This window comes from Lytechinus pictus, chromosome 6, assembly GCF_037042905.1.
Source record: "Lytechinus pictus isolate F3 Inbred chromosome 6, Lp3.0, whole genome shotgun sequence".
NCBI classification, from domain to species: Eukaryota; Metazoa; Echinodermata; class Echinoidea; order Temnopleuroida; family Toxopneustidae; genus Lytechinus; species Lytechinus pictus.
The window spans coordinates 21,723,094-21,795,182 of record NC_087250.1 but is presented as its reverse complement, the minus strand read 5'-3'; the positions used below and the strand labels follow the sequence as shown (position 1 = coordinate 21,795,182).

The window sequence follows — 72,089 nt, the reverse complement described above, 5'->3', positions numbered from 1 at the left end:
CAGTATATTAGTGAGGACCTAAGATGAATTTACAAACCCATCATGAAACTGGTTACTTCATTGAGTAATAACTTGAGTTTTTTCATAAAACTCGTGCTTATAACAATAGCAACCTCATCCTCAAGCCACGAACGTCATTTTGATTATCGATTGCCAGAAATAGCATAATGGATAAAACCATTTAATTTTTTCTTGTGAAAAATCGATATCGCCGATCTGCCAAGTGCGTGGAAGTGTTTTTGATAGTTACCTTTTGGTTATTTTTTACTCGGTCAACAGTACACCAATCAAACGTTGTCATTGTTTGATGAAAATTGGCCATATGGATAATGATATCAACTTCGTTTCAGAGAAAATTATAATTTCAATATAGGCCGATATTTATAAATATACTTCATTTCGTTACGATCATTTTGTCGATGAAAAGCCTATAATGATATTCATTTTCCTATCATAGAGATTATCCCTCTCTCTCCACTTCTCTCTCCTTCTCCCTCTTTCTCTCCCCCTCTCTCCCCCTCTCTCTATCACTCTCTCTCCCCCTCTATCTATCTATTCAAATCATTTATTTAATGCTTTCATTAAAAAACAACATAAAAGACATAATAACATAGACAATATACAATACAAATAATTATGACATTAATAGGAAGCAAAACGATACAAACAGAAAAGAACCAAGAATGAAAAATTACTTTACTCGGATAGAAATGAAAGTATATATAAGGAGTGGCAGAAAGGCTGAGCCTTAAAAAAAACCAAGCTCCGAACATGATTACAAACCAAATTATGTAATGTATTACCGATTTAAACAAAATTTAAAAGGTACGTGTATACATGCAATCATCAACACCTATTTAAAAGAATTGGACAGACACACACAAACACACATGACACATCTTATTGAGTATAAATTATTTATCTATTTTCTATGGCCCGTATTCTGAAGTCGGGCTTAACCTAAACTCATGTTTAAAGTTGTGGTTTAAGTATGGGCAGCCAAAAGTATCATAATTTTTATCTAAGTTGTATGTTTCTTATGTTTACTGTGCTCTTTCCTGATTCATCGATGGTGAAGACAGTCATCTATTTATACTTCCTAGACAATTATGAATGATATGAGAGCCAAATGAGCTGAAGTATGATATCTCTACTGTTAGTGATTTATGTAACAATTGACTACCCATACTTAAACCACAACTTTAAACCTGAGTTTAAGTTAAACCCGACTTTAGAATACGGGCCTATCTATCTATGTAATGTATCTGTCTATCTATATACCTATCAATATATTTCTATCTATCTACGGCTATCTATCTTTCTACCTAGATATCTTCATATATATTTTTAATCTTTAGGATTATCTTTTAAGTCTCAAATGATTTGAATTCAAATCTTCTTGCTTTATATTTAATTCCGAATGGTTTGAATCTTAATCTAATATTAGGCTGGTCACTATTCACAGCCAATCTGGATTTATGTTAAATCCTTCGAATTTATACCCAAACTTACAACAGGTTTTAATGTTGGAATATAATAATACGATAAATCGAGATATTTATATTCTAATGAAGACCTTACCTGCTCTTGATAACAATCCAGTTGAATGAAATGTACTTAATACTAAACAGCACATGATTGTTGTTCTCAGCTGGAAATTCATTGTAAATTGTAGCATACTATAGGAAACGAATTGGAAACGATCGACTCTTCAACTGGGGAAATATAAAGTGTCATATCACATCTTCATTCTTGCAGCTATTGGCATTTTTCGCGCATGCGTATAAAAACTATTTTCCCAACTATAGTCCAAACGAGCAGGCTTGTCAGGATAACGTGCTATACAGGCCAGGAGGGATGGTCGTGCACGATTTCCTAAGAACTTTTCTTCCTCAATTCCTTTATTTTTTCTCACTGATATAGATTCAAAAAATAAATTATTCCGTTTTTGGAAAAAAGCAAATTAACAAGGCAACAATAGCCAAAAACTGACTAAGTTTACCTATTTAAAACAACAACAACAACTTTGTGTTTGAGTGTCCTTTTCTTTATTTCCCATATTTTTATATATATATATATTCTTAGTGGGGGCGGGGCACTGCTTTGACCATCGTCTTACCTCATTTTAGATCAGCCGGGTGAAAGGGGAATTTAATTACTTCATTCTTTTACTCCCATATGGAGAAAGTTCATGCATGTTTCACAACCAAGCACCAAAAACTTTATTTCGTTTTCCCCTTGAAAAATACTCAGGAAACAAGGTTATCTTGTTGTGTAGTAGGCTCTAATTATCTATACTAGAATGCAATTCATTCGACGGTCGCTGAGTTAATAATAATAATAATAATAAAGCGGTTCTTGTATAGCGCATATCACATCATGGCCCGAAATTCTTATTTTGATATAGCCATGGCCGGAGGTCCGTGATATATAGGCCTACGGATTGACAGGTTCCGATTGGTGTTAATGGTATATGGAGGGGGGGTTAATTTTGCGTTAGATTTGACACACTAATACAATCATTAGGCCTTTAATAATTATGTTTCACACTCCACCCCCACCCATTATATAACGTAAATAAGAGACATTTTTCATCTTGCTGGTCTTCATACTGAATATATTCCTTTAATAATTGTTTGACTCTTTTTTCATTTATTATTGAAGTATGAATATGAAATCACATTTACGAGGGTTGTAAACATAATTCTGGGTATACATATGCACTTGTTTTTTAGACTTTTATAACAAGAATAGGCCTATATGTTTTTCTATACACAACAAAAAAAGTAAGTCCCCCCTAAATCAAATTGCTGTAACTTTTGAACGGAATTATTTTGAAATATGATATTTCGTAGGTAGTTTTCTAAACTCATTAAGCAGCTTCTGGAAAAAAATGAGATTGATCGATTGATTCATGCATGAGTAAATAAAGATTGAATTAAAAATGATCATTTTTGAAAGTCACAAGAGTCGTTTTTCAGATTGGGCAAAAGTTGTTTTTAGGTGAATTTTATGGTGTTATGCTGTATTACTATCCATCATTTAGCCACTCCACACACAATTTTGATATTGTATGTTCATGGTTGAGTGAGCAGAATGTATTGCAGGGGCCGCGGAAGCGGGGGGGGGGGGCTTCAGCCCCTCCCCCCACTTTTTTTCCAAAAGCATGTAAGTAGTTAGGGGTTAGACCTCATCCTAATTGACCTTTGACCTTTGACCTTTGACCGCATGACCTTTGACCCCAACTTCCGGTCACTGTTGACCCCGTGACCCCACCTTCCGGTCAATCATGACCTTTGACCTTTGGGTACGCGGTAAACAGGAAATTGGATAATGGAGCGCGGGAAGCGATTTTAATTGGATAATGGAGCGCGGGAAGCGATTTTAATTGGATAATGGAGCGCGGGACGCGATTTTAATTGGATAATGACTCCGCGTGGGGACGCCATCTTAATTGGATAGTGAAACGCGGGACGCGATTTTAATTGGATAATGAGGGTCGGCGTGGGGACGCCACGCTTCAACCCGGAAATGATGGGGGTGAATCTTAAAGAAAGAGTAAAAAGCAGCGCGTGCTATAAAACCCGCCAACTTGGACACCCGGCGCATTCTGGACCTCGGACTAACCAGAACAGCTCTGCCGCAGGAACACCAATTTATCTACATGCCATGTTGATAACCGTGTGGATGTTGTTTGCGCTTTGTTGCTACGTAGTCACGACCAATACCACCAATGACACAGAGTGTAAGTTCGATGGTTGTAATCATGTAATATATATATATATATATATATATATATATATATATATATTACACTTTAATTTTTGTATTTTGACTTGATATATTACAGTTTTTACCTTTGGATTTAATCTGGGGCAACTTTTTTTGAAAAGTGAAAAGTTATCTTTCTCCGCCTACCGGCAGATATGTTGACCCAGACTTCCGGTCAGCCACGACGTCACCGTGAAATGGTATTACGACGCAGTTACGCAACCACCGTGATGTCATAGAATTACCCTTATCGAACCATCGGTATTGCACCACCGTGGCGCAATCGTCACGTATAGGATACGATGCACAAAACAGACGTATGATTTCTGCACAGTTTCCTATTTAAAAAAGGATCTTTTTTCGCCTACCGGCGGATATGTCAACCGCCTCGCATGACGTCACCGGCTACGCAAGCAAGCATCCTTGCAAAGAGTTGAAGAATCCAACGATGATTCCGAAACGAGCGTATCAGAAAGCGCTTTGTTGCTACGTAGTCACGACCAATACCACCAATGACACAGAGTGTAAGTTCGATGGTTGTAATCATGTAATATATATATATATATATATATATTACACTTTAATTTTTGTATTTTGACTTGATATATTACAGTTTTTACCTTTGGATTTAATCTGGGGCAACTTTTTTTGAAAAGTGAAAAGTTATCTTTCTCCGCCTACCGGCAGATATGTTGACCCAGACTTCCGGTCAGCCACGACGTCACCGTGAAATGGTATTACGACGCAGTTACGCAACCACCGTGATGTCATAGAATTACCCTTATCGAACCATCGGTATTGCACCACCGTGGCGCAATCGTCACGTATAGGATACGATGCACAAAACAGACGTATGATTTCTGCACAGTTTCCTATTTAAAAAAGGATCTTTTTTCGCCTACCGGCGGATATGTCAACCGCCTCGCATGACGTCACCGGCTACGCAAGCACCGTGATGTCATCCCAGGGAATTACCCTTTACCCGGTATTGCACCATCGTGGCGCAATCGTCACGTATAGGATACGATGCGCAAAATAGACGTATGATTTCTATACAGTTAAAAAGTGAAAAGTTATCTTTCTCTGCCTACCAGCAGATATGATCAAGTGCCTCGATCGCGGTTCACGAATCGATCGCCCCATGCACGGCCAACGCGCGTCATTGAACTTGGGATATCCTATTCAAGGTGAAAGCCGACTCTCTCTCTGCCTCTTATAAAAATTATTGGTAATCCAACATGTGATTATAATCCTGATAATAGTGACATCTCAAGCTCTACTCATTCCAGACTCTCCCCCATCAAAACTCTCTGACTTTTCCATACTGTTTTGTACATACTTCCATACTTTTCATTTTAACTCACATGACCTGCACGGCTCTCTGACTCGCAAAAGTATACTATATTGAAACCAGTAGATGACTCCTTTCAATCAACTTCATTCATCCGCAGTACAGATGGTGATAACATGAAACACTATACAGTCAAGGATGATTATTTTATTATTATTATCATTTATTCTATTCCATTTCAATGTAGATAGGTTCAGATAGTGTATAAACAGCATTGGTGGTATTGGTCGTGACTACGTAGCAGGGGTTAGACCTCATCCTAATTGACCTTTGACCTTTGACCGCATGACCTTTGACCCCAACTTCCGGTCACTGTTGACCCCGTGACCCCACCTTCCGGTCAATCATGACCTTTGACCTTTGGGTACGCGGTAAACAGGAAATTGGATAATGGAGCGCGGGAAGCGATTTTAATTGGATAATGGAGCGCGGGAAGCGATTTTAATTGGATAATGGAGCGCGGGACGCGATTTTAATTGGATAATGACTCCGCGTGGGGACGCCATCTTAATTGGATAGTGAAACGCGGGACGCGATTTGATATATGACTTTTTGATATTTGACTTGATATATTACAGTTTTTACCTTTGGATTTAATCTGGGGCAACTTTTTTTGAAAAGTGAAAAGTTATCTTTCTCCGCCTACCGGCAGATATGTTGACCCAGACTTCCGGTCAGCCACGACGTCACCGTGAAATGGTATTACGACGCAGTTACGCAACCACCGTGATGTCATAGAATTACCCTTATCGAACCATCGGTATTGCACCACCGTGGCGCAATCGTCACGTATAGGATACGATGCACAAAACAGACGTATGATTTCTGCACAGTTTCCTATTTAAAAAAGGATCTTTTTTCGCCTACCGGCGGATATGTCAACCGCCTCGCATGACGTCACCGGCTACGCAAGCACCGTGATGTCATCCCAGGGAATTACCCTTTACCCGGTATTGCACCATCGTGGCGCAATCGTCACGTATAGGATACGATGCGCAAAATAGACGTATGATTTCTATACAGTTAAAAAGTGAAAAGTTATCTTTCTCTGCCTACCAGCAGATATGATCAAGTGCCTCGCGGTTCACGAATCGATCGCCCCATGCACGGCCAACGCGCGTCATTGAACTTGGGATATCCTATTCAAGGTGAAAGCCGACTCTCTCTCTGCCTCTTATAAAAATTATTGGTAATCCAACATGTGATTATAATCCTGATAATAGTGACATCTCAAGCTCTACTCATTCCAGACTCTCCCCCATCAAAACTCTCTGACTTTTCCATACTGTTTTGTACATACTTCCATACTTTTCATTTTAACTCACATGACCTGCACGGCTCTCTGACTCGCAAAAGTATACTATATTGAAACCAGTAGATGACTCCTTTCAATCAACTTCATTCATCCGCAGTACAGATGGTGATAACATGAAACACTATACAGTCAAGGATGATTATTTTATTATTATTATCATTTATTCTATTCCATTTCAATGTAGATAGGTTCAGATAGTGTATAAACAGCAGATGTTTATACAAAGGTAAAAATAATGTAAGATATGTTCTCAAATTACGTTGTCACAACAAAATAATTAACTGTTCATTGTTAATATTAAAGTGAAGTTCTCGTTTTTCTATTTCTTCGCTTAACTTAAATATTGTAACACATGTCTATGGATGGCATTCAGAAAATATGAACACAATGATGTTCAAACTGTCATTTATGTTGACGGCGTTTTCTTGGATTATTATTATTCGACAAGCTGATGTTTGTGCCTTTAGTTGTAGGTTCCATCTTCACCCTCCGTTTCTTCTCCACCATCATCATTATCGTCATCGTCACCTTGATACTGGAATAAACCATCGAATTGTGAACCATGTCTGGCTAACACTCTCTGTACGGCTTTCCGGAATCCCATGCCATTCTCTAATCTTTCCGTGAGATCGGACACGATTTCACGATTGATGTCAGCGTCTTCGAGGTACACGTTCTGCTGCAAGAACTGAGAGTAAAGATCGAAAAAGATGCGTTTGATTGCCCACATTAGTTTCACGTGAGCCTTTTCTTTAGCGTCTTCCTCGTCCATTCCTTCTGAGATGTATTTCTGATATTTTTCGTCTCTCAAGTCCTCGGTGGCCGTCATGGCTTGCTCTAACCATCCTCGATAAGCGAGGTTGTCTTCAGTTTCTTCCATGTTTGCTGTCATTGACGATTCGTGTCCATCGCTTTCTGATACGCTCGTTTCGGAATCATCGTTGGATTCTTCAACTCTTTGCATTTGAGAGGGTGGGTCGGAGTCTTCATCTTCACTCGTTTCTTCTCCAGTATCATGCTCATTTTGTTCATGCCTCTGCATATCATACTTCCTACTAAAGGTTTTATCGCATCGTGAACAAGCGTAACGGTTGGACATATCCAATGTATTCATGTTGACTCGATGATTATTTGCTGGGAAATGAAGAAAATTAACGTTCAACCTTGTAATAATACGTAATCATGAAACGAGCGCGAAGGTACTTTGATTCTTACGGATTCTTACGGATTTTTGCGGATTTTTGCGGATTCTTACGGATTTTTACGGATTATAGCTTACGGATTTTTACGGATTTTTACGGATTCTTACGGATATTTACGGATTCTTACGGATGTTTACGGATTTTTACGGATTCTTACGGATGTTTACGGATTTTTACGGATTCTTATGCATCCTTACATGGGTCATTCTAATGTGGATGAACATATTTTCCTTGAGATTATATGAAAGCATTGATAAATACGTAAGAAATCCCTAAGAATCCGTAAAAATCCGTAAACATCCGTAAGAATCCGTAAATATCCGTAAGAATCCGCAAAAATCCGTAAAAATCCGTAAGCTATAATCCGTAAACATCCGTAAGAATCCGTAAATATCCGTAAGAATCCGCAAAAATCCGTAAGAATCCGTAAACATCCGTAAGAATCCGTAAAAATCCGTAAAAATCCGTAAGAATCCGCAAAAATCCGTAAGAATCCGTAAGAGTCCGTAAGAATCCGTAAAAATCCGTAAGAATCCGTAAGAATCCGCAAAAATCCGTAAGAATCCGTAAGAGTCCGTAAGAATCCGTAAGAATCCGTAAGAGTCCGTAAGAATCCGTAAGAATCCGTAAAAATCCGTAAAAATCCGTAAAAATCCGTAAGCTATAATCCGTAAAAATCCGTAAAAATCCGTAAGAATCCGTAAGAGTCCGTAAGAATCCGTAAAAATCCGTAAGCTATAATCCGTAAAAATCCGTAAGAATCCGCAAAAATCCGCAAAAATCCATAAGAATCCGTAAGAATCAAAGTACCTTCGCGCTCGTTTCATGATTACGTATTATTACAAGGTTGAACGTTAATTTTCTTCATTTCCCAGCAAATAATCATCGAGTCAACATGAATACATTGGATATGTCCAACCGTTACGCTTGTTCACGATGCGATAAAACCTTTAGTAGGAAGTATGATATGCAGAGGCATGAACAAAATGAGCATGATACTGGAGAAGAAACGAGTGAAGATGAAGACTCCGACCCACCCTCTCAAATGCAAAGAGTTGAAGAATCCAACGATGATTCCGAAACGAGCATATCAGAAAGCGATGGACACGAATCGTCAATGACAGCAAACATGGAAGAAACTGAAGACAACCTCGCTTATCGAGGATGGTTAGAGCAAGCCATGACGGCCACCGAGGACTTGAGAGACGAAAAATATCAGAAATACATCTCAGAAGGAATGGACGAGGAAGACGCTAAAGAAAAGGCTCACGTGAAACTAATGTGGGCAATCAAACGCATCTTTTTCGATCTTTACTCTCAGTTCTTGCAGCAGAACGTGTACCTCGAAGACGCTGACATCAATCGTGAAATCGTGTCCGATCTCACGGAAAGATTAGAGAATGGCATGGGATTCCGGAAAGCCGTACAGAGAGTGTTAGCCAGACATGGTTCACAATTCGATGGTTTATTCCAGTATCAAGGTGACGATGACGATAATGATGATGGTGGAGAAGAAACGGAGGGTGAAGATGGAACCTACAACTAAAGGCACAAACATCAGCTTGTCGAATAATAATAATCCAAGAAAACGCCGTCAACATAAATGACAGTTTGAACATCATTGTGTTCATATTTTCTGAATGCCATCCATAGACATGTGTTACAATATTTAAGTTAAGCGAAGAAATAGAAAAACGAGAACTTCACTTTAATATTAACAATGAACAGTTAATTATTTTGTTGTGACAACGTAATTTGAGAACATATCTTACATTATTTTTACCTTTGTATAAACATCTGCTGTTTATACACTATCTGAACCTATCTACATTGAAATGGAATAGAATAAATGATAATAATAATAAAATAATCATCCTTGACTGTATAGTGTTTCATGTTATCACCATCTGTACTGCGGATGAATGAAGTTGATTGAAAGGAGTCATCTACTGGTTTCAATATAGTATACTTTTGCGAGTCAGAGAGCCGTGCAGGTCATGTGAGTTAAAATGAAAAGTATGGAAGTATGTACAAAACAGTATGGAAAAGTCAGAGAGTTTTGATGGGGGAGAGTCTGGAATGAGTAGAGCTTGAGATGTCACTATTATCAGGATTATAATCACATGTTGGATTACCAATAATTTTTATAAGAGGCAGAGAGAGAGTCGGCTTTCACCTTGAATAGGATATCCCAAGTTCAATGACGCGCGTTGGCCGTGCATGGGGCGATCGATTCGTGAACCGCGATCGAGGCACTTGATCATATCTGCTGGTAGGCAGAGAAAGATAACTTTTCACTTTTTAACTGTATAGAAATCATACGTCTATTTTGCGCATCGTATCCTATACGTGACGATTGCGCCACGATGGTGCAATACCGGGTAAAGGGTAATTCCCTGGGATGACATCACGGTGCTTGCGTAGCCGGTGACGTCATGCGAGGCGGTTGACATATCCGCCGGTAGGCGAAAAAAGATCCTTTTTTAAATAGGAAACTGTGCAGAAATCATACGTCTGTTTTGTGCATCGTATCCTATACGTGACGATTGCGCCACGGTGGTGCAATACCGATGGTTCGATAAGGGTAATTCTATGACATCACGGTGGTTGCGTAACTGCGTCGTAATACCATTTCACGGTGACGTCGTGGCTGACCGGAAGTCTGGGTCAACATATCTGCCGGTAGGCGGAGAAAGATAACTTTTCACTTTTCAAAAAAAGTTGCCCCAGATTAAATCCAAAGGTAAAAACTGTAATATATCAAGTCAAAATACAAAAATTAAAGTGTAATATATATATATATATATATATATATATATTACATGATTACAACCATCGAACTTACACTCTGTGTCATTGGTGGTATTGGTCGTGACTACGTAGCAACAAAGCGCAAACAACATCCACACGGTTATCAACATGGCATGTAGATAAATTGGTGTTCCTGCGGCAGAGCTGTTCTGGTTAGTCCGAGGTCCAGAATGCGCCGGGTGTCCAAGTTGGCGGGTTTTATAGCACGCGCTGCTTTTTACTCTTTCTTTAAGATTCACCCCCATCATTTCCGGGTTGAAGCGTGGCGTCCCCACGCCGACCCTCATTATCCAATTAAAATCGCGTCCCGCGTTTCACTATCCAATTAAGATGGCGTCCCCACGCGGAGTCATTATCCAATTAAAATCGCGTCCCGCGCTCCATTATCCAATTAAAATCGCTTCCCGCGCTCCATTATCCAATTAAAATCGCTTCCCGCGCTCCATTATCCAATTTCCTGTTTACCGCCTACCCAAAGGTCAAAGGTCATGATTGACCGGAAGGTGGGGTCACGGGGTCAACAGTGACCGGAAGTTGGGGTCAAAGGTCATGCGGTCATGCGGTCAAAGGTCAAAGGTCAATTAGGATGAGGTCTAACCCCTAACTACGGCTTGCGAGGCGGTTGACATATCCGCCGGTAGGCGAAAAAAGATCCTTTTTTAAATAGGAAACTGTGCAGAAATCATACGTCTGTTTTGTGCATCGTATCCTATACGTGACGATTGCGCCACGGTGGTGCAATACCGATGGTTCGATAAGGGTAATTCTATGACATCACGGTGGTTGCGTAACTGCGTCGTAATACCATTTCACGGTGACGTCGTGGCTGACCGGAAGTCTGGGTCAACATATCTGCCGGTAGGCGGAGAAAGATAACTTTTCACTTTTCAAAAAAAGTTGCCCCAGATTAAATCCAAAGGTAAAAACTGTAATATATCAAGTCAAAATACAAAAATTAAAGTGTAATATATATATATATATATATATATTACATGATTACAACCATCGAACTTACACTCTGTGTCATTGGTGGTATTGGTCGTGACTACGTAGCAGGGGTTAGACCTCATCCTAATTGACCTTTGACCTTTGACCGCATGACCTTTGACCCCAACTTCCGGTCACTGTTGACCCCGTGACCCCACCTTCCGGTCAATCATGACCTTTGACCTTTGGGTACGCGGTAAACAGGAAATTGGATAATGGAGCGCGGGAAGCGATTTTAATTGGATAATGGAGCGCGGGAAGCGATTTTAATTGGATAATGGAGCGCGGGACGCGATTTTAATTGGATAATGACTCCGCGTGGGGACGCCATCTTAATTGGATAGTGAAACGCGGGACGCGATTTTAATTGGATAATGAGGGTCGGCGTGGGGACGCCACGCTTCAACCCGGAAATGATGGGGGTGAATCTTAAAGAAAGAGTAAAAAGCAGCGCGTGCTATAAAACCCGCCAACTTGGACACCCGGCGCATTCTGGACCTCGGACTAACCAGAACAGCTCTGCCGCAGGAACACCAATTTATCTACATGCCATGTTGATAACCGTGTGGATGTTGTTTGCGCTTTGTTGCTACGTAGTCACGACCAATACCACCAATGACACAGAGTGTAAGTTCGATGGTTGTAATCATGTAATATATATATATATATATATATATATATATATATTACACTTTAATTTTTGTATTTTGACTTGATATATTACAGTTTTTACCTTTGGATTTAATCTGGGGCAACTTTTTTTGAAAAGTGAAAAGTTATCTTTCTCCGCCTACCGGCAGATATGTTGACCCAGACTTCCGGTCAGCCACGACGTCACCGTGAAATGGTATTACGACGCAGTTCCCTTACAAAAAATTCCTGTAGTACTCTGTGATATGTACTGCAGGAAGTATCGCAGGAAAGTACTGCAGGAATTACGTGCACGTAATTTGGGACGGTACTACAGAAATGTACAACAGGAGTACAACAGGTCCGTGTCCTGTGATACTTCCTGTGGTAATAACCGCATAAGTATGGCAGGAAGTATGACAGGACACGATCACCACAACCGCTACAACCGCTACAACCACTACCACACTACTATTAGTACTACAGGACAATATCACAGGATAGTATCACAGGATAGTATCACATGATAGTATGACAGGACAGTATGACAGGATAGTATGACAGGACAGTATGACAGGACAGTACTACAGGAATACCGCAGACCAGTATCACAGGGAAGTACTACAGAACAGTATCGCAGGACAGTACTACAGGAGTACCGCAGGCTTCTGGTACTGTGTCCTGTAGTACTGTCCTGTGATACTGGTCTGGTATTCCTGTAGTACTGTCCTGTGATACTGGTCTGGTATTCCTGTAGTACTGTCCTGTGATACTGGTCTGGTATTCCTGTAGTACTGTCCTGTGATACTGGTCTGGTATTCCTGTAGTACTGTCCTGTGATACTATCCTGTGGTGATAAATAGTATCACAGGACAGTATGACAGGACAGTACTTTAGGAATTCCGCAGACCAGTATCACAGGAAAGTACTACAGAACAGTACTACAGGACAGTACTGCAGGAATACCAAGAGACCTTACCGCAGGACAATTCCTGCAGTACTGTCCTGTGGTATTCCTGTGATACTGATCTTTGATATCTTCTGTGGCATTATTGGTCTCATCCTGCAGCCTTCTTGTGATACTTTACTGTGGTAATCCTGCAGGGGTATTCTTGTTGATTTCCTGTGACAATCCTATGGTATTGTCCTGTAGTAGTCTGTGCGATTTTCTCACGACACCGTCCTGCACTGGTTTGTTAGGCGTAGTAGTTTGTAAGAATTTCCTGTGATCCAGCACAACAACTTTGACATCTTGACTAATGAAAAGAGGCGTGAAAAAACCCACAAATTTGCAAAGACGTTAAAAGCATATTCACATACCTTTATTATGTATGAGCTGTACTATGCACAGTATAGAACATCTTTGATATCATAAATGACTGCTAGAATAATGCAGTAACATTTCATCTTTAGGATAAGACATGTACAAAGATTTATATCCATGAACATTGAGATGCCACATGAACTACTTTCACTATTCATACATTGCTGCCATTTTGAGATCACATAAAGAAAGCTAGATTCGACCCAGAATCCTTCCCTCTAACACAACAATAAGCGATTATTATTAATACCTTGGTCACATTCCTTGACCGGTTGCCTTACGGCGAGACAAAATCAGCAGTTTTAGGTATTCCTGTACAAACCACCCACGTGTAGCTGGTAGTAGCTGGTACAAGGATGATTAAGACTGTTAATTTTGACTCGACGTAAGGCCACGAGCCGGCGAATGTAACCAAGGCTTAACCAGTATTATGGTTGCAAAAAAAAACTGTAATAGCTGAGCAATTGCATTTTCCCCTTCTTGTCAACACCCGATTGGCTTAATACTAAAAGCAGAACATCCTTTACTCAACCATGTTATGAAACAATGGATAACCACTTCTGCATGTACAGATAATGCATGGTGCACATACAGTAAGGGATGAAATTATGATGTGTTGATCACCAGTATAAACTTAAAGTACATGAACGTAATCATAATCACTTCATTTTGCTCAGAATTCACTTAAGTCCATAAATACTGAAAGATATTTTTGAATGAATTTCACATGATTTAGAACGTTCACCATAGGTTAGAAAAAATATGAACATAAGATTACTTTGCCAAAACGTAGATCAAATCTATTGAGACATTAACCTTTTTGACATTGAATAGGCATATCATTTTACACAGTCTTCTTGTCTAAGAATTGCTCCAACTACGTATTGAAGGGTTATATATGAATGTAAGCATGAGCCCATCATAAACACGAAATTGCGGCATGTAATTTGATTTGCTACATGTCATAATTGATAACTAAATGACGTTCAATACTTGATGTTGCTACATAAAATAATTAAGGTCATGTGGCAATGTGAATTCATACCTACTCGAGTCATTTAGTAATTTCAATTAGTATATGACCTAATTAATTATGACATATAGCTCAAAATTGACTTGAATAATTATGACCAATTTGATTGACCTCAATTATTTGAAGTAGCAACATCAATTATTTAACATAAGCACTCTCAATCGAGGTGGAGTAACTCTTCTTTAGGTCATGTTACTATTCGAATTGGAACATGTCATTGTTTAGGTCATGCAGCAATTCAAATTACTTGCTCAAGTAAACAATTACAATTGTAATATCACGCAAAATGAATTAGCTGTACATGACATAATTCTGTTCTTTGATGGGCTTATGCTTCCATATATTAAGTAAATGGCTTTAATTCTTAATGATTATCCAAAAATTCATATACATAAAATAAACCAATATGAAGAGCATCATATCCAAAGTGATCACCAGTTCACCCAATGTTACAGTACAAAAATAAAAAGCTGATTTTCTTATGTACTTTCACACATGTTATACATGTGCACTGTATGTCACTTGACCCTGGCAGACAATAGAATTGACAAGCAGTGAGTCCTACATGTACATGTAGCTGCCTGGTTTGCATACTTTAATGTTATATGAATTTCAATCATGGCCATGTGCTGTTTATACACTAAATGGAGGGATCTTGTCATAATGTTATGTCAATTAAAAACTGAATAAAATCCCAATTATCCTGAATAGCTAGACTAGCCCCCTTGCAATGGACATTGTAATCTTGTTTTCTTTTACCTTTCATTATTTTTGAAAATTTTCATACAACTAGGGCTGGGACTAAAACCCGGGTACCCGAGTAGAAAAATCAATACCCGATACCCGAAAATTGCTCACCAGTATAATGTACATGTATTTGATTTGTATTGCGTAGTGTAAGACATGATTGTAACTCATTACAAAAGTACACAAGCCTCATTTTGAATTTCACCAATTACCCTCTAAATATCCATAAATATACAAGTTTTCAAGTGATGATGATGTGACCGAGATCGTTCAATCATCGCCATGTTTCTTTTGCAGCGCAGGGACGTCATCCAGCCACTGCGACGCAAACCAATTTATGAATGAAAATATAGTAAGCATGCGCATTGCAAGCCTCAGCCCCACGCAGTATTACGTCAAAACAAGTCTGCAATACTCTGTCACCTCATACCAAAATCGACCTACGAAGCACCAGCCAATCACGTTCTTGTTACCATTTTTAGTTCATCATAAACCGAAAATGGGAACACGATCGTGATTGGCTGGCGCATTTGACGCTCCGAAACCCGGAAATCAATTGACTTTGTTCACGTAGCGATACAAACTCACGAACACGATGTAATATCGATGCTACTTCGTAAGATTTTGACGGAAAAGCAAGAATAAAAATTTGCTTACCTGTGCAGTATCGGTGAGAAAACCTTTTATAATTCATATGATATATAGGAAAGTGGAATTCTAGGTCGATTTCGGTACGAGGTGACAGAGTATTGAAACTTGTTTCGATGGAATACTGCGTGGGGCACGGGAGGCTTGCAATGCGCATGCTTACTATATTTTCATTCATAAATTGGCTTGCATCGCATTGGCTTGATGACGTCACCTATGGGGTTTTTCCACCAGTCATATTTCAAGTGACATGATTTTCAGGTACCCACCCGAAAATTACCACGGGTACCCGAAGAGAAAAAACCCGAAAGTCCCAGGCCTACATACAACTCTTTTTTTTTTTTTTATACTTTATCAAAGCTTTTATGATTATAAATGTAATTAAATAATTTGACTTGATAAATGTATATTACTGGTATACTAATTGTGAATTTTTAGCAAGAAACAGTATTTGTGTTGGATTAATACATAAAAATGTTGCGAAATTTCGGAACAGCGTACCCAGGCATCACAAATTTGGTCTCAAAAGATGTGCAAGACTTGAAAGTAAAAAGGCAGCTAACAGCCTCCCAGTTATTAACCCTTAGTTAAATTGGACCAATTTGACCCCCCCCCCCTTCCAAAAATTTTGCGACCATGCTGTCGCACAATTTTTTTAAAACATGCCTCTTTCTAGTCTTGTGCATCTTTTGAGACCAATCTTGTGTCACCCGGTACGTGGTTCTGTAATAACGTGACATTATGTAAGTACATGTCATACCAAAAATTGCTCAAAAACGTGATTTTGTGTACAAAGTCAATGCAATAGAGGAAAAAGTATGATTTTGTATTCTAATTACGCATAAATTAGTATTATCACTTACTAACAATTTGCGTGAAATAATTTACAATTTAATTTTGTAAATTATGCCCTAGACAACCCATGTGCCAATGTTAGACGCGATTGTGCGGTCAAGATCTCAAGGAAGGGGGGGGGCCCTGGAAACCCCCCCTCCCCCCTTCCCCGGCCATATCAACTCCCAAAATACCCTGGCTTTAGTTGACTTTCTGGCTCCTCTTGAGTAGTCACCATTCATTGGACAGCTTGTTAATATCCAAGTCTGTATAGCACGAGGCAGCTTAATCTGTAGAAAAAAAAACACATACCATTACGATAACATGAACAACATAAAAATACAAGAAATAAGGTGTTTTGCCCCCATCTAGATCTCTTTTCACAAGTACATATCTATCGGATAATGAGGTCCTTGCGGCTATCTCTCTTAGCATATTCTTGCTTATAAAAGCAAACTAAGCCGAAGAGTGACAAACAATTTATAATGCAAACAAATTGTCATAAGCACATATTGAAACTCTTTAATAAAACAATGAAGAATAAATCTATATCTTCTAACAAGGATTACACTGTATGCCACTGCATGAATACAATCTGCTTAATTTTGTAATTATAATATCTACTGAAGTGAATGCCTATATAATCACCTTTTATGAACTCCAACCGTGTCTTGTACAAGAACATGGCCTTTTCTGTGTACACCTGTAGTATCTTTCCCACATAATGCTGGACTTGCTGCTCGATCATCCAGAGATCCCTCTTTGAATCTTTAATGAAATGAAATGAATTTGAGTGACATAGTAAAATTTTATTTGCAGGTTAATACAAATACATGATGTAATAAAAATACATGATAAAACTTCTTCATTTCCATATTTCAGTGTTACAATTCAGGTGCAAAGAGTCATATTCTTTAATAATATTCAACATAAAATCAATGAAAACTAGTGCTGTTGTCGATAGGCCTCATATCGACATTGATGTCGACATACGAAGGATTTTCAAAATTCCGACATGTCGACATGCACGCACCCACATCGACATGTAAACATAAAATAAAAAGGGGTCTAGCCTACAATCACGAGTGTAAAGATTAGCTGAAAAGTTAGAAGCATTTATCCACAGTAATTGGCGCGATTAAAAGGTTTATTCAGCTTAGCAGCGCATTAAATGAAAAAAGAATATCTGCGAGCTGTGCGGCAGTAGAAATACGTCAGTGCAGGGCCGGCCTGCCCGATCAACCGCCCTCGATATCCCGTTATAGCGAGAGTAGCATTCACCGTACCCATCCACGGAAATATGTACCCATCGCGCGCTATTCACCGTGCTTGATAATACGTTGCTCCTCAATGCATTACTTTTCACATAAACGTGAGCAGCAGCGAACACGTGTTTTTGTCAAAGTTGTGACTGCCGCAATTGAGCGCTTACTTCATATCACGAAGTCACAGAAAACTTCCCTTCATTCGTTTGGAGATCGTTGCACGGATCGCCGCGGAAGTGATACTGAAATTATCAGTCGATTTTCATTACTTTTCATTGTCAAATTGAGGAGCTTGCGTTTGCAGCAATGATCACTGTTGTAATTGGTGATTCTCAAATTGGCTACGAGTGTTATTGAGCAATGCTTTCGAAACCGGATCCTGGTACAAAAACTTGATTCTCCAGAAAAAAAATGTGGATTAAATCGGTGATTTTGGAAGCTCAATTCCCGAACTGAGCCTGTATTATATAGATCTAGTGTGGGGATATCACTCGTGTCAAGGTGAATATATTTGATTGAGAGTGTTGTTCCACGATCGAATGCTTTTTTTTTATGTTAGGGAGCCCAGGCTAAATTACGGTCCCTTTTTCATGTCGACATTGTCGATGTCGGGATTAATTTTTAAGCGACATGTCGACATGGATTTTTGTTCCCGACAACAGCACTAATGAAAACATTAAAAGTAGAGGAGCATTTTAACCTTACTCACAGTCTGTTATTGTCGCTAAAGTCTTTACAATAAGAAGATTGGGCACTTTGCCGACATCGCGTAATGCTTTGCATCGATTTACATGTATAATAGTCTTTGTGCCTAGTCTTTTCTATGTAGTGTCTTTAATATGTAGATAAAACATGCGTCCTTTAGCTAGTTAGACGAACAATTTTGGAAATTAAAGACGGATCCATATTTTATCAACCGGAAGAGAAATTAGTGCTTAAATGAAGCTATTTGAGGGATATTGATGATATTTAGGGTGAATTGACTTCACATCTTTTCGTAAGTTTGTCATGTTCATAGAAGGCCGGACTTGATTTTATAGAAACCTCTTTTAAATTTGTGGGATTGCCTACCTCGAGTGAAGTTTGTGCAGGCTCCACTCCACTTCACTATTGCTACACTACGCTCCACCTACCCAAACTTTGAGACCGTGAACTGGATCTGTCATCTGATATTCCGAGTGACAAAAAGTGGGATCTTATGGGGGGGGGGGATATCAAATTCATGCAACATCACGCTCTTTAAAAAAATTAAAACTAATATTCTTCCTGCACACAAAGTTTCAGTTCTTCTCCATGCCTCTATCCATCTCAAAATTGATGATTTAGAGCCAACATGAAGTTTCTCACACGTATCAATATTCAATACATCGCATGCGTGTGAGGTCGGTCGGGTCAGACCAGGCCCGGTATCTCGCGAATATTGCATCCGCATGCAATGTTTTGAAATCGGCAGCGAATTATAAATATGTGTGAGGAACTTCATGTTGGCTCTAAATCACCAATTTTGAGACTGATAAAAGCATGGAACTAAATGAAACTTTGTGTAAAGTAAGAATATTAGTTTTAATTCTTTTTAAAAATCAAGATGTTGCATGAATTTTATATTCCCCACCCCCATAAAATCCCACCTCTGTCACTCAGAATATCAGATCGAGTTCATGGTCTCGAAGTTCGCGTCTGTAACGTTGGCGAAGAACAATAGAAAACAAGATGGCGGCGTAAACATCGGGCAAGTCTCTTCCGTCTAATCATGATATTTTTCGCATTTTTTGGAATGAATTTCTTCTTCAAAAATAACGACGAGAGCGTAGAAATGTTGGAAATTAAGTTTTATCCCATGTAGGCCCTACATGATTTAGGTCTAACGTTAGGCTAGATCTTTTAGAAGGAAAGTAGAAATCTCGGGGCCGGGGGTGAAAGTTTCAAGTTTTGGCTTCCTCTGTGTGGGTATATGAGAAAGGATCCCTGGCTTCATATGAGAGTGACCTTACGAAGTTACGTTAGTAAATGATTTTCACTCTCTAGAAGCCGCCTGGCTAGGCCTACAAGGCTACAGCCATTCCCGATCACGATATTTTGAAAAGTGGTGGATATATTGACTTCAAATGTGACTGAGAGACTTGTCATGACATTTGGGAACAAATATTGGTGATGAGGTATGCTGGTATTAATCGGCCGGTGCGAAACTGCATTAGCGCCCACCCCTGACCTGGCTACAATCATGACAATACAAACATCCTCACCGCCGCCATCAATATACTACTAACTTAGCCAGCCGTTGGCCGTCCCCGGCCGCGCACACCGCAGATCAGCCCCCACCCGATAAGCGATCGGGAACAACGGCAGTGCAGTGGCCGTACGGTAATGATTAAAAAGTCGAAGAAATTTAAGTGCATGCCGCGCCAAACTACGAAAAATGGATCTAACTTACTGTTTAGCCTGTTGTGTGAATGTCTTAAGAAGTCGTTGTCCGAATCTGATCCATATTCTGTTAGTTTTTGTTGAAATATTGACGGCCTTCTTCATCAAGCTTCGGGTTCAGCTGAGCAGTTACGAACGTTTTTTTTCAAATGGCGGAACCGGAAACACGTATACGGTACAGTCCGTGCGTTTGTACGGGGAGCTCGGAGGGGGGGGGGGGGGTCTTACTTTTTACTTGGCAACCAGACAATTTGACTATTGTCGCCATCATTTATATATCATATTATTAACGTAAAGGAATTGAATAAAGTAAAATTCAAATATTTATTTCTTCTTCCTTTCTTTTTCTTTTCTATGTCTTTTAATTTTTTTCTTTCTCTTTATTCTTTTTTTTAATATAAGGATAGGATTTAAAAACATGTCTCACAATTTTACTGAAAATATGTTATATAGGCCTACTAGTATGCAAGTAGGATGACAAAGAAAGCAATGAGGAAAATCACAGCTCCAATCCTATGTATTTTTAATTTTATTTCTTTTCAAAAACACACATTTTATCCTTTCTTGCGATCGAAGGAAAGATCCCTTTATAAGGTTCAAGTAGTAAAAGAAAATAATCTTAGATCAAGTGCCGGCAGGGTATTTTGATAAGGGGTGGAGGAGCAAGACAAGCAAATATAAAGATACCATTTTGAAGCGAAACATAAGAAAAGATAATAACTTTGCCAACGAGGTAAAAAATAATATGATATCGGTTGTGACACTTTAAGGATGGAAAATAGTTTGAAAATATATAGATACAAACTTCATACAAATTAGAAAAAAAGAAGCAAAATAAACTGCCATCATATGTGAACAGAGATACAAGATTGTTCTTGCAATTAAAAAACATATTTACAAACTATATATAGCTTCGCATCATAAAAATAGATTGAAAATATCCAAATTTATTTGATTTAAAAAGAAATAGATATAAACCAGCCTGGCTAACATATTGCAAGGTGGCAAAGATATAAACCGGGGATATAAAGCAAAAAATAGGCCTTAAAATGGAAATTAAATATCCTATTTTTAGTTTATCCTATTCCACCTGTAAAAAATATTGTGAATAGGAGAACAAATATTGAAGTAATTTTATTTATAATAATATATTTGTAAGAAAATAGGTCCTTTTTACTAAAAAAAAATAAATAAAAAAATAGATGGGAAACTTGGAAAAATGTATTTTCTCGCAATAAAAACTTTAAGGGGCCAGAATCGCATTAAAACTTGGTTATGAAACGTGTAAAACAAAATCTTAGATAGCATTTTAACTGAGATTTATTTTTTAATCAACATTCAACGCTGAACTTTCTTATGTTAATTGTTTATCAATATTTTGTGAAAACAGATAGTGTGCACATCGTCATGAATATTCATTTGGTGGGCTGATGATGTGACATTCCCATTTTTCTTTTTTAATGTTAGATATGAAATTATGATTATCTATTTTTTCAATACATGTGTAAATAATGTGTCCCCATTGTAAAGTTGCTGCATTAAATAACTAATGCGGTTAATTAGTCGTCATTCCAATTGTTTAAGTTCTTGGTAGAAATATGTTGAATAAATCTAATTTCATATATTGTACAAAAGAACATGGGATATGACATCATCAGCCCACCTAATGAATATTCATGAGACATGCCTAAATAAAACTGTTTCATGGGAATATTGCAAATCCTTAAAATTCAACTTAACTTCGTTATTTGTCATCCGATTTTGAATAAATTTTAAGCATTTTGTTTTGTGAATTTTACTCTATTTATTGATTATCTCTAGCGTTGACCTCCCCTTCAATTATTTTCTTGTATTGTTAGACAGAGATGGATGAAGTAGAATAATACGTTCATGCTTATATTTTTATTCATTACAATATCTCTTTGAAATTCAACCCGGCTTCCTCACAACCATTAAGCTCTAAGAGTGTTAGGTGTGTCCTGTATATTTCAACACGTACCCTTTTAAATATAGTCATTTTTTAATTATTCATCCTGTTTTTTATGAAAAATAAGTGGCGAACAAACAAAACAAAAATGATAATTGAAATTTAAAAGAGCGCATGAAAAAGAAATAACCCTGAAAACGAACAATAGTCCTCAAAATATAAGTTGCCCATTTTGGGGTCAATAATTTTTCGCATTTTTCAGTTCGCGCTTTGCTCCTAGTTTTGATCTATAGTACGTATAGTACCCTTTCTCGTAGAAATAGAAGCTATCAAACTTAAAACCTCTGAGTCTCAGTAGGCATAACCCCCCCCCCCCCTCGCTGATATAGACCTACACAATGGGACAGGGTGAAATATAATTTTGAAATAGGGCCTATATGTCACAATCTAGCTATCACAAAATTAAATTTTCATATAAAAAATTGTACTTTTTAAAATGAATGGTGCCCTTTTAAGCCATATGGCCTTCTAAAAATATAAGACTCAATACGCTACTGACCTCTCCCGAAACTGAAAAAAAAGATAAATCCCTCACTGGAAATAAAAAAATTAGTCTGTGGTACAAACAGGGCTTCCATACAAGTACTGAAGGAAACTAATTTTTTCATGTACTGTACCACAGAAAATACACCAGTAGCGTCTGTGATACAGTTTCAGTCATATTTCTGGGGTGGCTGCATGAGAAGTACCGCAGGAAATTTTGAAAGTATAGCACTGGGGTTGCCATAGAATTTTAGAAGTGCCTATATTGAGTCCTGCAGGAAATTTCAAAATTTTCATTTACCACAGAAGTATCACAGGGTTTTCATAGAAGTGTCTTTAATAGGATCGAGTACTGCAGGAAATTTCAAAATGTTCATGTACCACAGAAGTATCACAGGGTTTCCATAGAAGTGCTTAGTAATAGGAGTACTGCAGGAAATTTAAAAAATGTTCATATACAACAGAAGTATCGCAGGGTTGTCATAGAAGTACTGCAGGATATTTTAGAATTTTCATGTACAACAGAAGTACGACATAACTATCACAGAGTGATATTGTATACAGTTATGTACAACAGAAGTATTACACAGGTACGACAGAGTACCATTAAGGTATTGCATGAAATTTTCATATTTTTATGTACCACAGAAGTAGAACTATCACAGAGTGATACCACAGGAGTCCTGTAGTAATTCCTTATACAGTTTTGTACAACAGAAGTATCACACAGGTACGACAGAGTACCATTAAGGTATTGCATGAAATTTTCATATTTTTATGTACCACAGAAGTATGACAGAACTATCACAGAGTGATACCACAGAAGTCCTGTTGTAATTCTATACAGTTTTGTACAACAGCAGTATCACACAGGTACGACAGAGTACCATTAAGGTATTGCATGAAATTTTCATATTTTCCTGTACCACAGAAGTATGACAGAACTATCACAGAGTGATACCACAGAAGTCCTGTTGTAATTCTATATACAGTTTTGTACAACAGAAGTATCACACAGGTACGACAGAGTACCATTAAGGTATTGCAGGAAATTTTCATATTTTCCTGTACCACAGAAGTATGACAGAACTATCACAGAGTGATACCACAGAAGTCCTGTGGTAATTCTGAGGTACCGTCGTGTATGACAGAAGTATCACACAGGTACAACAGAGTACCACTAAAGTACTGCAGGAATTTTTTGTAAGGGTTACGCAACCACCGTGATGTCATAGAATTACCCTTATCGAACCATCGGTATTGCACCACCGTGGCGCAATCGTCACGTATAGGATACGATGCACAAAACAGACGTATGATTTCTGCACAGTTTCCTATTTAAAAAAGGATCTTTTTTCGCCTACCGGCGGATATGTCAACCGCCTCGCATGACGTCACCGGCTACGCAAGCACCGTGATGTCATCCCAGGGAATTACCCTTTACCCGGTATTGCACCATCGTGGCGCAATCGTCACGTATAGGATACGATGCGCAAAATAGACGTATGATTTCTATACAGTTAAAAAGTGAAAAGTTATCTTTCTCTGCCTACCAGCAGATATGATCAAGTGCCTCGCGGTTCACGAATCGATCGCCCCATGCACGGCCAACGCGCGTCATTGAACTTGGGATATCCTATTCAAGGTGAAAGCCGACTCTCTCTCTGCCTCTTATAAAAATTATTGGTAATCCAACATGTGATTATAATCCTGATAATAGTGACATCTCAAGCTCTACTCATTCCAGACTCTCCCCCATCAAAACTCTCTGACTTTTCCATACTGTTTTGTACATACTTCCATACTTTTCATTTTAACTCACATGACCTGCACGGCTCTCTGACTCGCAAAAGTATACTATATTGAAACCAGTAGATGACTCCTTTCAATCAACTTCATTCATCCGCAGTACAGATGGTGATAACATGAAACACTATACAGTCAAGGATGATTATTTTATTATTATTATCATTTATTCTATTCCATTTCAATGTAGATAGGTTCAGATAGTGTATAAACAGCAGATGTTTATACAAAGGTAAAAATAATGTAAGATATGTTCTCAAATTACGTTGTCACAACAAAATAATTAACTGTTCATTGTTAATATTAAAGTGAAGTTCTCGTTTTTCTATTTCTTCGCTTAACTTAAATATTGTAACACATGTCTATGGATGGCATTCAGAAAATATGAACACAATGATGTTCAAACTGTCATTTATGTTGACGGCGTTTTCTTGGATTATTATTATTCGACAAGCTGATGTTTGTGCCTTTAGTTGTAGGTTCCATCTTCACCCTCCGTTTCTTCTCCACCATCATCATTATCGTCATCGTCACCTTGATACTGGAATAAACCATCGAATTGTGAACCATGTCTGGCTAACACTCTCTGTACGGCTTTCCGGAATCCCATGCCATTCTCTAATCTTTCCGTGAGATCGGACACGATTTCACGATTGATGTCAGCGTCTTCGAGGTACACGTTCTGCTGCAAGAACTGAGAGTAAAGATCGAAAAAGATGCGTTTGATTGCCCACATTAGTTTCACGTGAGCCTTTTCTTTAGCGTCTTCCTCGTCCATTCCTTCTGAGATGTATTTCTGATATTTTTCGTCTCTCAAGTCCTCGGTGGCCGTCATGGCTTGCTCTAACCATCCTCGATAAGCGAGGTTGTCTTCAGTTTCTTCCATGTTTGCTGTCATTGACGATTCGTGTCCATCGCTTTCTGATACGCTCGTTTCGGAATCATCGTTGGATTCTTCAACTCTTTGCATTTGAGAGGGTGGGTCGGAGTCTTCATCTTCACTCGTTTCTTCTCCAGTATCATGCTCATTTTGTTCATGCCTCTGCATATCATACTTCCTACTAAAGGTTTTATCGCATCGTGAACAAGCGTAACGGTTGGACATATCCAATGTATTCATGTTGACTCGATGATTATTTGCTGGGAAATGAAGAAAATTAACGTTCAACCTTGTAATAATACGTAATCATGAAACGAGCGCGAAGGTACTTTGATTCTTACGGATTCTTACGGATTTTTGCGGATTTTTGCGGATTCTTACGGATTTTTACGGATTATAGCTTACGGATTTTTACGGATTTTTACGGATTCTTACGGATATTTACGGATTCTTACGGATGTTTACGGATTTTTACGGATTCTTACGGATGTTTACGGATTTTTACGGATTCTTATGCATCCTTACATGGGTCATTCTAATGTGGATGAACATATTTTCCTTGAGATTATATGAAAGCATTGATAAATACGTAAGAAATCCCTAAGAATCCGTAAAAATCCGTAAACATCCGTAAGAATCCGTAAATATCCGTAAGAATCCGCAAAAATCCGTAAAAATCCGTAAGCTATAATCCGTAAACATCCGTAAGAATCCGTAAATATCCGTAAGAATCCGCAAAAATCCGTAAGAATCCGTAAACATCCGTAAGAATCCGTAAAAATCCGTAAAAATCCGTAAGAATCCGCAAAAATCCGTAAGAATCCGTAAGAGTCCGTAAGAATCCGTAAAAATCCGTAAGAATCCGTAAGAATCCGCAAAAATCCGTAAGAATCCGTAAGAGTCCGTAAGAATCCGTAAGAGTCCGTAAGAATCCGTAAGAATCCGTAAAAATCCGTAAAAATCCGTAAAAATCCGTAAGCTATAATCCGTAAAAATCCGTAAAAATCCGTAAGAATCCGTAAGAGTCCGTAAGAATCCGTAAAAATCCGTAAGCTATAATCCGTAAAAATCCGTAAGAATCCGCAAAAATCCGCAAAAATCCATAAGAATCCGTAAGAATCAAAGTACCTTCGCGCTCGTTTCATGATTACGTATTATTACAAGGTTGAACGTTAATTTTCTTCATTTCCCAGCAAATAATCATCGAGTCAACATGAATACATTGGATATGTCCAACCGTTACGCTTGTTCACGATGCGATAAAACCTTTAGTAGGAAGTATGATATGCAGAGGCATGAACAAAATGAGCATGATACTGGAGAAGAAACGAGTGAAGATGAAGACTCCGACCCACCCTCTCAAATGCAAAGAGTTGAAGAATCCAACGATGATTCCGAAACGAGCATATCAGAAAGCGATGGACACGAATCGTCAATGACAGCAAACATGGAAGAAACTGAAGACAACCTCGCTTATCGAGGATGGTTAGAGCAAGCCATGACGGCCACCGAGGACTTGAGAGACGAAAAATATCAGAAATACATCTCAGAAGGAATGGACGAGGAAGACGCTAAAGAAAAGGCTCACGTGAAACTAATGTGGGCAATCAAACGCATCTTTTTCGATCTTTACTCTCAGTTCTTGCAGCAGAACGTGTACCTCGAAGACGCTGACATCAATCGTGAAATCGTGTCCGATCTCACGGAAAGATTAGAGAATGGCATGGGATTCCGGAAAGCCGTACAGAGAGTGTTAGCCAGACATGGTTCACAATTCGATGGTTTATTCCAGTATCAAGGTGACGATGACGATAATGATGATGGTGGAGAAGAAACGGAGGGTGAAGATGGAACCTACAACTAAAGGCACAAACATCAGCTTGTCGAATAATAATAATCCAAGAAAACGCCGTCAACATAAATGACAGTTTGAACATCATTGTGTTCATATTTTCTGAATGCCATCCATAGACATGTGTTACAATATTTAAGTTAAGCGAAGAAATAGAAAAACGAGAACTTCACTTTAATATTAACAATGAACAGTTAATTATTTTGTTGTGACAACGTAATTTGAGAACATATCTTACATTATTTTTACCTTTGTATAAACATCTGCTGTTTATACACTATCTGAACCTATCTACATTGAAATGGAATAGAATAAATGATAATAATAATAAAATAATAATCCTTGACTGTATAGTGTTTCATGTTATCACCATCTGTACTGCGGATGAATGAAGTTGATTGAAAGGAGTCATCTACTGGTTTCAATATAGTATACTTTTGCGAGTCAGAGAGCCGTGCAGGTCATGTGAGTTAAAATGAAAAGTATGGAAGTATGTACAAAACAGTATGGAAAAGTCAGAGAGTTTTGATGGGGGAGAGTCTGGAATGAGTAGAGCTTGAGATGTCACTATTATCAGGATTATAATCACATGTTGGATTACCAATAATTTTTATAAGAGGCAGAGAGAGAGTCGGCTTTCACCTTGAATAGGATATCCCAAGTTCAATGACGCGCGTTGGCCGTGCATGGGGCGATCGATTCGTGAACCGCGAGGCACTTGATCATATCTGCTGGTAGGCAGAGAAAGATAACTTTTCACTTTTTAACTGTATAGAAATCATACGTCTATTTTGCGCATCGTATCCTATACGTGACGATTGCGCCACGATGGTGCAATACCGGGTAAAGGGTAATTCCCTGGGATGACATCACGGTGCTTGCGTAGCCGGTGACGTCATGCGAGGCGGTTGACATATCCGCCGGTAGGCGAAAAAAGATCCTTTTTTAAATAGGAAACTGTGCAGAAATCATACGTCTGTTTTGTGCATCGTATCCTATACGTGACGATTGCGCCACGGTGGTGCAATACCGATGGTTCGATAAGGGTAATTCTATGACATCACGGTGGTTGCGTAACTGCGTCGTAATACCATTTCACGGTACGTGACGTCGTGGCTGACCGGAAGTCTGGGTCAACATATCTGCCGGTAGGCGGAGAAAGATAACTTTTCACTTTTCAAAAAAAGTTGCCCCAGATTAAATCCAAAGGTAAAAACTGTAATATATCAAGTCAAAATACAAAAATTAAAGTGTAATATATATATATATATGATATATGATTACAACCATCGAACTTACACTCTGTGTCATTGGTGGTATTGGTCGTGACTACGTAGCAACAAAGCGCAAACAACATCCACACGGTTATCAACATGGCATGTAGATAAATTGGTGTTCCTGCGGCAGAGCTGTTCTGGTTAGTCCGAGGTCCAGAATGCGCCGGGTGTCCAAGTTGGCGGGTTTTATAGCACGCGCTGCTTTTTACTCTTTCTTTAAGATTCACCCCCATCATTTCCGGGTTGAAGCGTGGCGTCCCCACGCCGACCCTCATTATCCAATTAAAATCGCGTCCCGCGTTTCACTATCCAATTAAGATGGCGTCCCCACGCGGAGTCATTATCCAATTAAAATCGCGTCCCGCGCTCCATTATCCAATTAAAATCGCTTCCCGCGCTCCATTATCCAATTAAAATCGCTTCCCGCGCTCCATTATCCAATTTCCTGTTTACCGCGTACCCAAAGGTCAAAGGTCATGATTGACCGGAAGGTGGGGTCACGGGGTCAACAGTGACCGGAAGTTGGGGTCAAAGGTCATGCGGTCAAAGGTCAAAGGTCAAAGGTCAATTAGGATGAGGTCTAACCCCTAACTACTCATGTACAAAAATGTAAAAATTACCATACGATTGCGATTTTTTGCATGGTCAGACCCCCCCCCCCCCCACTTTTAAAACCCTTCCCCCGCCCCTGTATTGTGACGTATCATCATAGGGGTTTATGGTAGTATCCTCTACAACTTGTTAGATCACATTAAAATTTGAAAATGTTGGTGGCTCCCCCGATTATAGGCCTCTCCCCCACTTTAAAATTCAGGATCCACCACTGATTTGTCCATAAAGTAAACTGATCATGAGAAATTGTTAGGAAAAGAATACATTTATGCAGTATAAAGAGTATTCATTCCTAAGTTTTCGAATGTGCTCGCTCAACCATGAAAATGTTTAAAGTTCGGAAAGTGTGTGGTGATAGAAATGATGGATGATAAAAACAACAGCAATTAAAGTTACATTTGAAACCAAATTTGCCCCAAATATTCACTTTATTACCCTTTAAAATGAGTCTGTGACATTGAAAATACAAATTTTCCCACTTTGATGCGTGCTCACTCATCCATGAATAAACAAATCGATTTCATTTTTGCACGGAATTCTGCCCATGGGTTGATAAACATTACTGCCAAATGACATTACTAAAGACAGCCTTGAAAAAAAGTTCCACCATATTGAATAAGGGGTTACTTATTCTCAAACATTTGCACCCATAATGTACACAAGTCTATGAGAGAGGAAGTAAAAAATTTTAACAAATATGAAATGAGGGTTTGTTTCATGGACGGTGTTTGTTACTTAGTTCTGCTAACAGTTATTTCATGAAACTTCGCACATTGCTTCAGAGTAACACTATCCAAAAGGCGCGCACACCAAAATAACCATTCGATACGGCACAAAGTGAGGCCAAGGCCTTGAACTTTCTTCTCATTTGCATAATTTTCGAATATTGTGTGCTCACTGATGCATTAAACATCGGGATTTTCTTAAAAATAAAATAAAATGAACTATGCAAGGAGGTTTGTGACAGCTATCCATGGTTACAAATTGCATTTTTCCAATAACGTAAAAAGAGCTAATCACATTCCACATGTTCAAACAAGCGTGAATGTTTAATTAAACGCCTTTCAATCATTGAAGCATGTTAATTGGTCATGAACATAACGAAAAAGTTGAGAAAATATCATTTTCAGTTACCAAAATGAAACAATACTTGCCTATGATATTTGAAAATCGTATTTTTTGTTTTCAATAAATGTTCATTGAACCGTGAAACGATGAATGCTGTTGAAGATACTCTTTCCAAAAATAACTGTCATCATATTCTATCATTTTTATTGATAGAAATGTGTAAAAATCCATTTATGGCAAATTGTCACAACGTTGGAAACACGTTTGCTTGGTTAGTTGTTGAACAGCCAGCAAAGGCACAACGTTGGCAACGTTGGGAACTAGTTCGCTGGAAAGTTGTTGAACAACCGACAATGGCACAACGTTGACAAAGTTGGAACTAGTTTGTTGGAGATTTGTTGGACGGTCGACAATGGCACAACGTTGGAAACTAGTAAGTTGGAGAGTTGTTGGACAGTCGACAATGTCACAACGTTGGAGACACGTTTGATTGGATAGTTGTTGAACAGCCAGCAAAGGCACAATGTTGGCAACGTTGGAAACTGGTTCGATTGAAAGTTGTTGAACAATCAACAATGACACGACGTTCGCAACGTTGGAAACTTGTTAGTTGGAGAGTTGTTGGCCAGTCGACAATGGCACAACGATGGAAACATGTTTAATTGGATAGTTGCTGAACAGCCAACAATTACACAACGTTGGCAACGTTGGAAACCAGTTCGATGGAAATTTGTTGATCAACCGACAATGAGACAACGTTGACAAAGTTGGAAACTAGTTTGTTGGAGATTTGTTGGACGGTTGACAATGGCAAAATGTTGGAAACTAGTAGGTTGGAGATTCGTTGGATAGTCGACGAAGACACAAGGTTGGCAACGTTGGAAACTAGTTCGATGGAAAGTTGTTGAAAAACCAACTATGGCACAACGTTGTCAAAGCTAGAAACTAGTTCGATGGAGATTTGTTGGATAGTCAACGATGGCACAACGTTGGAAACTGGTAGATTGGAGATTAGTTAGATAGTAGACCATGACACAACGTTGATAAAGCTGGAAACTAGTTACCCAGGACCAAAATCCAGTTAAAACCAATTAGGGCAAAACCAATTGAAACCAGTTGGCCAACTGGTTTCAATAGGGAAATTGGAACAACTGGTTCCAATTGAAAACCAGTTGCCAATTGGTTCCAGTTAAAAACCAATTGAAAACCAGTTGCCAATTGGTTCCAGTTAAAACCAATTGGGCAACTGGAACCAGTTGGCAATTGTTGTCAATTGGTTCCAGTTGTTCCAATTTCCCTATTAAAACCAATTGAATCCAAGTGGAGGCAACTGGTTTCAATTGGTTCCAGTTGAAACCAATTGGAGGCAACTGGTTTCAACTGGAACCAGTTGAAACCAATTGGTTTCCAACTGGATCCAATTGGAACTTCCAGTTGGAACGAACTTAATTAGTTACAAATTAATTAGCATTTGCAGTAACTATTTCTCATGCCAACACAGAAGCAGTGTTATATGTCTATTAATACCAATGTAAAGGGCATTGATAAAATACAGACTTTCATGTATATATATTTATATGGAAGATCTTCAAATATATGTACTTTTATTTGATGTAATTTGGTAACAGTTAGTGGTGTACTAATTATCCTTTAATCTGTTTTAATTATAATCTATAACATTTATGAACATGGTTTTCACTGCTAAGTATTCTAAATACTAATCTTTAAAAAGTGTGGTACTTGAAATTGTAAAGAATTAAATAGATACATTGTTAATGATGATTAATCTCATAAAACATTAATCTGTGCACACTGGCAAATAATATGCAAATTAACTGGTTTCAATTGGATCCAGTTGGGTAACTGGAAAATTTCCAATTGGAAACCAATTGGAAATAATTTCCAGTTACCCAACTGGTTCCAATTAGAATTCATTTCCAGTTACCCATCTTTCCAGTTAGAAGTCATCTCAGTTACCCAATTGGTACCAGTTAGGATTTCCAGTTACACAACTGAATGGTTCAAGTTAGGATTTCCAGTTACCCAACTGGTTCCAGTTAGAAATCATTTCCAGTTGGAAGTCATTTCCAGTTACCCAACTGGTTCCAGTTAGGATTTCCAGTTGCCCAACTGGTTCCAGTTAGAATTCATTTCCAATTGGAAGTCATTTCCAGTTACCCAACTGGTTCCAGTTAGGATTTCCAGTTGCCCAACTGGTTCCAGTTGGGATTTCCAGTTACTCAACTGGTTCCAGTAAGAAATCATTTCCAATTGGAAGTCATTTCCAGTTACCCAACTGGTTCCAGTTAGGATTTCCAGTTGCCCAACTGGTTCCAGTTGGGATTTCCAGTTACTCAACTGGTTCCAGTTAGAAATCATTTCCAGTTGGAAGTCATTTCCAGTTACCCAACTGGTTCCAGTTAGGATTTCCAGTTGCCCAACTGGTTCCAGTTAGAAATCATTTCCAATTGCCCAACTGGTTCCAGTTAGAAATCATTTCCAGTTACCCAACTGGTTCCAGTTAGGATTTCCAGTTGCCCAACTGGTTCCAGTTGGGATTTCCAGTTACTCAACTGGTTCCAGTAAGAAATCATTTCCAATTGGAAGTCATTTCCAGTTACCCAACTGGTTCCAGTTAGGATTTCCAGTTGCCCAACTGGTTCCAGTTGGGATTTCCAGTTACTCAACTGGTTCCAGTTAGAAATCATTCCCAATTGGAAGTCATTTCCAGTTACCCAACTGGTTCCAGTTAGGATTTCCAGTTGCCCAACTGGTTTCAATTGGTTTCAACTGGAAATTGTTAAATTCCAGTTAAAACCAATTGAAACCAGTTGAAACCAATTGAAACCAATTGAAACCAGTTGGAAATCCAACTGGTTTCAATTGGATTTTGGTCCTGGGTAGATGGAAATTTGTTGAACAACTCAGTGGCGGATCCAGGGGGGTGGCGCAGGGGGCGCGCGCCCCCCCTAATATTTGAGCGGCGCCGAACCGCTCAAAAAAAATAAAAGAAAAGTAAAAGAAAGAAAAGGCGCTGCTTGAAAAATTTAAAATAAAGGAAAGAAAAGAAAAGGCGCCGCTTAAAAAAATTATACACTGATATAATATTAGCAACAGTAAGGAAAGACTATCCCCCAGCAAAGCACAATCATATCATCTTCCTTATCATTTCTTTTAACTACCCTTTTCCCAACAACTTCGCCGGTTAAAAATAATCAGCAGTGCGCTGCCTGCATACAACTGGCGCCAATCAAGAATAATCAGCGCCACCTTAATCTAAATCGGCGCCGGACAAGAATAATCAGCGCCATTTGGTTATAAATCGGCGCCAGTCGAGAAAAATCGGCACTGCCAGAGTCTTAACCGGCGCCGATCAAGGATAATCTGCGCCACCTACATCTAAATCGGGGCTGGTCAAGAATAATCAGCGCCATCTGGTTATAAATCGGCGCTGCCTGAGTCTTAACCGGCGCCGATCAAGAATAATCAGCTCCGCCTAAATCTAAATCGACCCCGGGCAAGAATAAACGGCGCCATCTGCTTATAAATCGGTGCCGGTTAAGAAAATTCGGCGCTGCCTGAGTTCGTAACCGGCGCCGATCAAGGATAATCAGCGCCACCTATATCTGAATCGGGGCTGGTCAATAATAATAAGCGCCATCTGGTTATAAATCGGCGCTGCCTGAGTCTTAACCGGCGCCGATCAAGAATAATCAGCTCCACCTAAATCTAAATCGGCGCCGGACAAGAATAATGAGCACCACCTGGTTAAAAATCGGCGCCAGTCAAGAATAATCGGCGCCTCCTGGTTCTAAATCGGCGCCAGTCAATTATGAATTGCCGCTGCCTGAATCTTACGTGACGTCGGTAAAAATAATCAGCACTACTTGTTCTAAATCGGCGCCGGTCAAGAATAATCAGCGTCCCCTGATTCCAATAAATATGCGCCGGTAGAGTAATGAAGAAGGGCCTATTGCCAACCAAATCTAGATTTAGATCTCGATTTAGTTTAAGACAGCTACTATAGTGTTTTATGAAGATGATTCGATATTTTAGCCCAAAACTTTGCTAAAACCCGTTGCTATTACCGGGAGTGTATAATTACGCAACCAGTCGTATATTGAGATTGAGCTACACAACTCGTTCTTTATTTAAAATCGTGCTTAAATTATCCGCTTCTCAGATTGGAATATAAAAATTTTCAGGACTAAACGTCAAAAGAACTCCCGCTTCGATTTGCAATAATCTTTTGCTGGATATAATCTTGTTCTTTATCACAAACGTCCATTAAACTGTCATTTTTTTCAGATCGAAATATCAAAATTTTAAGCTCGCGCTTCGCGCTCGCATCTATTGTTTTTTTAGATACCCATCTTAATCATTGGTACCAAAAATGCATAGAATATCAAGCTTTCTGGTCAGAATATAAAAAAATTTCAGCTCGCCCTCGGCACTCGCATTATCTGTGTAGTGAGATATGTATCCTCCTCATGAGTTACTACAAACAGTCCTAAACAGGCACCTTTTTCCTGTTTTCAGGTCAGTATACTAAAAAATTCAGCTCGCGCTTCGCGCTCGCATTAATTTGTTGGTGAGATATGTGTTTCTATCTCATGAGTCATATATATATATATATATATATATATATATATATGCATATGTGTGTGTGTGTTTGTGTGAGTTTGTTTGTTTTGTGTGATATCGAGCGCCTTTGGAAAGTTGATTAATGATTTTGCCCCCCAAATCTGAAAAAAAGGATCGACGCCCCTGTGTATATATATATATATATACATATAGTAAAAAAAAAATTGTATCTCTATTAATATACAAAAGTATTGGCCTCACCGCAATAAAAGGGTTAATACACGAGATTTTGAAATCGCACATAACATGCATAATTTGTGTTACTTTTTGCTTGTTTCTTTCTTTAATAAGTTTTTCAATCTCTCTCTATATATGTTTTTAGAAAGATTATATGTTTAAATTGATGTATATTTCTGTTATAATGAGATATGTTTAAGTGGACTTAAGGGAATGGTCGTACGCAGCAAGGGGGAAGGGGGGGCACATTCGCGATCTGCTGTTGTGAAAAACATTTTTTTTTTCTCTTAACATTTCATGAAAACTATGAAAAATGTGCAAATGTGAGATGTGCACCAAATTTTCGAGTCTTGCCCCCCCCCCCGGAAATATTATCTGCGTGTGGTCATGCAAAATGGCACGACTGGAAATCCTACATTTTGAAAAGAGCATTTGACAGGGTCAGACTTTACCCCCTTTTCAACATTTTCTTTTATGGCGCCGGTGAAGTGCAAAAATATGTGCGCCGCTCGGCAGTGCGCCCCCCCCCCCCCCCTTTGGCCAAAAGCTGGATCCGCCTATGCAACTGACACTGGTACAACGTTGGAAACTGGTAGGTTGGAGATCAGTAGGATAGTCGACGATGACACAATGTTGGCAACGTTGGAAAGTTCTTGAACGACAGACAATGGCACAACATTGGAAACTATAGTGTGTTGGAGATTTGTTGGACAGCCAACAACGTCACAACGTTGGAACGTGTTTGATTGGATAGTTGTTGAACATCAGCCAACAAAGGCACAGCGATCAAGTAAGTTTGCTTGTCTATCCATGTCACCCTTGGTATCCCCCAGCAATAAGGGGAAAAGAAATCGAGAGAGAAGGAACATAATGGGAAGGGAAAGAGGAACTAAAACTAAGGGGGAAAAAAATGAAGATGGGGTAGAATAGAGAGGCTGCATGCACCGGGGGATGCAAATATGTCGATTAAAGGACAAGTCCACCCAAACAAAAAAATGATTTTGATAAAAAGAGAATAATCCAACAGGCATAACACTCAAAATTTCATCAAAATCGGATGTAAAATAATGAAGTTATGACATTTTAAAGTTTCGCTTAATTTCACAAAACAGTATGCACATCCTTGTCGGTATGAAAATGAGGAGACTGGTGATGTCATCCACTCACTATTTATTTTGTATTTTATTATATGAGAAACGAAATATTCTAGTTTTCTCTTCATTGTCAAGTGAAACAGTGATTAATTCCTCCCTGAACATGTGGAATTAGCATTGTTTAATACTTTATGGTTCAGTCAAGTCGGTCCCTATGGTCAAATCTGTAAAAAATTAAATATTTTATAATTCAAACAATAAAAAACAAAAGAAATAGCTGTGAGTGATAGACATCATCGACTGACTCATTTGCATGTCACTGAGTTGTGCATATCACTGTTTTGTGAAAAATCAGCGAAACTTTAAAATGCCATAACTTATTTCACATCCGATTTTGATGAAATTTTCAGTGTTATGCTAGTTTGATTTTTCTCTACCTATATAAATCAATTTTTTGTTGGGGTGGACTTGTCCTTTAATATAGAAAATAAAGGATAAAAACAAAAAATGTAGTTCAATACCATAATTTCCAGAAACGCCCTCGTCCTTTGCAGCTGGCTAGGCCTCTCACAGTAAGTACGAGATATATATTGGCCTGTACCAAAGAAAAGTTGAAATTCCTATTAAAAAGTGAACTAAAATGGCAAAGAAAATTTTTTTTTTTTAAAGGGGTTAGGCCCGTTTCAGTTTAGTTGCAAAAGGGGTTAGTATCTTAAAAAATATGAAGAGAGGTAGATTTCTCTTATAAATACCCAATTTTATGTCCTCATGTTAGGGTACCATGAAAATTCAGTTTCGCATAAGAATATTGCAATATGGGAGAATTAAAAAAATTATTTTCTTGGAGTGGACCTATAACCCCTTTTGCAACTAAACTCTTCTGAAGAACTCATTTGTTAAAAGGGGTTAGGTCCATTTTTCATATATTTTATTGTTTCCTGTCTCTAAACCTCTAAATTTTTAGTCACTCTGATGATATATCAAAGACAATTTGAAATTCAAATGAAAACGTGAATGAAAGTGGCAAAGAAAAATCACTTTTTTAATCAAAAGAGATTGGATTCATTTCAGTTTACTTGCAAAAGGGGTTAGGTCCACAGTTATGATTTTTTTTTTTAAATATAGAAAAAAAATGAAGACATGCAGGTAGATTTCTTTTATACCAAATTGTATGTTCACATGATAGGGTAGTACATCATGACAATTTAGTTTCTCATAAGAATATTGCAATAAGTGAGAATAAAAAACATGTTTTTTCTCAGAGTGGTCCAAAGTGGACCTAACCCCTTTTGCAACTAAACTCTTCATATATAGCGCCCCGCCCCTGAAGGGCACATGAGAGTAATTCAACCGCGCGCAAAGCATGTCGGACAGGCGTAAGTAAAGATCACATGACTTTATTGATTAAAATAATTCATTAAAAATGGACAAAATGTTTGTATATCAAAATATAAATGATAGAAACAATGTCATGTTCATACTCTTTCATAATTAAGGCCTTTGGGGAGGCTAGACTGCATTTTTGTATTTCATTTTAATTATTATTACCCACAATGCAGTTCGGGTTTTTCTGGCGATGAACTGGCCGAAATTATGGTTAGTCTTATTTCAGGCCACTTAACTTTTGATTGAGCCGGGCAAGTACCCGATTAACATATCAGGTCTTAATGTACAGTTAATTGTGACTAATGTCAGAGAATTAAAGCAAAATCTATCGAGGGATTGATTTTTGATGATTTTTTGATGGGCTATGATTTAACACGTGAGTCAATGGGGGTCTGTAATACTCATGTGTGCCCTGTACCGCGACTACACTTCTACACAGTCGTTGCTAAGGCTGAGCGTCGTCTGCTAGAAATCAGTGATGGAATGCTTTAAACAGTTTTATACAATGAAATATGTTATGTTTGACAACAGTTGATCGGTATATAACTCGGCATTTAGTGCATTTATCGCTTACTATGATGAAATGACGCTTTCAAATGCATATTCAATGCTTATTATCATTTATCATGCAGAAATACGAGTTTCTACTGCCAACAGGAGATCAGATCTGGTTGGTTTGAGGGGGTGAAATGAAATAAGTAGGATTTAAAAATGATAAATAACTACTAATTATCATCAAGGATTCCCAATTTTAGTGTTTAGAGCACGCCGAGAAAGAAAGATGAACAAAACATTAAAATACATAAACTTGTCTCAGTCAGATGTGGATTGCGCACTTAAATACTATTCACTTCGTTGAAAGCTACGCGAGGGGGGGGGGGAGCTGAGTCGGGGTACATACCTCATCCTCCTGTCTTGTAAGCAGGGCGGGGTTGATGGTATATATCTATAGCACCCCCCCCCCTCCAGCTTGTGAGTTATAATGAGGAAGAGAGGCGATATGAGCACCGTGGAATTGCTTACACTCTTTGTTTGTTATCCATTTTCTTTTATTTACTTTGTTTATTTTTATGCGAATAAAGAAGGTAATAAATCACTTCGAACAAAATTAAACATGCTAACAAGAAGTTTTAACTCCACACAATATATATTTTAGCCCATCGATGGACATCAAACAAGTATAACTTGTAGCTGCATTACCATAGCCTATAGGAAGCGCACAAATTATATGAATGGAACACTGTATTTTTACATTAAAATGAGGGGCGTCTAATGAGACGTTTTCTTTTCTTTTAACGCGTTTAGTCAGAATAGGTATTGAATGCAAGGTATCAATCTATTCAGGAGAACCCATTCTTTCTTTTGAGACCAAAATATTCAACTTTTCTTTGTTCGACCCTCAGTATAGGGCACATGAGAGTAATTCAACCGCGCGCAAAGCATGTCGGACAGGCGTAAGTAAAGATCACATGACTTTATTGATTAAAATAATTCATTAAAAATGGACAAAATGTTTGTATATCAAAATATAAATGATAGAAACAATGTCATGTTCATACTCTTTCATAATTAAGGCCTTTGGGGAGGCTAGACTGCATTTTTGTATTTCATTTTAATTATTATTACCCACAATGCAGTTCGGGTTTTTCTGGCGATGAACTGGCCGAAATTATGGTTAGTCTTATTTCAGGCCACTTAACTTTTGATTGAGCCGGGCAAGTACCCGATTAACATATCAGGTCTTAATGTACAGTTAATTGTGACTAATGTCAGAGAATTAAAGCAAAATCTATCGAGGGATTGATTTTTGATGATTTTTTGATGGGCTATGATTTAACACGTGAGTCAATGGGGGTCTGTAATACTCATGTGTGCCCTGAACGCTCCGCCCCACCTCGCGGCGCGGCGCCGGCGCGGCGGCGCGCGGTCGGCCGGCCCCCCTCGTACAAGTTGTATCATGTGAACATGGCTGAAACGGTGGACAGTTTTGACTTTCTCCTCCGTCAAATTTCAAACAGTTTTCATGTTTACTCGGATGTTCTGTCCTTGATCGGTGCATATTATGTGACGAAGAAGGCCATTATTACGTGCTATAGGGTGCAGTATGTGGTTAGGATGCATTTTTATCCCAAGCTGAAACCAAAACGAGATTTTGTCAGAGAATTTGGAGAGTGGGCAGGTACAGTGCAGTCCCGTACATTCATTTTTGTGTAGGCCTAGATTAGATCAAGCTCCGCGATCTGAGCTGCCTCCGCCATGCATGTCCGCGGAGCGCCGTTGGCGATGCGAATTGCGATTGCCGAGCCGAGGCGCCGAAGGCCGCGGAGCTAGTGGAATCCGATAACCGTCGTTATAAAGTTTAATTTTTTATAAGATTGATTTTGTCATTGCTAGTTTTAACTTAAATTGGCAAGGGTTCTACAGTGGCGTAAAAAATGGGTCGAGGGCCAGGGCGGCGGCCGGCGGGCCACTCACACTAGTAGTAGTAGGGTGTCTGGAGAAAAAAAATATTTTTCTTATTTCAAGAAAATATCACATTTTCTTTGTGAATTTGAAGAGAAATGACCTTCAGACTGACAGAAATGTAACATTTTTGAAAAAAATCCAATTATTGGCTGCAAAAAAGAAGAATGAAATTAGGTAAATTTTCAGCATTTCTCTGCCATAGACTGTGTAGTTAGGAAATGGACACACACAAATCCAAATTTTTGGCTTCCGAGAGCTGTTATAAATTTATTATTAATGCCAAAAACTTGTCCATAAAGTGCCTAATAGGAATTTTTATGCTCTTTCTGATGATATGATTTTTATAAAGATTTGGAAACCAGATCACAATGAAAAATTGCGACAAAGTGAAAAAAATTGTGCAAAACGGAAATTTCATTTTCCCATAGAAAACGCATGGAGAAATGGCAATCTCAACACACACAAAAATAAGGGTTTGCAATTTATCTCTAAATCCTTATTTAAAATGATCATATAAACTTGTCCTTACTGTCAAAAGAAGCCCCTGAATTTTCTCTTTCCATACATGCCAAACACAAGTTAATAATAAATTCAGATCACATTTTTCTAGTAGCCTGAACTTCCCCGAAAAAATGTGCCAGATTTTCCCCTAAATCAGCCTGTTTTATGCTGACACTGTTCAGTGTGGCTTCAGACACCCTAGTAGTAGTACGAGGTTCGTATATATGCTATGAGGGCGGGCCACTCTGGGGCTACACCGCTATTCCAACGCGTGTTGGAAAAGTCGACGCCAGACGGGTACGTTTTGGCCTTGAATTTCCAGCAAATTAATCAAAATTACGGCCTAAATTTAGGTCTATGTTATCAATTATATACTAATTTCATAATTATAATGTAAAACGGGTACTCACGGGTTCTTTTCTTTCCAAATTTTGTGTTTTCATCGCCTCTTCTGGCCAACTCTTGCGATGGATTTTGTCGCCATAGGATCCTGTACGTGCAAATCCAGGGCGAGTTGTCACATGACGCTCGCGAGTCTCTTGGGGTAATGGCCTTTAATCAAGGCGTTCTTTTTGCTATAATTTTATAATGACGCTTAAATATCGAAATCAATGTAGACGAGTCTGTGCAGGGGCATAACAGGGGTATATAAGAGGGGGCATAGTACATGTCGCATGTGGAAGATAAAAGTTACGTAATGTAAGTCCCGAGCACTAGCGTACCTAGGGGGGGGGGGCAGTCTGCCCCCCCCCCCCCGATGAGTCACAAACCCATGCAAATTACATATCTCTGCCCCCCGGCCCCCCTGACGAGCTTGAAAACCTATTTTGCCCCCCCCCCCCCCGACGAGCTTGAATACCTATTTTGCCCCCCCTGGCGAGCTTGAAGACTTTTTTTTTGCTTGTCAAATTTTTTCTGGTACGATTGAAGACCTTTTTCATTGAAGAGCCTTTTTTTCCTTTTTTTTTGCTTGTCAAATTTTTTGGCGGCCGATTTTGCCCCCCTGTGGAAAATCCTAGGTACGCCATGCACTGCCCGCGCTACATGTATGTTGGTAGCCCTGGGACCTCTGGATATTAACTAATCCAATTTAATTACAGATGGCAGATTTTTTTATTATCTGAGTAGCCCCCCCCCCCCGGATTATTTGTTCTCACATTACTTTCCTTTTTAAATTTCCTTTCGTTCTTTCTTTCATTTTTCTTTCTTTCTTCCTTCCGTTGCTCCTATGTTTTTTTTTCAGGTGAAATCCACTCGGGGGATGGCCAGCCATGCCCCCATCTGTTTATGCCTCTGAGATGTAGGCTATATATACTCATGATCTTAATCTTCGATTTTCCAAAGTAGGGGGGTGCAATTTCTCAAGTAAAATTTGACAACCCCCCCAAAAAAGGTTATCACAGAAAAATTGTCATTTTGTCTGGCGTAAGATTTGACAAGGAAAAAGAAAAGATGGTTACTAAAAATAAAAGACTCATTTTGTCCGTGTAATATTTGGCAAGCCTCCCCCCCCCCCCAAGTTTAACATATCGGAGGCGCGATGGCTCAGTCGGTAGAGCAGGGGTTTCGGATTCCGGTGACCCGGGTTCGATTCCCAAGTGGTGCGCTAGTGCCCTTAAGGCTTATCCTCATTACCAGGTCCCTCGGAGAGGACCTTAAGCCGTTGGTCCCCTGGTTGCTTGCTCACAGGCATTCGTGCTTTTTTAGCAGTCAGGTAAAAAATCTCGATATAACATACCATTAAAAAAAAGTGAAGGTCATTTTGTCCTGCGTGAAATTTTAAAAGTAATAAAAAGATGGTCACTAAAATTGAAGTTCATTTTGTTTGTGAAATATTTGGCAAGCCCCCCTCCCAAAAAAAGGTTTTAACTAAAAATGATTGAAGGCCATTTTGTTCCATTTGTCCCACGTAAAATTTGACAAGCCCCCCCCCCCTAAAAAAAAAATGAAAGGTAGCTGATAATGATTAAAGATCATTTTTTCTTGCATAACATTTTACAAAAAAAAGTGTGTCACTATTTGGCGAGCCCCCTACCCTCCAAAAAAAAGGTTTAATTAATAATGATCGAAGGTCATTTTGTCTCTCGTAAAATTTGACAAATAAAAAAAAAGTTGTCACTAAAAAAAGAAGGTCATCTTGTCGCGCGTTATATTTGGCAAGCCCCCACCCCCCTAAAAAAGTTTGTCATTAAATATAGAAAGTCATATGTTCAAAGTAAAATAAATTTGGGAAGCAAAAAAGAAAAGGACAAAAAAGAGCAAAGAATATGAACAAAATATCCCCATTACAAATATTGCTGTGATTCTCATAAGGAGGTGGGGGGGGGGGGGGGGAATTAACTTTGTACGAACGTCATTTTTTTTTTTACATCCAAAATATTGACTATGAATCTCAAAAGGTGGAACGGGCCAGAAATGCTCAACCCCCCCCCCCCCCGATCTGCCATTGATTCCAATCGATAATGACTTTTCCCTGCAATACTGATGCTTGAAATCAAGATACTGAAGATTGATATATTGTAATATAAATTATGAACGTCTGACAAAAAGATAACCAACCGATCACCTGACCGATCAGCTGACCAGTACGTGAATCACATCGTAGTTGATCAGTCCCCACAGCGTTTGGAACGCTCACCAAGAATTCAAGAAAAAAGACTGAAAATGTAAGTTTAACCTCAATCCATTAAATTTCAAATGTCGTAGAAGTTTCCTTATCATGTTTAAAACTAATTAATACCTAAATTGTTACCATCCACTATGTATTAAGGCGTACATTTGCCAAAGTTCTTGGGTGCAAATAGAAACGGCAATGTCTAACCGGTTTTATCACTTATGTCGCCTATGAGGTCCATACATGTAATGTTTGGACCTCATTGGTACTAGGAGTGGGGCGGGCAAGAGCTAAAAAAGTAAAATTAATATCCCGGTCAGATTCATGGAACAGGCAATGGCGTCACTAGGACAGGTCTAGGAAACAATTTTAGAGGGTTGATATGGTGTATCGGGCAAAAAAATAAATAAATGCGAGCGAGCAAAAAATTTGATATTTTTATAGCAAAAATCGAATTTTGTGATCGTGATACTACTAGGCCCTACTAGATTTTGACATAATATTATTAAGAATGTTAAAAAGATATCATAATATTTCACTGTACGCCACAGTGAACAGGATTTTTATCATGATTGTGCACATCAGGGCAAAGCTCTAAATGCTCGAGGGGCCCAGTATGGCGCCTGTGGCAAGAAGTAGCTTAATATAAGTCCCGATCGAAGCGAGCGAGATAAAAAAAAATCACCTTTTCATGAGAATCTAACATGAAGATAGATTTTGACGTAATCTTCAAAAAAATATAATAGATCTGCACTTTTTCTTTTCTTTCTTTCCTCCTTTTTTTGTTTGGTTGTAGATCTTTTGGGGGCCATAGTCCAAAATCATCCATACAGCAGTGCATTACTCTTGATATTAAAGCCATTTTAAACCTTACAGATGGCCACTAATTTTAATCAAATTGCGTGTATTTTTATATAGCTTTCACACAACACAAATTCAATGCAGTTGTGTACCGTTATCATCCAAATTTTTTTAGGGGCACACCATAGCAAATGTGGGAAAATTTGTAAAACGTCGTCAGCGAGCGAAGCGAGCCACAAAAAGAATTGCCTTTTGAAATGAAAATTGAAATTCTAATTATGTGATAGATTTTTACATCATAGAAAATATTGTGTCGTATATTTTTTTTCATTCATCTCATTTTGCTGCCTCCTATATTTTCTTTTATTTCCCCTTGGCTGTGGACCCCCCCCCCCCGTAGGCTAGTGCTTCAACACAAGGCTTAATGCAGGAAGGGTCCACATAGGGGCCCGTTATAGAGCCCTTTAACCCTAAACTGACCGGGGGGGGGGTTGAATCAACCCCCCCCCCATCATTTTCTGCGATCATTTCGCCGTGCGAAATTTTTTTACCGCGCCACTCTCAGAGTTTATACTTTTAAGTCTCGCGCATCTTTTCAGACCAAATTTGCGATGCCCGGGTACGCGGTTCCGAAATTACGCAACATTTTGTAAGTGCATGTCAGACCAAAAATTGTTCCAAAACATGATTTTGTGTACAAAGTCAATGCAAATTGAGTTTTCTCATCTTATTCATAAAGATATGATTATTTTTGCTTTTAACAGCTGAAATCAATTAATTTTGGCATAATTATGCTTCAAAAAGGTTGTGCAATAAATCTAGTGAAAAAAACAAAGAAAAACAAAAGGTTGAAAAACAATGAAATACATAAGAAATTCATAAAACAATAAAATACATAAGAAATTGATTTCCAAACCAAAGTTTTTTTCGATTGCAATTGTTAAGAATGCTACAAAGAATATTGTTACCAAAAATTAGCATTCTAGGAGCTTTATTTAGTGAATTAGAGCAAAAAGTATGATTTATGCATAAATTAGCATAATTAATTCATATAAAATAAAATCTCATTATTTTGGAAAATTTTACCATACAGCCTTGTAGATTACATCGCACACTACCAGCGTGCAAATTATTGCGGCGCTCGCGCGATCGGCAGCCGAGATCTCAGGGGGGGGTTGAATCAACCCCCCCCCCCCCCCCCCCCCCGGCCACAGAACAGCCAAAAAAGCCCAGCCTAGTTAGGGTTAAAGGTTACAGATGAAGAGCACCCACTGCACGGGGTCTTGACTCTTGGACAGAGCTCCCGGTAGCTTTGGAGATTTAGCAAGTTTATGATAGACTTTCATATGACATTATGCTATATAACATCCATCTTTCTTCCCGATCGTTATCTTCAATCCTCGGCAGCCCGTTAGTGTTATCTTGTCCCTTTTCTTTATTTTCCAATTTAGATTTTGGCTCATTCCATTCTACCTTCATTTCCCGCTTTTGTTTGCCTTTTTGTCATCTTTAATTTATTTCCCTATTCATGCTAATGTATTTGTATATCAGGGAGAATTGTTCTTTCTCCCATGTTCTTATTTCCTTCCTTTTCCCATTTTCTTTCCGTTTTCCTTTTTTATTTTTTTTCTTAGTTCCCTTTCCTTTCCCCTTTCCCGTTTTTTTTTTCCGTTGAACTCCGCCAGGGGAGGCAGCTTGCCTCCTCCCCGCCTGTTACGCCACTGAAGAGTTCCATATGCACCCCCCACTAAAATTGAAAATAAAAACATGGAGAATGTTCAGAATAATATTTCTAATGTTAAGCAGGCCTCTACAAATTTTTTTTTCATCACTTGCCCGACAGGGCAAGTGATAAAAAAATTTGCTTGCCCGATAGAAAAAACTGCTTGCCCGATTTTTTTTTTTTTTCAAAAATTATTTTGCTCTTAATTATTCTTTTCTGTCCTGGTTAAACTTGATTTACGTTAAGTTTCATTCAGACAGCTGGCAGCCGTCTGTTTCAAGGAGTTTTTAAACATTTTTTTAAACATTTCTCCTCGTACACAGACAGCTCGCTATCGTGCAGCCACCATAAGGGGGTTAACAATGCAAAATCCCCCCGACGGGGTTCATTGATTTTTGTCTTTATTTCATAAAAATATATAAAAAGAACTGTACCAAAATAAAGTCTAGATTATTATTCCGTTTTGGCCTGAAATGCGCCAAAACAGGAAAAAAAAGCTTAATAGGGGAAAAAACATTGACTTACTTCAGCTGTCGCACAACTTCAGTTCCCTGTCTTATCCGCACTTTAATAATACATAAACATATGGCCTTTGATTGAGTCCCCTATACAGATCGAGCTAGAAATTCGGTCTCTGTATTTGGTGAGTGGAGCCAACGGGGTTCAGCGGAACAACCAACATAACAGAGACCGAAGCTATTGGTCTAATCTAACGGTAACCCAATACAGAACATACATGTATATGATGGGGAAGTGGAAATACATACCAAAATATGGCTTTATTCCGTCAAATTTCGAGCAGGCTCTAGTGTGTTTAAACTTTAATCCATAGACATCGGTTTATTAAGTCAGTAAAGGGTCTGTTAGTGAAGACTAGTTGACTGATTGACTGATAATCATTAAAATACCCCTTGTAGTGTCAGCGCTTCTCTCTAGCATAGCGGGAACAGGTCTTGACTGCAGATAAAACGAGGTGAGTTCGAGTCCCAACTAAGGTGCCAACAGTAAAAAAATGATAGAAAAATCTGAAGTGAACAGCCTGGAAGTCTCAAAAAAATTTTGTTATTTTTGGTGGGGGGGGGGGGGTGCATATGGAACTCTTTCCCTTTATAAATCATTCATAAAACAAGCTCCAACTCTAACATTGTCCAAGCCCCCACCCCATGCATCAACCACGATAGGTTTTGTGCAAGTCACCAAGTGTGTGTGTTTTTTTTTTCACTTGTGCTTTTTTTTGTGTGATTCATATTTATTCATTGCATTGATCATTTTTGTTAGGATTTTTTAATCTAACTAAGTAAAGATAATACTATCCAATCTATTAAAACATGCCATATTAAATGGATCAAAAACTTTAGTGAATAGCATGGAATTTGATGTTATCATGGTCATGTTATTGCTGAGAGTAAAGGCTGAATTTATGCGCAACTGGTATTTCAGCAGTGGCAGAGGCCAGAGCTCAAACAAAAGAAGGTGAATATTTGCTGGAACTTGGAATCTGTGCTTTCGGCATTAGCCCCCCAGGGCCAGACCAAGCTGTCCTCATCTTCATGTAATCACAAATATTAATGATGACCTTGATGTTATATATCTTTTGTTTTAAAATCAATATAATGAATCATTAAAGATAAGCCATGAATCTTTTTACTAATCTGCTTTTAATTTCAAAAGATAGTAAAAAAAATTATTGTCTGTCATGAGTCTTGTCTCTTGACAAACCATGGGAAGTTTTGGATTGCAAATAAGTCAGACAAAATTATAAGTATAATTTGATGCACATGGTACAAATATGGAAATGACATTTTAAGTGGATGTTTCTTAAACCTGTTTGTAAGCTACGAGCAACTTTGTGAACGACAGATGGAAATCTAGAGTGTATCCTTTTCCACAAGAAGGTGTAAAATCACTTGAATCGTACTAGGGCCCCATTGTATTAATAAAGTTACCATTATGGTAACTTTGCCATCCAGTGGTAACTACCATGGGAAAACTGATCAACAGCCAATCAAAATCAAGGATTCCATGCAAGTTACCAGTAATGGTAACATTTATGCAACAGGCCTTGGTCAAATTTAGAACTTCAATAACAGGCCTCTGTTTTGTTACCTCTCTTTACCTCATCAGTTGTAACAGGTTCTACAGATGGGATTGGTAAGGCTTATGCCAAGGAGCTTGCTCGTAATGGTGTGAATATCATTCTCATTAGTCGCTCTGCTGAGAAACTCAAGAAGGTAGCTACAGAGATTGGTAAGACCCTCCTCAAATTGGTAATCAGAGTTGATTTGCACACATTTTCTCCCATAGATAATCTGTTGTAATTTCATCTCAAAGCCTGCATGTAGCACAAAGCATTCTCAATGATTGCAATATTCTTGATGTGAATGAAATCCCTTTATTATTATTCTGACCCACATCCGAAGCTCGGTGCACACTATTCGACTCGATGTGTTTCATATTTCAAATAAATTATAAAAACATTTGTTATGAACATTCCAACCAATAAAATGTTAGAGATCAGAGGTTCGGAATACAGTGGTAGGACTACTGAATCAAAATTCAGTATTATAAGCCAAATTCAAACTCAAATCATATTGATATCATCGGCTGTGACTTGAAGCTGATTTTGACTTTACACCGACAACAGGGCTTGGTTCAAATCAAAATTATGATTTTATTATTCTTAACATCCAGGCATGCAAGGAATACCATACTTCCGCATACCCTTTTAACCCTAAGAAGACTGGGGGGGCTGATTCAGCCCCCCCCCCCTCGACATTTTTCGCGATAATCCGCCACTCAAATTTTCTTGACCGCATCGCTCTCTGACTTTTTACTTTCAAGTCTCGCGCAACTTTTGAGACCAAAATTGTGACCCCCGGGTACGCGGCTCCAAAATTACGCAACATTTTGTAAGTGCATGCAGGCCCAAAATTACTCAAAAATGTGAATTTGTGTACAAATCCAATGCAAATAGTAAATTAGCCAAAATTCATAAAATGTATCATTCTTTTTCCTTTTACTGCTTAAAATCAATTAATTTTATCTTGTTTATGGTCAAAATAAAGTCCCCGACAATTTCCATTGAAAAAACAATAAAAAACAAAAATTCAAAAAACTAAGAAATACATAAGAAATTTAGAAAACAATAGAATACATAAGAAAATAAATGTGATGTTGAAGTTTTTGAAAAATAAATTTGATCAGATGCCTATCTAGAGTATGTGAAACAAAAACTAGCATTTTAGGGGCATTATTTTATTAGTTAGAGCAAACTTATGATTTTACCCATAAATTAGCATAATTAATGAGCAATGAGATTTTTCACAGAATTTGATATTATAGTTTTGTAGATAATGCCATGGCTAACGCGCGTGCCAATTTTCGTCCCGATCGCGCAATCAACGGCCGAGATCATAAGGGGGGGCTGAATCAGCTCCCACCACTCTTCTTAGGCGTCAAAATAGCCCATTCTATTTAGGGTTAAAACTTTTGTTGAAAAATTTTTATTTTGTATCTAGAGTCTTTCTATGGTGTCAAGACTCATGTGATCAAAGCAGACTTCAGCCTCGGATCTGAGATATATGATGACATCTCTACTAAACTACAAGACATGCAGATAGGTATCTTAGGTAAGTATTTCCTTGTCATCTCTTTGGAATCACATTAAAGTCAGTGGGGCGTCAGCTTTCATGTGGAATTTGAAACTCTTTAAATCAGGCATGATATTCTCCCGATTAAAATCGTAATTCCGATTTTTTTAATTATTTTTTCCAGATTTCTTTCTTTTGTTATTAAAAAAAAAGACAAATTATTTTTTTTTTTACGTGGAATCCTTTGCCCAAGAACATTCTCATGCTGTTTTTTTTTTACTGCTTTTTTAAGTCAAATGATAAAACTATCATACAGACTCACCTTGAAAAATCACTTTCGATTTCTTTACTATGCAAAGCTTGTAACCCTACCGGGCGCCTCAGACTTCGACGGTGACTTAGCAACCCTTGGCTATTTTTCAGAGGGGAATATCATGCCTGTTGAATATAAATCACACAAAGTCAGTACATTCACGTCCCCTGGCCAGACAATTGCTCGAGGCAAATCCGTCATGGTTGAAACGAAAATTTCTTGGTGTTACACTGAGTTTGCTTTCACCTAAAGATGTCTCTGTTACAGGTTGGCAATGCAAAGTCTGGGTTTACCAAATAATATCCATTCCTCATGAGAGCTGATAACCCACTGATTCAAGACATACAGAACTACAGGTATCTACTTAAGTGTCTTCAAAATCAATAGGCTTTCTCAGATCAAGACGTGCAGAGGCATATCTTAGAAAAATACCTCCTTTACCTGTCTTTGAAAGAAATTAAAAGACATCCAAATCTACAGGTATCTTTAATAATAATAATAATAGCTGTATTTATAAAGCTCCTTTTGCCTGAGGATACAAAGGGCTGCTATTGTTACCCCGGCTTTAGCTCGAGCTACCATCACTGGCGCTCAGTGCATACAAGGAATTAATCCTGCCGGGTACCCATTCACCTCACCTGCAGCACAGTGCGGATACATTTCTTGCTGAAGGAAAACATGCCATCGTTAGGATTCTAACCCATGACCCTCTGTTTGAAAGGCGAGAGTCAGAACCACTAGACCATGACGTGCCCGCAATTCTTTGGTAAAAAAGAATTATTTACTTGTCTTTGAAATCTAATAAAGACCTGCTGGTCTATTCATATGTTAGGTTGATGATATCACATACTCACTATTTTATGCCAAGTAAGCTTGGGCTCATTGAATTATCATATGACTGGTATTTCTAAGAAATTAATCATCGCCATGTCAACTTATGATCCGTGGATCTTCTCTTAACTTTCATGCTTTTATCTCAAAACTCACTTCACATTTGAAAACGGTGCTATGAATTTTGCCTCAACTATTTCTTGAGATCAATGCGGAACATACAAGACAACTAATCAGTTGATATATTTGGGCAGCTCTTGTATTGTATCTCATGTTTTTATCTCATTACTTGCTTTACAGTTAATAACGTCGGTGCAATGGATTTTCCTCAACTATTTCTTGAGATGGATGTCGATCGTATAAGACAACTAATTAATATCAATATTGGAGCTGCTACCATGGTAATTACATTCCTTATTATTTACTTAAATTTGTATCCAATCTTACTTTAGAATTCAAGCATACTCCCAACAAATAATTGATTTGGATAAATAGAGACAAATCAAGCAAACATAACTCTGGAATGTCATCAAAATAGGATGCAAAGTAAAGAAAAAAGTTATGACATTTTAAAGTTTTTCTTATTTTCTCCTATGAGTTATGTAGTACTTTGTACACATCCTGGTCAGTATCTGAATGAGGGAAGTGATGACCTCACACACTCACTTTTTAGTTTGGATTTTATTATATGAAATATGAAATAAGTACAAATTAAATGGGGAGATTAAAATGAAATTATTGTGTGCAAATATCACCCACTCTTATGAAATAAAAAAAGAAATGAAATGCATCCATTGAATTGAAATAACATTGTTGCCAATTCAAAGAATAAAAGTTGGTTTTAAAAGATAATAGTATATCATCTCTTACAGCGACATATTAAATAGTAGTGAGTACACCCTATACAAAACTAATTTTTAGTGCCCTTCTTCCTCAAAACGTTTTCTAGAACTCAAACAATTAACACAGAGAAGACAGTATTAACACATAAAGAATATATGACTAGGGACAGTGATTTTCCGCGATCGCGGAAAACGGACGGAATTCACGGAAAGGGCCTTTTGAAACGGAAAGTGGCATTTCAAACGGAAAATCACGGAAAATGTATTTTCCCTCAAAGTACACAGAATAGCAACAGAAATTACTCCAAAATCACAACAAAATGAGAATATTAAATGGCCCAAAACCCCCAGAAAACACGATCTCACTTCGCTACTATCATGACAATTCACACATCGTGACTGCACTCGACATCAGCACACTCGATTGTACCCCGCACCGTAGCCGTACCCGGCGCGGCCGGCCGGGTTGGGCTTCACATGCACACACATATATCGTTCAACTACATGTACACGGTCGTGTGTTGCTGCCCTCTACGTTTGAAGATGTAACAGCACGATATCGTGGTCTTAAAATCCAAGATGGCGGATTGGCAAAAGCCGTTGACTGATGATAACGATGTCCAAAAACCCCCCAAATTATCGATGAAATATCATTTCACCGTGAAATAATGCTAATAATATGAAAGGTGAGGATGTATACATGCAAAATGGGTGTGTAAAAATATTTTATGCACCCGCATAGATCCGATTAGAACGGATTTTATTGTGTTGTTGGTACAGTAGCAGATACTAATTTTGACCAGTGCGAGTGTGCGTGTTGTGATTTTGCTAATCAACGGAATTTCCGTTTTCTGACATGCTGAAACGGAATTTGAGATTTTCTGAAACGGAAAAGGCAATTTTTTGAAACGGAAAATCACTGTCCCTATATGACATTATACCTCATGGATTTTTACCCTGAAGATTTTTTTTCCAAAGAAGTTGCAAAAAAATCATACTCACAAAATATAAATGTTTAGTGCAGCTCTTTCCTAAAAGACTTTCTTGAAATCGAACAATTATTAGCACATGGAAAGACATTTATGACACGTCATAGAGAAAATATGACATTATACCTCATTTACTCTACCATTAATATTGTTTTTTACTAAGCTGCAAAAAATTGTACTTATTGATAATCATTATGAACTGAGAGGTGTCTGCTTAGTTCTACTGATAAGTTTTGCATATTAAAGTAAAACATTTCTTCCGTTTTGTTCTCCTTTATGAAGATGACCAAGCTTGTTCTACCTCAGATGGTAGCGAGGCGACGCGGAGTGGTGGTTAATGTCTCTTCAGGAACTTCTATTCATCCTAGCCCACAGCTAGCCCTATACTCGGCATGTAAGGTGAGAAATGGGGATTAGGGGGTAGGATAATCTTAGACCACAGCTTGCCCCATACTCAGCATGTTAGGTGGGAAATGGGGATTAGGGGGATTTCACTAGGGGATAGGATAATCCTACATGTAGCTCACATCTCACCCTATACTCAGCGTGTAAGGTGAGAAAAAAGAGATTTGGGAGGTTTGTCATTAGGGGGTAAGTATATCTATTCATCCAAGCTCAACTCTAGCCCCATACTCAGCATGTTAGGTGGGAAATGGGGATTAGGGATGGTTTCACTAGGGGATAGGATAATCCTAGTCCACAGCTTGCCATATACTCTGCATGTGAGGTGAGAAAAAAGGGATTAGGGAGGGTGCCAATAGAGGGTAGGAATATCTATTCATCCAAGCTCACCGGTAGGGGAGGGGTGTTATTAGGGTGTAGGAATATTTATTCATACTACTACTACTACTACTACTACTACTACTACTACTACTACTGATGATGATAATGACGAAGACAATGATAATAATTGTATAATATTGACTGGCCTTGAGGGGAACTTCAAATATGTTACTCGCAAGGAGCAACAGAACCATATTGGCCTGAGTCTTTAGACGAGGGCAATATGGTTCTTTTAAGCACAATATATACAATGTTTCCCGAAAATATAGCCAGTCAATATTATTATTATTACCTACAGCTGTATAATTTGTAATTCAAGCTATTATTTAGAACAATTTGCTTACTACTTCTGATATATTCACAAACTAGCTGCAATCCTTGCTAAGCGATTGGGACTTTACCCTATCTAGGCGGGGGGGGGGGGGGGGGGGGGGGGGGGCTCGACAATTCGGGCAATAAATTCACCGGGCAAACTCTTTCAAACGCGCTGCTCGCTGACTTTGTTTTCAAGACTTGCGCATTTGAGACCAATTTTGCTACGCCCAGGTACGCGGTTTATAATTACATAACATTTTGTAAGTGCATGTCAGACCAAAAAATTTTCAAAAACATGATTTTATGTACAAAGTCAATACAATTTGTGTTTCAACCAAAAATCATAAATCTGATTATTTTTAGTTTTGCTGGTCTTAATGGATTTACTTTATGCTGTTTATGATCTCAAAACAGTCCCCGACAAAGTTCATCAAAAAATAATGAAAAACAAATGGTCCAAAAAACGAAGAAATACATAAGAAATTGCAAAAAACAATATAATACATGCACAATTGATCGGATATCGCAATTTTTTTCCACGTACATTTGCTGAGAACACCATAAAGAGTTTGTATACCAAAAATTAGAACATTTGGACCTTTATTTAGGGAGTTAGAGGAAAAAGTATGATTTTGCATACTTATAATGCATAAATTAGCATAATCACTGAATAGCAATTTGCATGAAATATATTACTATGCAATTATGTAGATTATGTCTCAGACAACCTGCGTGCCAATTTTTGGCGCGATCGACTGCCGAGATCTCATGCCCCCCCCCCCCCCAGCCATGATCTCCCAAAATACCCCGGTTAGATAGGGTTTATTGTTACCGCGCAGCAGCGCATCATGCATGGCGCACACATACACTTAACACAAAAATCTTGCACTTTGTTTGATTAGCTCGGAATGCGTATGCACTGGTTGCGCCGTGCATTATCTACAATGTATTGGTTCACAAGCTGGTTCCAACTAGATTTTGCAAATACTGAAATTAGCAATCACAATAGGCTCCTACTGCGCAATTGCACTAGCAGAAATATGGCCAATATTGCCCTCTGTTTTTATGCAGTATTCCTATGGGCAAAACCCGGAGGGGCAACATGGCAAATGTTTACCCCTTTGTTCTCAGATTGATAGTATCGAGCGAAATACGATATTTATTTATCTGCTGAAATGCCTTGTATAGGTAATGATAATAATTATAGAAATAATGATAATGTGATAATGATGATAATGAAAATAATGATGATGATGAAGACGATAATTGTAAATATGATATTCATCATCATCATCATCTTCGTCATCATAATTATTGTTATAGTAATTGCTATTATCATTATTATTATTAGCATCGTTATTATTATCACCCTTATTATTATCATTACAGACATACCTAGATGTATTCTCCCAAGCGCTGGAGTACGAATACAGAAATCATGGAATCATCGTTCAGACTCTCCTCCCGTCGTACGTAGCAACCAAGATGGCTGACTTCGGCGAGACCATGCCCAGATCTCGTTTTCTAATCCCATCGGCCGATGTCTATGCTAAGAATGCAGTAGCTAGTATTGGCATTGCTAACAGGACAGCGGGGTACTGGCCTCATGCTGTACAGGTATGTGACTTTAACGGTTTATTTTCAGTTGATCTAATTCGTCCAATTACCAACTTGTCAATCATAATTTTGTCTTCCATCAGTTCATCCTCTATCCACACGGTCTGATTGCCATTTTGTCCACATACCATTTTGTCTAATAACCAGTTGGTCCAATTGCCATTTAGTCCATATAGGATTTGGTCTAATCGGACTAAGTGTTGATTGGGCGAAATGAATGAAAATAAAATGGATATTGGACCAACTGTTTATGAGACAAAAGGGTCATAGACGAGCTGTTGATTAGACAAAGTGATGATTGGACCAAATGGTTTTTAGATGAAATGTTGATGGACAGATTGTTATTGAAATAAATGAAGGTAGACTATGTGATGAGTGGACGAGTTGACCTTAAAGGAATTGGCAATTTACCAGATTTACCCAGAGGGAAGGGGTGGGGGCTTTCACATATAATGGCAGTGACCCCCTCCCTATTCACGCCTTGCTCGTAGTTCCCAAGCATATCCTTAATTAACTTCCCTGTTCTAGGGCCCCTCATTTTAGCTGTCTGTTCTCGAGGACCCCCATTTCATGTTAAATTCCAGTTTCCTAAGCGCCCTCATTTGCAGAACACCATTCTAGTTCTTAAGCCCCTATCAACTTCAGTTCAGATATGAGTACCCCCCCCCCCCTCCTCTGGTGTTTATGCCTCTTTCAGTCCCATATTCGCTTTAGCTATAACCAAAGAACCAAATTTTTTCTGAGTACATGTAAATTTGAAATACAATGATCTGTGGTCTAACTCAATCAGGGATGTCAGTTTTCAGGCAAAAGCCTGAATTCAGGCTCTGGCACTTTATTTTCAGGCCATAGCTTTAGCATTTTTGTGTACAAAATATTGTATTCTAGGTGATTTTCAGGCCCTCTGATCAATTCCAATTGGCATCCCTACTCAATGTATTTCAATCCAAATGTTACTCTCTACAAAGAGGGCATCTCACTTCGGGACGAATAATTGGATTGGAATTGGAGTGGCATTCAATTTTAGTAAAGGTAAAATGTGGTTACAAGATTAACCTATTAACTACTGAATCTATGAGATTCCCATAGACTTTATTTCAGGAATTGTCCGGTTGCAGCAGGCTATGGGTTAACTGTCCAACAAACCCTTATTCTTAGTTTAATGCCGATTGTTGAGCCTTGTAGTTACCATAATTAGCATAATTTTAATATCTGTAACCGTAAAGTTATAAACTGAAAGAATCTACCCCTAGTAATTGATCTCTCTCTTTCCTCTCTCCCTCTCAATTCCTCTCTCTCTCTACCTTTCTCCATCTCTCTCCTCGTTAGTCATGGATTGCGAGGCAGATTCCCAGGGACGTCTGGTTGTGGGGCGCAAACATTCTAAACAGCGCCCTCAGACGGCAATACGAGGTCAGGAGGAAGCTGAAGGTGGTGAAGTCCAGCTCGAGGGGCAGGTTAGCAGGGAAATCTCCTACCGTCGATTCAGCAAGCAAGCCTGTTTGACGTTCAGGGACTTTCTAGTTGATAAGCTTTTTTATTACTCGTAGTGGAGCAATGAGAAACTGCATTGTTATTTTACTTGTATTTAAGAAAACTCGGGCACTAGTAACAGGATTTCAGGCAAGCAGACAAGCCAGTTTGACGTTGCTCCTTGTTCTATTCGTAGTGATGAAACACTGCATGTGCACACGGTTCTTGTATGAGATCAAACTCTGGGACGAGTGGCAGGATACTTTAAATGCTAACAGCTGAATCAGCAGGCAAGCCAATTTGACGTTCAGGGACTCTTCAATCGATAATCATTTTTTTACTCATAGTAGAGCAATGGAAAACTGCATGCATGCACTATTATTTTACTTATATTTAAGAAAACTCTGGCACTAGTGTCAGGCTTTCAAGCTACATGCCAATGGCTGAATCAACAAACAAGCCAGTTTGACGTTGAGGGACTTTCCAGTTGAGAAACCTTTTTTTCCTCGTAGTGGAGCAATGAAAAAATGCCAGTTCTCTCAGTTTATATGTTACTTGTATGACTTCTTTGCTCGGTAAAATTGACATTGAACTCTTAAAATCAACCCTCAAACTCACTTATTTCAGCAGATGTGTAGTGGTAACTAACTTTGATTGGATGAGCCTTTGACTATTTTGAACAGAAATATGGCACAATTTAAATTCTGTGGATTGTTATCTACCTCGGGCGCCAGTGGGAGGCTTTCAGGCAAAATATCAATTGCTGAAAGTCTGTAACAACGACGAGCATCTGTAAAGTAATATTATGGAATGGGTATCATGCATAAGTAATTACATGTACCATTGCATGGCCAGCCAGCATCTGGTAAATTTGCTATACGTCCGGTAATTGCTTATGCGTGGCAAAGTTACATGTACCTGATGCATGGCCAGTAATGCATCGGTAATTACGTAGGAGCTGTGGTGTACTGGTTTTGACTCTCGCCTTGTAAACAGAGGGTCGTGTGTTCGAATTCCATCCGAGGTCTGGCGTCCTTTGGCAAGGCGTTGATCCACACTTTGCCACTTTCGACCCAGGTGCTGAATGGGTACCCGAACCCCACTAGGATGTGAAAGTCATTGTAGCTTGTCCAGTACTGTGAGCGCCTCACTGGCGACTGACTGGAATTCTACCCAGGGAGTGGAGGATGTGCGCACATTGTGTGCAGGAGTGACTGATTGAATCCAATGACCGCGGTAATAACATACCTGTAAAGCGCTTAGACACGTCATTCCAATGTACTATATAAAAGCGGATTAGTATCACTATTATTATGCATGGTTATAAAGATATTGATTTTTAGCTTAAATATTCCACCATTCTATAAAAAAATAATACACAGGTTTGTTCGTGCATCAGTAGGACTAGTGAGCAAGCGGTAACTATGGAAACTACATGTTGTCTAAAACCATGAGGCGCAGCCTTATGGGTTTAACAGTTCCATAGTTACCTTATGCTCACAAAACCTACTGATGCACGAACAAACCTGTGTATCATTTGTTATATAGAATGGTGGAATATTCAAGCTAAAGATCAATATTTTTACAAGCATGTATAGTAATAGCAGGGGGGCGATCTGTTGTTTCATCCCCCCCCCAATTGAATAGTATGACGTCACAGATTGATGCCAATGTGTAATGGTACGGATACTTAAATGCCATACCTTGGCCCCATCTTACACAGCGTTATGATCGATCCGATGAACTATGGAAAGCCATAGAGGTCAGAATTATTCATAAATGAAATATTCACGATGTCCATTTGACAATAAAGAGGAACATATTGAATTATCAAGTCAACGATGCATGCATGAATATGAATCATATTTAGAGAATATTTTGGACTGACCTATGCATTTTCGGTGTGGGGATTGCTGGCTTTCTATAGTTCTAGGCCTTGTCTTTCAAAGAGTTGCGATCGATAGGATCAATCTCAACTATGGATGGCCAGCAACGTCAACATCTAGAATGCATGAACGTTCAAAATGTTTTTTAGATATGACGTAAATTACATGAATTCATCGGTTTCTTGACAATTTGGTGTGTTCTCCTTTGTGTACAAAAGGACATTTTACAAATTTCCTGTGGAAAAAAATATGACACTGATGGATTCCATAGAGCTACGATCGATTAGATCAATCATAACTCTTTGTAAGACTGGGGCCCTGATTTTCTGTATGTAGTACTGAAAATTGAGAAGAATACTGATTTATAAAGTTACAGTTTTATGTGTTGTCCTACGGTATTTCTTTGAAAATACTGATTTCCTCCCCAGAATACTGAAATGTTCTTGTTCAGGTTTTCAGTAAGAATTACATGTAACCCTTTGCATGCTGATGTTGCAATTTCGCACATTCGTACAATGAAATTCAACAATCGTAATAATTAGTTTTCTCCACTAACTTCATATTAAAGGTCAAGTCCACCTCAGAAAAATGTTGATTTGAATCAAAAGAGAAAAATCAGACAAGCATAATGCTGAAAATTTCATCAAAATCAGATGTAAAATAAGAAAAATATGACAGTTTAAAGTTTCGCTTATTTTTCACAAAATAGTTATATGCACAATTTAGTCACATGCAAATGAGAGAATCGATGATGTCCCTCACTCAATATGTCTTTTGTTTTTTCTTGTTTTAATTATACATTATTTCAATTTTTGCAGATTTGACAATAAGGACCAACTTGACTGAACCATAAAATGTTAAGCAATGGTAATTCAACGTGTTCAGGGAGAAATAAAACTTTGTTTCACAGGACAATGAGGAGAAAATTAAAATATTTCATATAATAAGATATGAGTGAGTGATGTTATCACTTTCCTCATTTGCATACCGACCAGGATGTGCATATAACTAGGAGTGGGCTATAAATGGGTGATTTTTGGTTTTACTGTGTTAACAGTTTTTTTGTATTCCTTTTACCTTATCTCAACATGAAATGACAATATTTTTTGTCTCAGGTCCGAGAAAAAAGTGTGCCGGGCCAAAATCCAAAATGGCCGCCAAAACCCCCCAAAATTACAATTTTGGCCACAACTTCTTTATTTGGTGGTCTTTTCTCTGGTTTTGGTGTCTATTCATATGTTTTTGGGGGCAGGCAATTTGTTTTTCTTAAAAGTAGTACTTTTAAACCATTTGTAGAGTTAAGAGGTGATTTTACTTAAATTTACCAATTTTTAGACCCTTTTTTTCAGCCCAAAATTAGGTTCCATCGTCTCGTGGTTCTTAGATATCAGATGATACTAGTTGACCAGTAGTAAGCAGCTTTATATAGCTATATTGCTTTTATTCCTCTAAATTGGGTTGGCGGATATTTGTGAAATAGGGCCTACATCTTATCAAATAAAATAAAATGTCATTTATCCATAGGGGCTGTACAGTATACAATGTACTGTACATACTACTGTACACTGCATATATCCATGCATTGACCAGCATGACATAACAAGTCCTGTATATAAACTATAGTGTTATAGTAGTGAGCTCCTGAGGTGTAGAATTAGATTGTGACTTGTGAATTTGATTGCTTGTTAGCTGATGCACATGATGTAACCCGATGATAAACATAAATTTCACATAAGCATCATGTACATGTACATACATCACATACATGTACGTACATCACATTTTTAGCCATATCTTCTTCATTAGGAGGCTTGTTTTTACCTGGTGGTCTAACCCTATGTTTATGGGGTCAGGTAGATACCATGGTAATGCTGATCAACGACCAATCAGAATCAAGGATCCCATGCAAGTTACCATTGGATGGCAAAGTTACCATAATAGCCCCAGTGTAAGTGCCATAATGTGGGGTTGACTATAATCCATTGTTAATGATATTTTCCTCTCTCCACCCCCTGAATGAGCATAATTTACAAAACATGTCTTCAATTTCTCAGACAAATCATACAGTATCTTCAATTTCTCAATAGCTCATTTCTATGACACTATAGTTTATTATATACAGACCTTGTCATGGTGGTCCATGCATGGACATACATGTATGCAGTGCAGTATGTATGTACAATACAATGTATACTGTATAGCCCCTATGGATGAATAACATTTTTTAAAATTATTTTTCGCAAATATCCGTAAAACCCAAAGTAGAGGAATAAGAGCAATATAGCTATATGAAACTACTTGCTATTGTGGAACTCGTATCGTCCAATATCCAAGAACCACAAGATGATGAAACCTAATTTTTGGCTGAAAAACGGGTCTAAAAATGTGTAAATTTAGGTAAAATCACAGTTTAACTCTACAAATAATGGTTTTTAAGTACTCATTTCAGGTAAAACAAATTGCCTGCCCCCCAAAACATATGAATGGACACCAAAACCAGAGAAAAAGACCACCAAATAAAGAAGATATGGCCAAAACTGTGATTTGGGGGGGTTTTGGCGGCAATTTTGGATTTTGGCCCGGCACACCGAGACAAAAAATATTGTCATTTCATGTTGAGATACATTACAAGGAATAACTAAAAACTGTTGCCATATTAAAATGACAAAAAAAGTATTTTTGACCTATGTATAGCCCACTCCTAATATAACTGTTAAATTGTGAAATTAAGCAAAACTTTAAAATGTCATAACTTTCTTATTTTACATCCGATTTTGATGAAATTTTCAGTGTCATGCTTGTTGGATTTTTCTCTTTTTATTCACATCTTTTTGTTAGGGTGAACTTGTCCTTTAAAGAAGCTAATAAATGGCAAAAGTTTTTGGACAACATCTATATAATAATTATTAGTATCATTGGTGCACTATGAAATCTTGATTCAAAGAAAATAACATGGAAACAATTGTCATTATTATCACCTCAAAATTGTTTCAACGTGCCAGGAGTTCAGAAAAAAATCTCAAATGTATTTATTTTCAAACGATCTAATTTTTATTTACATTTTGTAATGTTCTATTCTACTAAATCTTTCACATTTTATATGCAGGGCTTCATTGTCTTTTATTTTCTGCTTCAACATGTACATGTATCGTTGGATAAATTGCAAATTTATTATAGTTTGTTTGATTTGATTTATTGATTTCCGTTTCACAACATAGGCATGATAAGTATAACAAAACAAGGTCGAAAATAATGCAAGACGTAATAAAATATACATAACATAATCTTAGATTTAAGGAACACAATTCAATAAATAAAATTACCTAGTATGACAATTGTATTTTAAGGTAAAACGGAGGGTCTTAGTATATTAACAATGTAATAGTATATTAACAATGTAAATAGAAATCAACAAATTTAGAAAGAATTTTTAGGGTTAATAATGTGGATGGCTTGTTAATTACACATTATAAAACATATAATGATGATTAGTTTGATGCACCTGGGGGGCGTTTCATGAAAGTACTTGTCGGACGTTTTATCCAACAAGTCCCATTTTATCCGACAGTCACCATAGTAACAGTACCTCTCAGCCAATCAACATCAGATAAAGATGTCAGATCTGACAACTTGTCGGATGAAAATGTTGATGAAACACTCCCCTGAAATAGGTATCCCTAGGATGTATGTAGAAGTGGGGGATGGGTGGGGTTTGACTTGTTATATGAAAAAAATGTAAATGTGTGTTAATATGCATGTCACTGTTGATCTGTTGAATTTCAAAATGCCACAACCATTCAATTTTACTTGCAAGATTACTAAGTCAATTGTCACTGCTTTAAATTGATTTTACTCAATGGGAATTAAATTCAGAGGACGCTGAAAGATTTGACAAAATACAGACATGAACATTCAAATAGATCAAGCCTCGGCTCTGTCTTACAAAGCGTTATGATTGATACTCTCAAACACAACTATGGAAAGCTATCAATGTCATCTAAAATGCATCTGTGTGTTCAAAGTGTGACCAATATTCATTCATACACAGTAAAAATGCTGTTTATTTTTTTTATACAACACTTGTTTACTAAATGAACCTTGAAGGAGTTGTTTAAATGTTTTAAACAAGTGTTTAAATCTGAAATAGATTTTGATTTTTAATTTGCAATAGATTAAGCGTAGGAGTTGTTTAAAGGTTAATAACAAGTGTTTAAAATCTTAAACAGCAAAGTTTGAATTTTAATATTTAATTTTCAATAAATTAAGCATTAATTAAAGAACTTCTCTGAAACAGAGTTTGATTTTTAATTCGCAATAGATTAAGCATAGGATTTGTTTAAATGTTATCAACAAATGTTTAGAATCTTAAACAGCAAAGTTTGTATTTTAATATTTAATTCGCAATGAATAAAGCAATATTTGTGTAAGGTTCATACAGTGAACAGTATTGTATAAAATTTTAAACCGTGTTTTTACCCTGTGGCTTATTGTCTTGACAATTCAATATACTCCTCTTTGTTTACAAAGGGCCAAATAATAAATTTTTATACAATTAATTATGACATTCATTGCTTTCCATAGTTTAAGCTAATTGGATCGATCAGAACACTTTGCATGACGAATCCCTTCGTTGTCATTTTCATTATTGTGAATTTATGGTTCCATGACTTTCGCTCCGGCGACAATTGCTCCAATGGAAAAGGTGCACATTAAGCGAAACATAAAACCTAACCTCCAAAACTAAATAAACCCTAATCCTTATCTTTACATTATTCTGAACCAAAAACTTTTACAATCCTAACTCTAACCCTATGCCTTCTGAGATATTAAGCAATTGTCACAGGTTGTGTCACCGAATTTATATAGTATGCTAACATCAGACAAATCAGACCTTTTTAACATTTTGAAGTGCATTGCTTTTTAATTTTTTTTCGGCAGGTTCCGAACATAATATGAACAAAACATTAATTGAACTACATAATGTACCTGCATCGTACATAAATGCTTCCTCCTGTATACATCCTTTTCTTCTGAAAAGGATGTAGTATTGCATGTAAATGGAATGCATTGTTTTTTTATTGTAATGAAATATAATGTACATGTACATGCAAGTAGTTTTACATTAATATATACTGTACATGTATGTGTAATGTAAGTATAGTTTTATGAAATACAGTATATTATTTGAGATAGGAATCAAGCTTGTTGATGACCAATATGTCTTATGTATTGTGTGATGTGAAATTTTCATGGTGGTTATATTTAATATGAATAAGAAACAATATTAAAGTATTACTTATCATGTACTGGAATTGATTGAAAATTTCTATGAAGAAACTTACAACAGTTGCGACATTTCACCATCCACTGTTGGCTTTATGAGGGAACTGAACACCAGTCACCAGTTCCAGTACATGATCTATAACTGACTGACTAATATTTTCAAGTTTACTGGATCAATCATAATAATACATGAGATTTGTATAGTGCACCTTCCATCTTGATTAGATGCTCAAGGCGCTTCAGAGCAGAACAACATAAACTATTTACATATAATACATGTCTGAACAATACCTCCATGTCTATCGAAAAGCACTCTCAAGTATGTTTTCAAGTTTGCCCTTGAAGGTGGTCACTGAAGTCTGGGTTTTGACGTTCTGGCTTTATATAAGTTTTGCACAGGGTAAGACTTCACGATGCAGGCCAGCTAGTTTCTTGCAATGCCCCATTATGTCCCTATATTGCCATACAGTCTTGAAAAGTTGTCTGCTGACCTCCCAAGGGCCTGGGTTCCCCAAAAAGTGAAGGTTGTTTCTCAGGGTTTCGAGAGTTAAAAAGGCTGAGCGATGAAACGTATTCCTGGGCTTGCCTTACAAAGAACTGTGGTTGATTTGATCAAACTCAAGTATATGCAAATCCATCAATGTCCTAAGTTTTTCCTCAGGAAAGTTGCACAATGTCCTTTGTAAACAATGATAAGTACGAAATTGGCAACAAAATTTTGAATTTATGAATGGACATCATATCTAAAAAAATATGTTGAACAATCATGCTTTTTAGATAACGTTGCTGATTTTCCATATTTGTGGTCGATTTGATCAATCGTAACTCTTTGTAAGGCAGGGCCCATGTCTGTGTATCTCTTTTCCCATTCCTACTCTGTTATGTTCTCCCTGTCCATCTCACCCTTCGGAAAGTCTTGGAATTTTGGACTGGTCTGCTAAGAATTCCAAGGGATTGTTTTCTCATGAAGTGGATGGTTTCTTGGATGATCCTAGACTTTTGAAAGCCAGGCGATGACAGGTATTCTTCGTCTCTGCATTTCTCTCTCGTCCCAGTTCTGCTCTATTACGTATTCCCTCTTGGAAGGTTAGGCTGTTAACCTAAGAATCCCCAGGGGCTTGTTCCCTCATGAAACGGTTTGTTTCTAGGATGATCCTAGACTTCTTAAAGCCAGGCAATGACATATATACCTCATCTATGCTGATCTCTCATCCCATTTCTGCTCTGTTATTCCATCTTCATCCCACTCTTCGGAAAGTCTTGTGAGATTGAACTGGTCCCCTAAGAATCCCGAGGTGTTGTTCCACAAGGAAAAGAAGATAGTTTGGCACCGCCTAAATCTAAGCGATGACGGGTATTCCTCGTTCATGCGTTTCTCTCTCATTCCAGTTCTGCTCTGATTCCCTTAGCACCTCACTCTTTGGGAAGTCTTTGAAGGTTGTCTTCTGGCACCAAGAAGGGCTTGGTCCCACACGACGGAGACCATGCATCTGAAGTAAGATGAACCGTTGGTTGTATGCCTCCAGTTTGGAGGCATCCCCATCTGGCGGCAAATGATTCAGCATAAAACCAGCATGATCATCCTCAAGAAGATCATTGATGCAGCAAGAGAGAAGAGTGTGATGAATGTTGAGTTGCTCTATACAGATGGATCTTCTGTTGCAGACTGAGAGAATATATACCAGGGTCCCGTCTAAAAAAGATTGATGACCATTGCACCTCATGTGCTTAGTGGCCAGGGATGCTTTAGCTTCAAAATGCAAGCAAGTCTGTCATGTCTGTTGATATCTGTAACATTAAGTTCCATACTAATCAGAATCATTTGTAATCTGCATATATATTCAGATCTGGGTCCCATCTTACAAAGAGTTACCATATATCGATCAACCACAGCTATATGGGAATCCATCATTGTCATAATTTTCCTACAGAAATTTTGCACAAATTCCTTTTGTAAACAAAAACGAGCACGTCAAGACAATGATGAATCCATGAGGATACATCATATCTAGAAAATATTTTGAACAAACATGCATTTCAGATGTTGGCGCGGCTGACTTTCCATAGTTGTGGTTGGATCAATGGTAACTCTTTGTACGACGGGGCCCAGATATCGTGTCAATTAATATATTGACTAGATCTGACTGAGGTAATATACTTTAATTGCTAAGTCGTTTTCATATTGGGCTTTTAAGTTTGTATACTACACTGCTTTTCTAGCCCATTGTTGCCCCTTGTTGCTCCTAACAAATCTTCAAATTCAAGGTTGCTATCCCATAGATTTGCAGAGGTATCATCTATGGTAACATCGATCTAGCCGTATAGCCCAGAACTCACCTGAAGGTATTGCTGTTGTAGAATATCCATTCCTCGTAGTGACTAGGTGTCCAGTCATCACATGGGACTCAGTCTGAAAATAACCTGTCCTTGGAAGTGAAGTTCTGACTTTAGACGATCCTGTCTTTGCCCATAAGGTTCTGTCTTGATCTGGTAGAAACTGGCATCTTCAATGACGTCCCTGACTGACACGTAGACGTACTATCCAGATAGATGATGTCAAATGGGGATATGTTTTTACATTTTCACGACTGGTGAATTCAGAATTCTCTGTTGGGAAACCTTCACTTGTTTGGTTCTTTGTAAATGGAGAAGGGGAATTACTTTCAAGTGGTGATGCCGAATTTCTCTCCATGCTGGTCAAGGCTGAAGTGATATATGTGGATGTTTCTGTATCTGTTGTCAATGTCTTTGATGGTGAAAGTTTTAGGTAATTAGTACTTCCCATTGTGCTTTCTGGTATCAGGCTATCAGATCCCATTGGACATGTTGGAACATCTGGTTGAGTGATGGTAGATCCCATTATGGCATCGGTTAAACTACTCGAATGCCGATAGATTACCTTGTGTCACATGGTACTCTTCTAGTATAGGATTATGCATGGTGCTATTAAAACAATAATTGTAGGACCTACTATCCTTTTCAGTGCTATCAGATCCCCTTGTAACTTCAGGTTCTTTGCTCATATAGGTTCCGTCGTGGTTTGATCAGTAATCTCCGTTATGATTTCAGTTGATACACTCGCTTTTTTATGGTTACCATTGGGAATACGAGCTCTCCATAGCCCCATCTTACAAAGAGTTTCGATTGATCCGATCAACCACAACTACGGATAGCGAGCAACGTCAACATCTGAAATGCAAATTTGTTCAAAATATAGATATGATGTATATTCATACATTCATCGTTATCTTGAAGAATCTGTGTGATTCCCTTTGTTTACTAAAGATTCCTGTGAAAAGATTATATTATGGATTTCCAAACAGTTGAGATTGATTGGATCAATCATAACTCTTTGTAAGACGGGGCGTAGAAATCTTCCTGATCCAAGCAGTAAGCAACGGCAACAGCACAGTAGTCTTTATAATCATAAGCGCCATTTTAAGTTTGTTGTGAAATATGTCCCGAGTATACTTCGTTCATGTTAAATCATTATTATGGTGCAATGCAGGGACTATAGGCCTATCCAATGTTCATAAGATGATCACGTTTAAACTACATCGAAGGATTCTGATGCAGGACAATGGGGGGGGGGGGTCATTGATCTACTAATTGTTCCATAGAAAAGAATTACCATGCACCAGAATATAGATCAGCAGATGAGCTGGTTGCGATTACTTCAGAGTAATTAGAATGACGTACGTCCGTATAGATATATCAAAACTTGAAGGAATCCAAAAGCTTTATATGGAAGCTTTAAAAGTACCACCCAGATGTTCATATAATCATCTCGTCATGACTTTATCTCCCAGGGAAAAGAATAAGATGACGAGATCTCGGATCTCGTCATGTCTACAACCGTGGGAAAGATGATCAGATGACATATCTTAGATCTCGTCATGTCTTCATCCCGTGAAAGAGATATCAGACGACAATATCTTGGATCTCGTCATGTCTACATCTTTTAAAAAAGATGATCAGATGGCAAGATCTTGGATCTCGTCATGTCTACATCCGATGTGAGAGATGATCAGATGGCAAGATCTTGAATCTCGTCATGTCTACATTCGATGTGAGAGATGATCAGATGGAAAGATCTTGGATATCGTCATGTCTACATCTTTTAGAAGAGATGATCAGATGACAAGATCTTGGATCTCGTCCTGTCTACATCTTTTAGAAGAGACGATCAGGTGGCAAGATCTTGCCATCTGATCATCTCTTTTAAAAGATGTAGACCGGTTAATTAACTTACAGTGGTTCCCCCTTTTTTAAATTCCGAGGATGTACTCATAATTTATAGTGTTTTGTACAGAGTGCACTTTGACAAATATACACCAGGGGATCAGGGGGTATAATATTTTGTCGTTAGTTAGATTTGAAAAATAAAATGATAAAATCATCTCTAAGCGTACACAAGATCTTTCCATTTCAATGCACTGATAAAAGTATAAAAGAATTATGGCTTTGTAATCAACTCGATCGCTTCGCTCATACTTTGCCTCTATGTAGCGCACGTACATTTTACCCCCAACCCATTTTGGGGAACATTATCGCCTATGGGTCTATAGCTACAGCCATGCATATGCACACCTTAAGCTTCCAGACCTCGATTGTTACATGGTTAAGCGCCCAGTTCAATAAAGTATAGATGTTTGGTATGAGTTGCTATGGCAACAAGTTTGGGTGTCAGAGATACCATGCAGCAAAAGGCATTCCAGAACGATGAACTATTGATTCTATGGGGAAGTTTTAGATCCTTGAATCTCATATCCTCAATGAGGGTTACACCTACAAGACGGTACCTAGCTAATCGTAGGACTTTTGAGCCACCTTCAACTCGGGCCACCAGAACTCTATCATGACTGTCTACTGCCGCGTACAAGTATTCGTTTTCCTTTTCTGCTTGGATGCTACTGCCTAAGTGACCATCTCTATCATAGACATGGATTGTACTCGGCGCGTAGATGCAAGTACCTGTGATTATTACACCCGTCGTGGTAACTGCAACCTTTATTGGGTTGATTTTAATGGGGACGACTTTCTTTGGATTTGGGTTCTCACCACTGAAGATATATACCTCTGGATTCTTGTTGACGGCGTACACGTTATCGCGATGGTCTCTGCATAGCCTGAGATCCCACTCCCCTTTCTTGCAAGTGTAATTAAACCATGTATCATTGCTGGTGGAATAGACGCTACACATCCCGGGTGTACGAGACACGACATGTCTGCCATCAGCTAAGATAGTTAGGTCGTGCAAGGGCTCCTTGATGCAGCCACATAGATATGGCTCCTCTCGGCCAGATAAGAAGTAGCTTTTTTTCCCGTCTCTTCCTGCAACTAGTACCACAGCATCAGTAGACAGCGCTGCCATTCCCCAAGCATCAAAGGCAACATCTAATTCCTTCACCAACCTCATTCCTACCTGCATGTAACCCAGGTCTAGTAACCTCTCGTCCACAGAGCAGAAGTTGACCCCATCTGCAGCCTTCTTAATTTGACCCACTGCAATGGTTACATCATCTGTTTCTTTCAAAAGCTTCTGGAGGTCTTCACACACGAGCGAATGAGCTGAAAAGCTATCGCCCTCTAGATTTTTCAGTCTGTCCACCATCGCCAGTGACAACAAACTGCTTATAGTCTTTACCCTATTTCTCTGGTTGGCTTTTAACCTATCAAGTTCCTCGTCGAACCTTCCCTTTAGTGATCTAACATTGTCCACAAGTGCGTTCTGCGTTCCTAGAAGACGCTGTGACTTCCTGTCATGTTCTTTAAGAACAGCTCCTTCGAGATTCTGAATGGTACCATGCATGTCGCGTCGGGCCAGCTCTATCCGCCGAATATTCTCCTTAATGCGATTCTTCTCTCGGCTGCACTGTTGGTTTATGTCGTTTATCTTCTGCTGAATGTCCTTCTCGAAATCATCCTGGTTTTTTATCACGTGACCTCGGTGGTCGACGACGACGCACTTTAGACAAACATGAACTTTGCATGTTTCGCAGAAGAGGTCTTTCCTCTGCAGTTCATGCGCTGCACACCTATCACACTGCCGATGGGTGACTACTTCTCCATCATCCAGTGAAGCAACACGGTGTTTAGCAAAGAGGAATCGCATTTGCCGATGGCCCTTGTGACAACCTTCGCACATATAAACATCGCAGTCTTTGCAAAATGACACAGCGATCGAACCCTCGTTGCATGACGAGCACGTTTGTTTGGCATCCAGAAGCGCCATCAAGCCACCCAAGGAGCTGGTGTACTCATCGACGCGTTCAGCAATGGAATGGTTCCTGGAGAGTCCAGGAACTCTGGTCTCTGGAAGCTTGGTGGTACTCCGACAAAGAGGACAGGTCAGGTGAACACTGTCTCTTTGACTTACGTCACATTTGACGAGACATCTTCGACAGAAGGTGTGTTCACAGTTGAGAAGAGTTGCATCTTCGAAAATATCAAGACACAGCGGACATATGAGATCCCAATTAGGCGTTTTGGTCACCTCTTCGGCCATCGATCTTGTCTGGTAGTCAAAACTCTGGAAAAAAAAACCAGAAACGTCAAATGCCTTTGACTGCGAATTTGCCAATATGCCTAACGTTATATCCTTAAAAAATACCTATAATTGGTCCAATCAAAAGGAGGAGAGATGACTCTCTCGAATTAAATAAACCCCGGGCTCGCCCCCCCCCCCCCACCGCCGGCCACGGAAGATACCCAATGCAGTGGCGTAACTACGGGGGGCATGGGGGGCACGTGCCCCTCCCCCACCCCCCCCCCCCCCAATCGGCTGACAAAAAGGGGAAAAGGAGAAAAAGAGGGAGAAAGGAAATAAACGTAGCGGGAAAGAAGAAATTATTACTCATTATAATTATAATAATGATTATGTTATATTGCATAAAAAACATTTTTCATAACTTTATGAAACATAATTTGCCCAGGGCCTATGTCTTAACGCGATATATAATCCTGTAGTACTAAAACCTCCCGTTTTCAAGTCAATATACACCAAATATATTTCCTCGCACTTCGAGTTATTATTGTTTTATGTAGTGACATATGCTTCTTTTTCATGACTACTTAAAGTGATTGCCACATTTTAATGTCTTTATATAAAACATTTCCTGTCCGTGCTTACGTTCGCATCAGTGGATTGGTGATACATGTATATGCCTGCTCTTCATAAATTTCTAAAATCAGTCCTTAAAATGTCCCTTTTTCTAAGTTAAATCTGAATATAAAAAAAAATCAGCTCGCGCTTAGCGCTCGCATTATTCGGTTAGTGAAATACGTATGGTCTTAGTGTATTCCTACAAACAAGCCTTAGAATGCCCCTCTTCAGGTCTGCATTTCCTAAATATTCAGGTCGCGCTTCGCACTCGCAATATTTGATTAGTGAGATGCGTATGATAATCATGATTACGACGACAAAAAGTGCTTCGTGTGTTTAGATGTAATTTTGACAAAATCAGCAGGCGCTTGACACTCGCATTAGATGACTATGGTATGATATGTATACTCTTGGATGGATTCCTTAAAAAAAAGTCCTTAAAATATCCCTGTTTGGGGTCAAAATATACAAAGATTTCAGCTCGCGCTTCGCGCTTGCATTGTTTGTTTAGCGAGACAGGTACGTATCAGGATTACAAAAATTTGCTTATAATGTCCCTTTTTGGGTCTGAATATCAAAAATTTTCAGCTCGCGCTTCGCGCTCGCATTAATTTGATCAGTGACATACATATCCATTTAATGCACTGTACTTAAAATGTCTATATTAGGTCAGTATACCTAGCAACTGAGCGCGCTTCTCGCGCTCACTAAGTGTCTCAACATTTTTGCTGGTGCCCCCCCAATGCCGTGACCCACGGTACGCCACTCATAGGCGGATCCAGGGGGGCCCGAGGGGCCCGCCCCCCCCCCCCTATTGGCGAAGCAAAAAAAAAAGGAAAGAAAGAAAAAAAAAAAAAGGAAAAGAGGAGGGAAAAGAGAGGAGAAAAAAGAAGACGAGTGAATAAAATAAGATGAGGGGAAGACTTGGAAAATAAAAAGAATCTTTCATGTCACTATATAAAATTTTCACTCGCGCTTCGCGCTCGCATTGCCTGTTAGGTGATTTTCATATCTTCTTCAATATGGAGTTTAAATATCAAGATTGGAAGTCAATATACAAAACACATTTCACCTCGGAAATCGAACTTTCATTATAATTTTTGTGTGATTTACAAATTGATTTTTAAAAAGTGCTCTGTAAACATGATAGTTTTATGGTCTGAATATTAAAATTTTCTGCGTGTGCTGCGCGCTCGCAAATTTTGATTGGTACCTATTATTTTCGTGTATTCCATAAAGTTTTCAAAATATCCCTTTTCAGGTCTGATTGTCAAAACGTATCAGCTAGCGCTGCACGCTCGCATTTTGATTGGCGAGTTATGTTTGTCTCAATATTGATTATACAACAAACT

The 72,089-nt window shown here is 38.4% G+C and overlaps 2 protein-coding genes and 1 long non-coding RNA gene across 3 annotated transcripts; 1 reads left to right on the top strand and 2 right to left on the bottom strand.

The window, feature by feature from the left end:
- Positions 1-13,367: 13,367 nt before the first annotated feature.
- LOC135154560 (uncharacterized) lies at positions 13,368-20,499 on the bottom strand. The gene is made up of 3 exons (XR_010293941.1): positions 20,350-20,499; positions 17,302-17,421; positions 13,368-16,943 (listed from the first exon to the last, which is right to left on the bottom strand). It is a non-coding gene; the product is annotated as an uncharacterized LOC135154560 (long non-coding RNA).
- A 19,050-nt stretch (positions 20,500-39,549) lies between these two features.
- On the top strand, positions 39,550-59,372 carry LOC129263683 (inactive hydroxysteroid dehydrogenase-like protein 1). Its single transcript, XM_064101187.1, has 7 exons — positions 39,550-39,784; positions 47,835-47,957; positions 49,229-49,339; positions 50,745-50,845; positions 52,558-52,674; positions 54,763-54,990; positions 56,320-59,372. The coding sequence occupies exons 1-7, from the start codon at positions 39,571-39,573 to the stop codon at positions 56,494-56,496; spliced, it is 1,071 nt and encodes a 356-aa protein (XP_063957257.1). The 5' UTR covers positions 39,550-39,570; the 3' UTR covers positions 56,497-59,372.
- An 8,518-nt stretch (positions 59,373-67,890) lies between these two features.
- On the bottom strand, positions 67,891-70,141 carry LOC129263143 (E3 ubiquitin-protein ligase TRIM45-like). The gene has a single exon (XM_054901063.2). The coding sequence runs from the start codon at positions 70,138-70,140 to the stop codon at positions 68,254-68,256; it is 1,887 nt and encodes a 628-aa protein (XP_054757038.2). The 5' UTR covers position 70,141; the 3' UTR covers positions 67,891-68,253.
- Positions 70,142-72,089: the final 1,948 nt, after the last annotated feature.

What these genes read in the sequence shown, in the direction of transcription:
- LOC129263683 (XM_064101187.1), top strand. Translation starts at nt 39,571, where the DNA reads ATGGCTGAAACGGTGGACAGTTTTGACTTTCTCCTCCGTCAAATTTCA. An exon ending in AGAATTTGGAGAGTGGGCAG is followed by an intron (nt 39,785 to 47,834) that starts GTACAGTGCAGT and finishes TTACCTCATCAG; the next exon opens with TTGTAACAGGTTCTACAGAT. An exon ending in ACTGGCCTCATGCTGTACAG is followed by an intron (nt 54,991 to 56,319) that starts GTATGTGACTTT and finishes TCTCCTCGTTAG; the next exon opens with TCATGGATTGCGAGGCAGAT.
- LOC129263143 (XM_054901063.2), bottom strand. Translation starts at nt 70,140, where the DNA reads ATGGCCGAAGAGGTGACCAAAACGCCTAATTGGGATCTCATATGTCCG.